Genomic DNA, 72,089 nt, shown 5'->3' with positions numbered 1-72,089 from the left:
AAATATAATGCCAAACCCCCTTCCATCTAATTCACATCCCCCACAAATCATACCTCCTGTCTAAAATAGAAATGCTATGTAAGCTTAACCACAATCACATCAAATCTCGTAGGAAAAGACAAAAAAGAACAAAAATAATACAACAATAATAAGTGAATTTTTCCATTACAGTACACACACAACATATACAATATACATAATCCAACGTTTAACCCACTAAATGCAGTATGTACCATTACGAAATTTGCTATCGCAACAATTTCATCGATCAGAAACGACCGGAAACAACCCCCTTATATAGATCTCCGTGGAATGCCGAAATCAACATCTCCCAGAATAGTGCAAATCTCTGAGTAATCAACAACAAAAGGAAAAAAGTCAGCTTTCGGACTCATCACGGCATTATCAGCAAAATCCACCTGCGAACCCCTCAGGTGCTCAAACTGCACTATAGATTTGTCTAGTCAGACTTGCAACTTCAGAACCATTATTCTTCAAAAATTCTATACCAACACCTTTATTTTCCAAAAGCCCCAAAAATCCTATAACAACGCCATATAAAATCACATTTCAACAAAAATTATCTCCAAGATATCACAGGTATATAAAAACAAATCATCACCTATTCGGAATATAAAAAAACACAGTAAACCACAATTCCACAATTATATGCCGCCAAAATAACCACTGGTGAATAAAAAAAAATGCAACATCTCCATAAAACCACAATGTAGTAATGCCACCTGCCCCCAATTAGCCACAACACCAAAGGAACCACAATACCCCTCTTTGGCTCGTAAAACCCCATATCACCACCAAAATTATAACCACAAAAAAAGTCGCCATCAAAGTTTAGTGCCACATATCACCATATTAATATAATACCATCCAGGCAATAAAAATATTCCCCTCCATTTCACCAATAACCACATATCACCATATTCCCTTCTATTCCACTAATAACCACACATCACCATAGTTTCCTCTATTTCACCAAATTCACCAAAATTGCCACCTTGAACTCTTAATAGAATCCCCATAAATATCTCCCGTAATGATTCCACTTAAATATCTCTCGTAGATATCTCCAGTAATAATTCCCATAAATATCTCCATAAAATATCTCCATAAAATATCTCCAGTATCACCAGGAAGAGCTTAATATTGCCATTCAGCAGTATCATCACCATTACCACTTCCCGGTATCATCACCACAATTGTTATCACCGAACACAACGCCTATATCATCACCATTTTAAAATAGTCTCCATATCCCAAACGCATCCCCTTTATAAAATAATCTCTCCATCCCCCAATTATAATCGTATCCTCTACCATTGCCTAAAGCATTCTCAAAGCACAAGGAAAACTTGCACCACATTCATATTCATTTTCATTTTATCATTACGCAAAAGAAAGAAAATATCATTCCAAAAGAAGCCCTACGGGCATGTCACATCATTGCTCAGTGGCTATCAGCTGATATGGCAATGAGCTATGTCGTCAAGGACTCAAGAGCATGGCAATGAACTTTCTTTTCAAGGCCAACTCACCCACACAACTCCGGCACAAAGAAAAAAAAAAGCTTCACCCTCCTGTTGGCACTACCCGTGAATCACACTAGTCTCCCTTTTGCTGCTATTCAAAAATACGCTGAGTACGTATGCATGAGCGAGCGCTGCCTCCAAGCGCCTCCAAGTACTGAGTTGTATGTATGAAAAACCTTCATATGCATACTTATGTAGTAAAAAAAAAGGACGAATGCATCGCCTCTAAACATGTGCCAAGAAAACCTCTCACGTTCTGCAACCTATGGCAAAATATAGTAATCTGAACTGCCTCTTTAACTCCAAAATGATTCATCACAAAGTTAGAAAGAGAGAGAGAAAAAAAAGGCAAAAATTGATGTAGCACTCACGTTGTCAATGGGAAAACACGAGATCGCCGATTCATGCAAGCAAAAATACACTAAACACACACATACTCGCGTGTGAAGAACGACTCGGCACTCGAACGGTAAATACTTGACAATGCACACTCACAAGGCCCAACTGAGTAACACATTGCTTGCAGCGTGTCCCGCGGCAGACGAGCATCCTGGCTCTAATTGAATTTTTCCCTCTCAGTACCAAGAATGACGGCTAAAAAATTCTAATCCCCTGTCACCTATTAATTGAAAACCTAACACAGTTTCACAACCAGACTCTCTGAAAACAGCCTCTTTAGGCTGCTATTAATCTCACAAAAGGCATAATATGGTTCAAAAACACGCTGCCACCACTATAACCGAGATTCTAGATCTCGGTTCTTTTATTTTAAAAGGTAGCAATGGATCGTGCGTCTAAGGCAACTGGCAACACTCTCTCGCTCTCGATCTCTCTCTCTCTCTCTCTCTCTCTCCTCTCTCTCTCTCTCTCTCTCTACTAAACACCCGCCCTCGCCATTACCTAAGGCAATCAAATCAGACACGTGAACTTACAAAAATAACATTCATTTAAAGCGAAGTGTAAACTAAATAACTCAGGTTCTTAACAGAATGATTAAATGAATGATTGAACTCAGATAACCCCCCCACTCCATATTTCTACTTCAATAATCCAACATTACTTTAGTCATAACACTGAGCATAGTCATAGTACAGTACACCATAGTAATTAGTCAGTTCCCCTTTCTCCAGAACCGTCCATTGAACACAGTATTCACAACACTTCTCTCAAAAATACTTTTGCAGAAGCCATCTTGGATTCTCGCCTCTCTATACAGATCTCCCCATCTTGGCTACCTTACACTCTCATATATAGGGAAAAGCTCGCACACACGCACGAACTCACACACATTGTCCACACCCAGGAACTGCCTGTATCCAGTTTCATAAGTCACCTCTGCATCAAGCGCTCATAGCGATAGGACAGGCACTGATCTGCTAAGACAGCAACTTTGATATCACGCCACCCAAAAAGACATGTCAGCATTCCTACGCTTGTCACCTCGAACACTGTCTCCAAGGGAAGTTAAATGATGATTCCTACATTCTAAGAAAGTCACAGCATCTCACATTACAACGGTATGTAAACATATTGTCTTAACAAATCCCTCTTTTATGTAACACACATATATACTTTTTATATATACATATATATATATATATATATAGTATATATATATATATATATATATATATATATATACATATATATATCCATACATACATACATACATACATACATACATACATACGTATGTATGTTAGTGTATGTATGGATGTATGTAGTATGTATGTATGTATATATATATGATTACTATATATATTATATATATATATATATATATAAGATATATATATATATATATATATATATATATATATATATATACATACATACATACTACATAAATGTATGTGTATATATATATATATATATATATATATATATATATATATATATATATATATATATATATATATATATATATATATATATATATATATATATATATATATATATATATATATATATATATATATATATATATATATATATATATATATATATATATATATATATACTATATATATATATATATATATAATATATATATATATATATATATATATATATATATATATATATATAGATATAAACATCAATAAGGGAAGAGGACACCCACAGATGTACATGCTGTCTTTATTGCAACGTTTCGTAATTATCAAGTTATTACCATCATCAGGCTGTTTAAAATGAAAAATAAATTTCCTAGTAAAATTGTAAAAACAAACAAAACTAAAAATTAAAAATTCAGAAATGCAAAAGTTTAAAAAGTTATTCTTACAAGTGTACAAAAATATACACATTAAAATTAAAGAAGTTAAATTATTTAAAAGGACATACATTAAAATGAAAGATAAATGAAACATAAAATAAGCAAAAATGACAAAAGATTGAGCAGTTACAGAACAAGGAAAGTTAAGGACCGACGTAGAGGAGCGACAGCGTTAAACTAAACGTAAACATAAAAACATAAATAAACATTAAAATATACACATTAAATTAAAGAAGTTAAATATTTAAAAGGACATACATTTAAAATGAAAGATAAATGAACATAAAATAAGCAAAAATTGACAAAAGATTGAAAGCAGTTACAGAACAAGGAAGTTAAGGACCGACGTAGAGGAGCGACAGCGTTAAACTAAACGTAAACATAAAACATAAATAAACAACACAAGTCAAGACAAATACAGAGGGAGGAAGACGTATGGGTATTCAACGACGGAACAAGTTGTTTAATTAAGAGCGATTCTAGAATAACAAGGTCGTGCGGGTTGGTGGTATGGCCTAAAATACTGAGTCTTTATTATCGATATATGTTTTACACATTTTGGAGTGATTTCTAATATTGGAGTGTTCCGGGTTTGCAATTCTGCTGCCAGTACGGAAGCTTATGCCACGATGAGAATCGATACGCACCTTGAGTCTGCTGGTGGATCCCACATAGGTCCCTGTTTGACATTCAGGGCAAGTATATTTATAAATAACACAGAGGACATATAAGGTGATAACGCTCCTTCGAGGTAAGAGGGAACGATGGTGAAAAGGGTTCTTGCGGGATTAATTTTATGTTTATGGCATGAAAATGTTCCTGAATGATTTCTGTGAACTTTTTGTGAAATTTAATGTCATGAGTAAATGGAAAGCATGCATAGAACTTCATTTTTGGGGACAGTTTTTAAAATTAAAATTTTGTTTACAATGAAATGTTTTTTCAGTAGGTGATCTAATTTCCTATAAATTAGCTCAGCAGGGAACAGTTTATTGTTTTTTTTTTTAAAAAGTTAATTAAAAATGTTATTTCGTTATATATATATATATATATATATATATATATATATACGATCGAAAAAGAGGCGAATGACCGTCTACCATTCATGGACGTTTTAGTTTTCAGAGAAAACAACTGTTTTAATACCACGATTTTTAGGAAGAAAGCTTTTACTGGACTTGGTACCAACTTTTATAGCTCTTGTTTTATGAATTTTAAGTCCAACTCTGTTTATACCCTTCTCCACCGAGCACTTGTCCTTACGTCGAACTGGATCCTTTTCCATAACGAAATACATTTTTAAATATATATATATATATATATATATATCTATATATATATATATATATATTATATATATATATATATATATATAGATATATTATATTATATATATATATTATAATATATATGTGTGTGTGTGTGTTATATATGTATATTCACATTTATGTAGTATGTATGTATGTATTTTTTTTATTCATTAGCATAAGAAGATGAGTTCGATTTGCAGTTGATAAAAAGTACAAATCCCACAAACCCTTAAACTCGATATTACCTCATTTGACCTCAAGCAGATATATATCCTTCTTGATCAATGATAGCACTTGCATAAACATAATGGCGTATAAATGTGGTATTTTACGTCAAGGAACCAAGTCTTTGAAGAGATCTGGGAGAGGAACTACTTTAAATTACTTTTCATGTAAGTTGTCCGTGTTATACTTATGTGCTCCATTTTTATAATACGCCTATATTAACTTCACCAATACTGGCTCTCTGTTTTTTTGCCCATTTCCCTCCGCTAGGTGAAATACTGTACAACAATACGTGTGATGAGTACCACTCCTCCATAATATCTTCCTGTTCACCCTAAAATGGTTTCATTACCAACTGGTAATATTTCTGCCCGTATCTGATTGAACTAGTAGAGGGAGAACCCCTTCTTTTCATTGCTCCTGCTGCCACAGTAACTTTTGTTTTAGGAGTCATTTTATGATTTTCTGTCTTATCATTCAACTGTGGACTTGAATTTCTGTTTTCATCTATCCTCAATTTTACCTCCGGGAGACGGTTTTTGTTAATTACACAGATGCATAATTCTACTACTACTGCTACTACTATTATTATTATTATTATTGTTTGTTAAGAAATTCACAATTCCGTGAAAACTAATTGTTTTAAAAAAATATCCACAATTATATATATATTTATGTAAAAATATAAAACAAAGACTTTCGAACACTTGAACGGTGTTCCTCATCAGTGTGACGTTAAAATGTAATGAAGAGGGTAGTTTCCCTCCGAAGAGCATCTAAAATGGTGGGCGGGGCGAGAAAATAATAATAACAGCCCATCGTCGAAGTGCTGGTTCGTGTTTTACGTAATCCCAATCTCAACAGGCAGGATTTCAATCGAAAAAATTAAAAAGATCGCAAATTCTTTGCAGGACCCCGCCCATAAAGAGCTTATCTTGTCAAAATCTCTGGAAAATCCCTAGTTGGCCATATTTTTATGGCTTACCTAAAATACACAAAGTAGGTACTCCCCTCCGTCCAATAGTTGCCACTTTTTGCTTGTAATGCCCCACAGAGTGTTCTTGCTTCATGGTTAGCTAAGTCCCTTAGTTCATTACTCGCACCATTTCTGATGCTCACTTATACACTCCTCCCATTTCATTGACAGTTATAGGTGTTTTAACCGTACCGATGGTAGGATGATTAGCCTCGATGTCACATCCCTATTCACAAATGTTCCTCTTGACTATGTTTTAGAAAATCTAAAGAAGAGACATGAAGAAGGGACTATCAACTTTCCTATTCCTTGCGACCAGTTTCTAGACTTGGTTAGAATCTGTGTTGACACTACCATTTTCACTTTTAATGATGAATACTTTCAACAAAAGGCTGGTGTTTCCATGGGTTCACCATTGTCACCAGTTTTAGCCAACCTGTGCATGGAGTTCATAGAAGTTGAAATATTAGAGAGATGTAACCCCAACTGTAAGCCTCTCTGTGGGTGAGATATGTAGACGACATATTTATTGTTTTTTACGGCGACGACGTAGCTTTAGATTGCTTACTGATACTGCCAACAACGTTGTCGATTCGATAAAATTTACAGTAGAAAAAGAGGTTGATGGTAAGATTTCTTCTTAGATGTTTTAATTCATAGGGATGTAAACAGTAACTCTTTTAAATTTTCAGTTTTTAGAAAAGCTACCAACAAAGAGAATTATATTCATTATTTTTCCACCATCACAACAAGTTAAAAGGAATGTAATTATGAGTTTGTTTAGGGCCCTTCGCATATGTGACCCGCATTTCTAGACGGGGAACTCAAACATGTCGTAGACACTTTTAGGTCCTTAAAGTACCCAGAAACATTTTATTACTGACGCAATTAGCCGAGCTAAAAAGAAGTTTTACATTGGTCAAGAGAATAAGGAAATGAAGTCAAGAAACGTGTATCATTGCCCTTTCACGATGTAATCTGAAAATTAGGTGATTATATAAATAGCAACCACCAAAAAGACATAGAAATAGTTTATACTTCCCAAAAACACTTTGCAAAAGCTCTTACAAAGAATAATAACAGTAACCAAGAGAAATAACGGTGTTTACAAGGTTCCTTGTCAGGATTGCGGTGGTTGTTACTACGGGGAAAGTGGTAGGGGATTGAGGTCAGATTAAGGGAACACAGAAGGCCCTATGATCTTCATGCACAGGGCAGCGCTTTGGTGGCTCACAGTTTTAAGTTTAGACCACAGAATTAATTGGGATGGTGCACAAATTATTTTTAAAAAGCGAAACGATTCTCACGTGAGAAGTACTAGTTGAAGGCGCCGCTATAACATGGGAATATCTTTGAGGATAACAAGTCGTTTACCAATGAAGACCCTTTTATAAACAGTTTTCATAGCCAGGCAATACTTAAAAGAATTTATTTTTAAAACCGACGTTGACCATGTGAGCCCTGATGCTGCTGCCTTCTTCTTCTCTCTCTCCAGATAGCCGACGTCCCAGGGGATGTTTCCGGCTATGGCACCTATGCAGTGGCAAGCAGGAGCAACTTCGCAGGTTCGGAGATCGGGAGGGTTGGGCGCAACTGCCTGTTGAGATTGGGATTACGTAAAACACGAACCAGCACTTCGACGATGGGCTGTTATTATTTTCTCGCCCCGCCCACCTTTTTAGATGCTCTTCGGAGGGAAACTACCCTCTTCATTACATTTTAACGTCACACTGGATGAGGAACACCGTTCAAGTGCGAAAGTCTTTGTTTTATATTTTTACATATATATATATATAATGGGATATTTTTTAAACAAATTAGATTATTATATTATTATTATTATTATTATTATTATTATTATTATTATTATTATTATTATTATTATTATTATTATTTTTTGTGTGTGTATATCACAGTCATCAATTCGACTGCGTGGTATTTACAGTGTGGGGTTTCTGGTTGCATCCTGCCTCCTTAGGATTCCATCACTTTACTATGTGCGCTGTCTCTAGGAGTACACACTTCTCTATGAGTCCTGGAGGTATTTCAGTCTATTATACTATTTTTTATTCTTTATTTTTGGTCTATCACAGTCATCTTATTCGACTGGGTGGTTTTATAGTTTGGGGTTCTGGGTTGCATTCAGCGGAACCATGAAAGGAAAATATTCAAGTGATCATCAGGTGTATTTATATGGGACTGATTAATAGGTATGTGACTTTTTACTATGAGTAGAGTCACATCAACCGTGCATCTGATGCCTAGGCCAGTACCTTACGACGCTCCTGATTGGCTGGATGAGCCAATCACAGGGCTGAAAACTCTCAGTCTGTCGAGAGAGGTAACATAGGTAAGATGTTTGTTCCACCTCTCATGAGGGATACTTTTGAGAGACGAATCCCTCAGGAGAGGTGAACTCTCGAGAGAGACTGAGAGTTTCCAGCCCTGTGACTGGCTTATCAAAAGCCAATCAGGAGCGTCGTAAGGGACTGGCCTAGACATCAGACGCACGATTGATGTGAATCTACTATAGTTTTGACGCAGTTTGCATTATCCATATGTCAACAGATGCAGGATGGCTATTTTTTGCCATATCATCCACACACTACCGTCCTCGTCCGTAGTCAAACTGGTATTTATTTTGGCGAGCAAAGAGTGCTTTTCTGCTTCATGCAGAAAAAATAGTAGTTTTAAGTTGGTTAGCTCTTGTAGAAAGAACCAGTACACTGATTGTTCGTTATTGTGGTAATCAGAGAGATTAATTCGCTTGAAATATTGTATATTTACAGATCATTAATCTCTGTTGCTATTCACTGTATGGAATCGATGACTTTTTAGAACTGTTATATACAAATGTGATAATGTTTCAATTCTTAAAAATTAGACTGAACATCAGTCCTTTCAAGAATCTGGGTTTAACATCGTATCATGATACAGAATAAGAAAGGAATTAGATAACCGAGAAGAATATCTTTCAAAGACGTGAAAATAAACCTCACAACATCGCATTACCCAGATTCTTCAATTCATTCCCAGCAAAACCAACCAAAAAGTCTCATCGTAATCACTTTAGATTTTAGATTTCGAAAACACATCTTTAGGAAACGTTGATTTAGCATCTCTGAAAGAGCTTCGCGTAAATGCCAAGTATTTACAAGACGTGAAGGTATATCGAGACAGAGGCTCATTCCACCTAAAGTCCGCCTGAGGCGATAACGACTCATAATGACAGGAGGCTTAAGAGACATTGACGCTATTGAACGAAGCCCTCCATTGCCCTTATCAAAATTAGATGTATCTTGTGGGGGGCGATTATCTTCCTCGAGATATCCGTAAAATTCTAATTAGCGTTAACTGAATTCGAAAGTAGGTGCCCGTCTCGCGATTTTCCATTCCTTCCCAGCTCAGGAATAGACTGTATTTAGGGAGCTGTGAGTTTTGGCTCTGTTTTCGTGTAGTGATGAGTATTCATGGATTGGCCCAGTTGGCCCATCCATCCCACCAGCCCCATTACCTTAATGGGGGCAAATTGGAAATGTTGGTGTCTTTTTTCTTCAAAATAGTGATTATCGCTCTCACAAATAATATTCTTTAATTCTATTTATACTTAATAAAAGCAATGAAATAATATGCTGTAATATGAAATGGATATATTATAAAGTTAAAATATTTTGCACAATTCTTATTCATAATAATTCTTCAATATTTCCTTTATTCAATCATTATCATCATCGAAAAACCCAAAAGCTCACTTAGGACCCAATCCGAGAACCACCTCCATCGGTCGCTCGCGGCTCCTCCCATTGGGCTTAATAGGAATTGTCTGCTGCCATAGCAGTCACGTTTGTCAGACGCTCCCTGCTGCCACAGTGGCCCGCTCCTGAGGTCGTTCCACAATGCGGTGACTTCGTATTTCGCGCGCTCTTACGAGACAGGTGCTGTCACTGTATTCACCATCCAAGTGGAATCACCATTTCTTACGGTGCTTCGCTCTTTCCCTCTTCTTCCTCTTTCCTCTTGTTTGCTTGGAGAGTCTCCTCCTCGGGATCTCTTCTTCTCAGATTATTGTTTTTCGGCTTTTCTCTCTCCTTTATGCATAAGCTGAAGGCGGAATTGGAGACGCCGAAAAAAGATGAAAAAAACTTTGAAGAACCATTAAAGGGAGATTGTTGTTTACGAGGCCTTTTCGCCATTGTCTTTTTCTTTTTTTCGTTTTTTTATTTTATTTTTTTATTTTTACCTGGTGCGTTTGCATAAGTATGTCGTATTTTCGATATTCACTTTTTAAGATTTTAGTGAAGAAATGCAGAAGGATTTTCGGAGCGCTGTATTATATATTATGTTTTTTAGAACCCTGCAGTTTGTTTATGTTGGTAACCTCCTGACATGATTCTAAATATTGTGATTATTTTCCTAATGCTTTGGGATATATTTGAGTTACTTCTTGTTCAATTTCTAAAGCAATATATATAACTTAACTGTTAAATTGGCTATTTAAGAAAATATGGTCTTATTTACGTTTACAATTTCAATGTCCTCTTTCCTTTGCTTAGGATGCGGAATTATGGCGATGCTAATGTTGCCATTTTCCATAATGATCGGAGCTCTAATAACTCATTCTGAAAGAGATTCACTATAATGGAATCGATTACCGTTTAGAAAAATCTCTTGCCAATAATGTTATAAATGTTTCATTCTTAAAATTGAACTGAAACATTAGTTTTTTCAAGGAGTTGGATTTGCCATCGTATGATTGTATAGAATAAGAACGAAATTAGATAACCGAGAAGAAAATCTTTCAAAGATGTGAGAAAATACCTCGGGCAACATCGCATTACCCTGATTCTTCAGTTCATTCCCAACGAAATTCCCACACTGAATTTCTCTCCTTTTTCGAAAACTCTCATCGCAATCACATTTAGATTTTGGATTTCGAAAAAAAACCTCTTTAGGAACATTGAATTAGCATCTCTGAAAGAGCTTCGCGTAAATGTCAACTATTTACAAGACGTGGAAGGTATCGAGACAGAGGCTCATTTCACCTAAAGTCAGCCTGAGGCGATAAGGCCTCATAATGACGGTGGCCTTAAGAGACGTTTACTGCTATTGAACGAGACCTTCCATTACCCTTATCAAAATTAGATGTATCCCGCGGGGCGATTTTCTGCCTCGAGATATCCTTAATCCTAATTAGAGTTAACTGAATTCGAAGGTAGATGCCCGTATGGTGGAGTTATGGAGTTCCATTTGACACTGTCTGTGTGAGAGAGAGAGAGAGAGAGAGAGAGATGAGAGAGAGAGAGAGAGAGAGAGAGAGAGAGAGGGCTGAATTGCCTGTTGGTGGGTTCTGGGTTGTCTGCTGGTGCTGTTAGAGTTTAGAGTCTTTTTTTAAGTTTTTAATAATTTTTGGTCAGTCTTTTATTCAGAAATGGTGAAGTCAGTAGCGTCGGCAAAGGTTTGTTAAGGCATTGATAGTTAAGTTGTGTGTCATTGTTTTTTTGTTAGTTGTTGTTAAGTTTGATATTGTTTTCTTTTTAGTGGTTGTGCCTGTGTAGTTGGATTTGTTGCGCTTGTGAGTTCCTGTTGGATATATGTGAGTTGTTATAGTTGAGGGTTGTTGTTGGGAAGCTGTTGAGATTTCTGGTGTGGTTGTCAGTTGTTGAGGGTTGTTATTGGTGAGCTGTTGTGATCCTTGGGTGTTGTTAGTGGGTATGTGTTCCCTTTTTGTGTTTTGTTGTTCTTGTGTTGGTAGTTGGTGTGCAATGGTCTTGTGTTATGGTGGTTGATCCTCGTTGTTGTTGTGTTGTTGAGTTCCTTGTTGTTGCTGTGTTGTTCAGTTGTGGTTGTGTACCTTGTTTTTGTGTTGTTGTTCAGTTGTGGGTTGTGATCCTTGGGTTGTGCTGTTCAGTTGTGGGGTTCTGGTCCTTGGGTTGGGTGTGTGTTGGGTTCTCTGTTGTGGTTCTTGGTTGTTTTGTTGTTTGTTGGTGTTTCAGTGACCTCGACCAGCGGACAACACAGCATAACCTGGAGTATCTGGAGTTGGGTGAGTACATGTTTTTTTTTTTTTTTTTTTTTTTTTTTTTTTGTTCTTTGTGCAGGTATAGGTCCAATTGTCCTGCTTGTGTTCCGTAGTGTAAAGAAGAAATGTGACTGAGGTGGATTTGGCAGCTGAAGTGATTAGGTTTTATGTGTGGGGGGATTTGCCTGGCAGTTTTTAAGCTTGTGATCCCGCCACACCCGGTCTCGGAATTTCCATTCCCATCTCAGGAATTGACTGAATTTGGGAGCTGCGAGTTTTGGCATTTTCGTGTAGTGATGAATATTCATGGAATTGACCCTGTTGGCCCCCTCATTCCGCCAATCCCATTACCTTAATGGGGACAAACTGGACAATGCAGGTGTCATTTTATTCGAAGTAGTGATTATCTCTTTCACATATGTAAAGTTTTAAGCTTATTTATAATAAAAAAATACAATGGAATCATTTGCTGTAATATGACTAGGGTACATCATAAAGTTAAAAAAAAATGTTTTTGCACGATTACTATTCAACATAATTCTTTTATTATTTCCTTTATTTAACCATTATCATCATCGAAAGACCCAAATGCCCACTTAGGACCCATTTCGAGAACCTCCTCCATCTTAGCGATCAGGGCCTCCCTTTGGGCTCAATAGGAATCGTCTGCGGCCAATAGCAGTCAAGTTTATGCCAGACACAAACCTCCTGCCCCGACCCTGAGGTCGTTTTCATAGGCGGGGACTTCGTAGTTTCGCGCTCTACAAGACAGCCGCTGTCACCGAATTCACCATCCAAGTGGAGTCAACCTTTTTCTTACGGTGCTTCGCTCTTTTCCTCTCCTCTTCCTCTTGTTTTGCTTGGAGAGGCTCCTCCTCGGAATCTCTCCCTATTCTCCTCGCTTATCTCAGTCTCTGATTATTTTCGGCTTTTCCTCTCTCCTTTATGCACAAGCTGAAGGCCGAATTGAGGAAGCAGAAAAAAATAAGTAAAAAACTTTGAAGAACCCTTAAAGGAAGATTGTTGTTTACCAGACTTTTTCGCCATTGTCTTTTTCTTCGTTTTTCTATTTTTTCTTTCTTTTACCTGGGGGCGTTGCATAAGTTTGGCATTTCAATATTCACTTTTTGAGATTTAGTGAAGAGATTGCCGAAGGATTTTTGGGAAAGCTGCATTATATATTATTTTTGGAACCCTGTAGTTTATTTATGTCAGTAACCACCTGACATGATTCCAAAATTTGTGATTATTTTCTTATTCCTTTATATAAAAAGAAAAACCGCTTTTAATCTCTTTACGACATATCAAAACCAATATATATAACTTAACTGTTGAATTTGCCATTTAAGATAATATGGTCTTATTTACGTTAAAAATTTCAATGTCCTGTTCCTTTCCTGGATTACAATTTTACATAATGGGATCGGAGCTCTAATTAACTCTTTTTGAAAGAAAATTCATTGTATGAAATCATCGCCTCGGTGGCGTAGTCGGTTTAGTCTTGGCCTCCCACCTCGGTGGCAGCGAGTTCAATTCTCGGGCATTCCATTGAGGGGTCAGAGATGTTTATTTCTGGTGACAGAAGTTCCCTCTCGACAAGGTTCGGAAGTCACGTAAAGCCGTTGGTCCCGTTGCTGCATAACCACTGGTTCCATGCAGCGTAAAAACGCCATACAAACAAACTAAACTCTATAAACTCGATTACCATTTAGAAATCCCTTTTGCAAAAATAATCGTAAATTTCATTATTAAAATTGTATTGAGACCTTAGTGTTTCAAGCAGAAGATTTGCCATCGTATGATAATAAAGAATAAGAACGAATTTAGATAACCGAGAAGAAAATCTTTCAAAGATATGAGAATAGACTTCAGGGATCAATCACATAACCTGATTGTTTAGTACATTCCAAGCGAAAATCCCACACTGAATTTCTCTCCTTTTTCGATAGGTCTCATCGCAATCACTTTAGATTTAGATTTCGAAAATACCTCTTTACGAAACGTTGAATTAGCATCTCTGAAAGATATCGAGACAGAGGCTCATTTCACCTAAAGTCAGCCTGAGGCGATAACGCCTCCTAATGATGGAAGGCTTAAGAGACATTGACGCTATTGAACGACACCTCCATTGCCCTCATCAAAATTAGATGTATCCTTCGGGGCGATTTCTGCCTCGAGGTATCCTTAATCCTATTTAGCGTTAACTGAATTCGAAGGTAGGTGCCCGGTCTCCCGGTTCCCATTCCCATTTCAGGAATAGACTGAATTTGGGGAGCTGCGAGTTTTGGCCCTTCTCGTATGGTGATGAATATTCATGGGAGTGGCCCTGTTGGCCCCCTCATTCAGCCAATCCCATTACCTTAATGGGGACAAATTGGACAATGCAGGTGTCTTTTTATTCGAAGTATTGATTATCTCTTTCACAAATATTAATGTTTTAAGCTTATTTATACTTTAAAAAATGCAATGGAATCATTTACTGTAATATGAAAAGGGTACATCATAAAGTTAAAATCTTTTCACGATAATTATTAAAAATAATTCTTTTAATATTTACTTTATTTAACCATTATCATCATCGAAAAACCCAAAAGCCCACTTAGTACCCATTCCGAGAACCACCTCCATCGGGTGCTTATGGCCTCCCCTTGGACTTAATTGGAATCGTCTGCGGCCAATAGCAGTCATGTTTATGTCAGACACTCCCTCCTTCCCACAGTGCCCCGCTCATGAGGTCGTTTCCACCTGCGGCGACTTCGTATTTCGTGCGCTTTAAGAGACAGGTGCTGTCACTGCATTCACCATCCAAGTGGAATCACCATTTCTTACGGTGCTTCGCTCTTTCCCCTTCTTATTCCTCTTCCTCTTGTTTTGCTTGGAGAGTCTCCTCCTCGGGATCTCTTCCTCTTCTCTTCAATTTTTTTAGTCTGATTATTTTCGGCTTTTTCGTTTCTTTCCCTTTTCTCTCATTTTTTTGTTCCTCTCTCCTTTATGCACAAGCTGAAGGTGGAATTGATGAAGCAGAAAAAAATAAGTAAAAAAACTTTGAAGAACCCTAACGGAAGATTGTTGTTTACGGGGCTTTCTCACCATTGTCTTTTGCTTCGTTTTTCTATTCTTTTTTTATTTTTACCTGGGGCGTTTGCATAAGTTTGGCGTATTTTCGATATTCACTCTTCAAGATTTAGTGAAGAAATTGCCGAAGGATTTTCGGGAGCCGTACATCGTATATTATTTTTAGAACCCTGTAATTTTGTTTACGTTGGTAACCATCTGACATGATTCTAAATATTAGTGATTATATCTTATTTCTTTGAGGAAACATTAAGTTTACTTCTTTTCACTTTTCTAAAACAATATATATATAACTTAACTGTTGAATTTGTTATTTAAGAGAATTTAATCTTATTTATGTTTACAATTTCAAGGTTCTGTAAATTTCCCTGGATTGCCAATGACCATAAGAATCGGAGATCGAATTATCTCATTCTGAAAGAAATTCTCTGTATGGATTCATCGCCTCAAAAGCGCTTCAGTGGCGTGGTTGGTTTGGTCTTGGCCTGCCACTTCGGTAGCTGCTAGTTCAATTCTCGGGCATTCCATTCAGGGGGTCAGAGATGTATTTTCTGGTGATAGATGTTCACTCTTGACGTGGTTCGGAAGTCACACAAGCCGTTGGTCCCGTTGTTTGAATAACCGCTGGTTCCATGCAATGTAGAAAACACCATACAAACAAAACTGTATGGAATCAATTACCGCTTAGAAATGCATTTTGCAAATAATATCGTAAATATGATTCATTCCTAAAATTGGACTGAAATCTTAGTTTTTTCAAGGAGATGGATTTGCCATAGTATGATAGTATAGAATAAGAACGAATTTAGGTAATCGAGAAGAAAATCTTTCAAAGATATGAGAATAAACCTCAGGGAACCTGATTATTCAGTTCACTCCCAGCGAAAATCCCACACAGAATCTCTCTACTTTTTCGAAAATGTCTCACCGTAATCACTTTAGATTTTAGATTTCGAAAACCCCTCTTTACGAAACGTTGAATTAGCAGGAATCGTCTGCGAACAATAGCAGTCAATTTATGTCACACGTTCCCCTTCCATCCTTCCTACAGTGCCCGCTCCTGAGGTCGTTTCCACCGAGGGAGACTTCGCATTTCGCGCTCTACGAGACAGCCGTTGTCACTGTATTTACCATCCAAGTGGAATCACCATTTCTTACGGTGCTTCGCTTTCCTCAAGGGGGAACCGCAATATATGGGAAAGACAAAAAACAAGGAAAAATATAGAGAAATATAGTAACTCAGAATGTGAACTAATAGCGGTAGAATTTGAATCTGAAAAATTCAAATGAACATAGTTAATAATATAGGCCTCCTAATACTAAAGAGTTTGACTTAATAATTGAAAAATTGGATGATATATGTAGAAATCACAAGGACTGACTATTCTCCTATCTGGTGACTTCAACTTTCCTTTCGTAGAATGGAAAGAACGAATAGGAGATTGTGGATGTACTTTATACATATAAAAAGAGAGTAATAGTAGTGCAGAAGATAAGAGGCAATTCGAAAAGCTATTAGATATGCTACTAGAATACAACATTCAACAAATAAATCACCTGCCAACAAGAAAGGAAAATACTTTAGACCTAGTATTTGTGAACGAGATGAATTATGTTAAAGAAATAATAGTTTTAATAATGCGAGTATTTCAGACCATAATGTCATAGAATTAACAGTTCATTCCAAAGCAAGTGAAAACGAGATAAGCAAGAAATGAAAAAGCTGGAAGGATATGGAAAATACAACTTCTACAGTAAAAATATAAAACATGGTCAGAAAATAAATGAAGAATTAAACAAAGATTGGATAACATTTTCGTAAGCGATGACATAAGGTAAATACGGAGATATTATATAAAATATTAGAGAAAATAGTAGATAAAAATATATACCGCGAGAAGAAAGTAAACATCATTCATGCATACCAAGAGACAAGAAGGATCTTGTTCCAGAAAATCAGAAAGTGGAAAAAAGGTCTTGCAAAAGAAAAAAAAAATGCATGGAAAGTTATAGAACTAAAAACGTAAGATAGAAAAATGCAGAACAAAAGAAAAATTATACAATCAAAAGAAAATGAAAAACGGGAATTGGAAGAAAAAACCCTATTAAATATCAAGCAAAACCCAAACTATTATACTCATATGCGAAGAAGATGAATAAAAGAAGAATAGAAATAAATAGGCCCTCTGAGAATTGAAGGGAGATTAACGAATGAAAAAAAGGAAATTTGCAACATACTGGCAGAACGATATAAGAGAGAATTCACCCCTAGAATAGATAATGAAGATAATGATATAGAAGTAAGGGACGAAAATAGTGAATATTTAGCTGACATAGAAATTAATGAAGCTGATATTGTGCAGGCAATTAATGAAATTAAAAATGGATGGAGCTGCTGCAGGGCCTGATGGAATCCCTGCTATTTTGTTAAAGAAAGTAGTTCATTCTATCGCAAAGCCACTTGCAATATTATTAAGACAAAGTGTAGATACAGGCAAGATTTATGATGAGCACAAATTAGCATATCACCCCTACTTTCAAAAGTGGATCAAGAATTGAGGCAAGTAATTTAGGCCTGTGAGTATAACATCACATATTATGAAAGTGTATGAAAGGGTAATGAAGAAAAATATTATGAAAACATTTATAAAAAATAATTTGTTTAATATAGGACAACACGGTTTCGTACCCGGAAAAAGTACACAAACCCAACTGTTAGTCCACCGTGAGAACATATTTCAAAAATATGAAAAGCGGGGAAATGAAACAGATGTGGTTATCTAGACTTTGCAAAAGCTTTTGACAAAGTAGACCATAATATATTAGCTAAGAAAATTAGGGAGAAAACACAATATCTAGTAGATAAAATAGGAAGATGGTTAAAAGAATTTTTACACAACAGAAAACAGATAGTTATTGCAACGATGAGGAAATCGGATGAAACCAAGGTAATATCCGGTGTGCCACAAGGTACGGTGTTAGCTGCAATACTGTTTGTTATTATGATTGAAGACATAGACAGTAATGTTAAGGATTCGGTAGAATGAATAGTTTCGCTGATGACACAAGAATAAGTAGAGAAATTACTTGTGATGAAGATAGGAACGCTCTACAAAGAGACCTTAACAAAGTATATGATTGGCAGAGGAAAATAGGATGGTATTTAACTCTGATAATTTGAATCATAAATTATGGAGACAGAGAAGGAAAGCTATATGCATATAGGGGACCTAATAATGAGAACAAGCACAAATAGGAAGCAGTTAAAAGACCTTTTGTTGATGATGATGAATAGGAACATGTTATGCAATGATCAAATAGCAATTCTTTTGGCAAAAATGTAAAGAAAAAGCAAAAAATGGGAATGTGTTACGGCACTTCAAACAAGAAAAGCTGAACACATGATTATGCTTTATAAAACATATGTTCGTAGTCCACTTGAATACTGCAATATGATATGGTACCCACACTATCAAAAGGATATTGCACAAATAGAGAGTGTACAAAGGTCCTTTACAGCTAGAATAGAAGAAGTTAAGGACCTTGACTACTGGCAAAGACTACAATCATTAAAATTATATAGTCTAGAAAGGAGAAGAGCAACGCTACATGATAATTCAGGCATGGAAACAGATAGAAGGAATAACAGAAAATATCATGGAACTAAAAATATCAGAAAGAGCAAGCAGAGGTAGATTAATAGTGCCCAAAACAATACCAGGAAAAATAAGGAAAGCACACAGGACATTAATCCACTACGCACCAGCATCGATAATGCAGCGTCTATTCAATGCGTTGCAGCTCATCTGAGGAATATATCAGGAGTGAGCGTAGATGTGTTTAAGAATAAGCTCGACAAATATCTAAACTGCATCCCAGACCATCCAAGATTGGAAGATGCAAAATATACCGGAAGATGTACTAGCAACTCTCTGGTAGACATTAGGTGCCTCACACTGAGGGACCTGGGGCAACCCGAACGAACTGTAAGGACTGTAAGGAAAGGACTCCTCCTCTTGTTTTGCTTGGAGTGTCTCCTCCTCGGGATCTTTTCCTCTTCTCCTCGCTTTTCTTAGTCTGATTATTTCCGTTTTTTTCTTCTCTCTTCTTTTCCTCTCTCCTTAATGCACAAGCTGAAGATGGAATTGAGGAAGCGGTAAAAATGAAAGGATAAAAACTTGAAGAACCCTTAAAGGAAGAGCATTGTTTACCGAATTTTCGCCACTGTCTTTTTCTTGTTTTTCTATTCTTTTCATCTTTTTTTATTTGGGGCGTTTGCATAAGTTTGGCGTATTTTCGATATTCACATTATAAGATTTAGTGAAGAAATTGCCGAAGGATTCGGAAGAGCTGCATTATGTATTATTTTTAGAACTCTGCAGTTTATTTATGTCGGTAACCACCTGACATGATTCTAAATATTGTGATTATTTTCTCATTTCTTTGAGAAAACATTTGAGTTTACTTCTTGTTCACTTTTCTAAAGCAATATATATAACTTAACTTTTGAATTTTCTATTTAAGAGATCATAGTCTTATTTATGTTTACATTTTCAATGTCGTGTTCCTTTCCTGGATTACCATTTACCTTAATGAACGGAGTTCTACTTAACTCATTCTGAAAGAAATTCACTGTATGGAATCATTGCCTCAGAAGCGCCTCAGTGGTGTAATCCGTATGTCTAGGCTTGCCACCTTGGTGGCCGCGAGTTCATTCTCGGGTATTCCATTAAGGGCTCAGAGATGTGTATTTCTGGTGATAGAAGTTCACTCTCGACGTGTTTCGGAAGTCACGTAAAGCCGTTGGTCCCGTTGCTGAATAACCACTGGTTCCATGCAACGCAAAAACACTCCATAGCATTTTGCAAATAATATCGTAAATATGTTTCATTATTAAAATTGGACTGAGACCTTAGATTTTTCAAGCAGATAGATTTGCCATCTGCTTGAACGAATTTACATAACCGAGAAGAAAATCTTTCAAAGACGTGAGAATAAACCTCGGGCAATATTGCATTACCCTGATTCTTCAGTTCGTTCTCAGCGAAAATCCCACACTGAATTTCTCTCCTTTTTCGAAAACTCATCGAATCATTTTAGATTTCGAAAACTCCTCTTTACGAAAAGTTGAATTAGCATCTCTGAAAGAGCTTCGCGTAAATGCGAAGTATTTACAAGACGTGGAAGGTGTATCGAGACAGAGGCTCATTTCACCCAAAGTCAACTGAGGCGATAACGCCTCCTAATGACGGGAGGCTTAAGAGACATTGACCGCTATTGAACGAGACCTTCAATTACCCTTATCAAAATTAGATGTATCCGGCGGGGCGATTATCTGCCTCGAGATCCTTAATCCTAATTAGTTAACTGAATTCGAAGGTAGGAGCCCGGTCTCTCGAATCCCATTCCCATTTCAAGCGAGTTTTGGCCTTTTCGTATGGTGATGAATATTCATGGGATTGGCCCCGTTGGCCCCTCCATCCCGCCAACCCATTACATTAATGGGGATGAATTGGAGAATGCAGGTGTCTTTTTCCTTCAAGTAGTGATTATCTCTTTAACAATATTAATGTTTTTTGCTTATTATACTTTGAAAAAGCAATGGGATCATTTTGCTGTAACAGGAAAAGAATATATTATAAAGCTAAAATGTTTTGCACGATTATTATTCATAATAATTATCAAATATTTTCTTTATTCAACCTTTATCATCATCGAAAGACCCAAAGCCCACTGAGGACCCATTCCGAGAACTACCCCCATCTGGCACTCATGGCCTCCTCCCTTTGGCTTAATAGGAATCGTCTGCCGCTAATAAACAGTCACGTTTATGTCAGACACTCCCTCCTGCCCACAGTGGCCCGCTCCTGAGGTCGTTTTCCACCGGCGGCGACTTCGTATTTCGGGCTCTACGAGACAGCCGATGTCACCGCATTCACCATCCAAGTGGAATCACCATTTCTTACGGTGCTTCTATCTTTCCTCTTCTTCCTGTTCTTCTTCCTCTTGTTTTTTTGCTTAGAGAGTCTCCTACTCGGGATCTCTTCCTATTCTTTTCGCATTTCTTATTCTTATCATTTCCGGCTTTTTTCTCTCTCCTTTATGCACAAGCTGAAGGCGGAATTGGAGAAGCAGAAAGAATGAAAGAAAAACTTAGAAGAACCCTTAGAGGAAGAGCGATGTTTCCTTAATTTCTCAGGTTGTCTTTTTCTTCCTTTATTTATTTATTTATTTTATTTATTTATTTATTTATCTATTTATTTATTTATTTATTTATTTAAGATTATTTTTTAGTTTTACCTGGGGCGTTTGCATAAGTGTGGCGTATTTTCCATATTCACTTTTTCAGATTTGGTAAAAGAAAACTGCCAAAGGATTTTCAGGAGGGCGGTATCATATTTTATATTTTTAGAAGCCGCTGTTTATTTAGGGTGGTGGCCTTTTGACATAAGTCTATGTAATAGGATTTTTGTTTCGTGGAATCACCTGATAAATGTTTTCTGGAATGATTTCGATTTTGCACCTCTACTAAATCTCAAATGCAGCTTACATTTCATAATATCATTGTTGAGTTTGATATTGAAACTGGAACATGGTCTAATTCTGCAAATATATTCCTGGTCTTGTTCAAGTTTTGCCATTCAGAAATAGAGAGAGGAGAACGAGTAATAATCTTCAAAAATTCATATTATAATCTCATTAGACTATCGAAGGATTATTCCATGTAATTATGCCTACTGTAGTAGAGGACACGTGGCTATGTGCCAAAGATTTTATAATCTATCTAATCTATGGTAGAGGACCCTTTAAACCATTTATAAATTTGAATCTTTTCATTTTGAGAAATATAATCCTTCTTTGTGCATTAGAATTCCTTTTCCTAGGATTAAAATAACCTTGTGCAATGTCTTTATATTATACTAATCATGGTACTTTCTGTTGTCATTACAAAGCCTTATCTTTAAATGCAATTATCCAAAATATTTTTGATGTCCGTAGCGGAATCGAACCCAAGGCCATAGTATCAGAATGAAGTCACTCTCATTATCTTTAGTCTTTTCCTAGCTACCACTTCTTCACGAAATATAGTATTGGAATCTTGAAAGAGCTTCACGTAAAGGCCAAGTATTTTACAAGGCGTAGAAGGTATATCGAGACAAAGGCTCATTTCACCAAAGTCACCGGCGATAACGCCTCCTAATGACGGGAGGCTTAAGAGACATTGACGCTATTAAACGAGGCCCTCCTTTACCCTTATCAAAATTAGATGTATCTTGGGGGCGATTATCTGCCTCGAGATATCCTTAATTTTAATTAGAATTAACTGAATTCGAAGGTAGGTAACCGGTCTCGCGATTTCCATTCCCATCTCAGGAATAGACTGTATTTGGGGAGCTGTGAGTTTTGGCTCTTTTCGTGTGGTGATGAATATTCATGGGAATGGCCCAGTTGGCCCCCATCCCGCCAACCCTGTTACATTAAAAAGGACGAATTGAAGAAGGTAGGTATCTTTTTTCTTCAAGTAGTGATTATCTCTCTCACAAATATTAATGTTTAATTCTATTTATACTTGAATACAGAAAATGGAATCATTTGCTGTAATATGAAAAAGGGTATATCATAAAGCGAAAATATTTTGCACGATTATTATTCATAATAATTCTTCAATATTTTCTTTATTCAACATATATCATCATTATCGAAAGACCCAAATGCCCACCTAGGACCCATTTCGAGAACCTCCTCCATCTGTCGCTCATGGCCTCCCCTTGGGCTTAATAGGAATCGTCTGCGGCCAATAGCAGTCACGTTTATGTCAGACATCCTCCTGCCCGGATTGCCCCGCTCCTGAGGTCGTTTCACAGGCGACGACTTCGTATATTTCGCGCTCTACGAGACAGCTGCTGTCACTGCATTAACCATCCAAGTGGAATCACCATTTCTTACGGTGCTTCGGTCTTTCCTCTTCTCTCCTCCTCTTATTTTGCTTGGAGAGTCTCCTTGTCGGAATCTCTTCCTCTTCTCTTTACTCGTCTAAGTCTCTGATTTTTTTCGGCTTTTTCTCTCTCCTTATGCACAAAGCTGAAGGCGGAATTGAGGAAGCAGAAAAAAATAAGTAAAAAACTTTGAAGAACCCTTAAAGGAAGATTGTTGTTTACAGAGCTTTTTAGCCATTGTCTTTTTCTTCGTTTTTCTATTTTTTCCTTTTTGTGCTTGAAGCGTTTGCATAAGTTTAGCGTTATTTTCGATATTCATTTCTTTTTTAAGATTTAGTGAAGCAATTGCCGAAGGATTTTGGGGAGAGCCGCATTATATATTATTTTATTAATTCCTGCAATTTATTTATGTCGGTAATCACCTAACGTAATTCTATATATTGTGATTATTTACTTATTGTGTTTGGGGAAACATGTGAGTTGACCACTTGTTCACGTTTCTAAATCAATATATATAACTAAACTGCTGAATTTGCCGTTTAGGAGAATATGGACTTATTTACGTTTACAATTCATTGCCTGTTCATTTCCTAGATTCCAGAGTTATAGAGATGCAAATGTTGCCATTTTCCATAATGATCGGAGTTTTATTAACTCATCCTGGAAGAGATCCATTATATGGAATCGATTACCTTTTAGAAATGCCGTTTACAATTAATACCGTATTTATTTCTCATTCTTAACATTGGACTGAAACCTTAGTTTTCTCCAGTAATTGGATTTGCCATTTTATGATAGTATAAAACAAGAACGAAATTAAACAACCAAGAAGATCTTTCAAAAATTTAAAAATAAAACTCAGTCAACATCTCATTATCCCAACTCTTCAGTTCATTCCCCAGCGAAAATCCCACTCTGAATTTCTCTCCTTTTTCCGAAAAGTCTCATCATAATCCACATTAGATTTTAGATTTCGAAAAAAAAAAATACCTCCTTACGAAACGTTGAATTAGCATCTCTGAAAGAGCTTCACGTAAATGCCAAGTATTTACAGACGTGGAAGGTGTATCGAGACAGAGGCTCATTTCACCAAAGTCAGCCTGAGGCGATAACGCCTCCTAATGACTGGAGGCCTAAGAGACATTGACCGCTATTGAACGAAGCCCTCCATTACCCTTATCAAAATTAGATGTATCCTGCGGGGCGATTATCTGCCTCGAGATATCCTTAATCCTAATTAGACTTAACGAATTCGAAGGTGGGAGCCCGATTTCTCGAATCCCATTCCTATTCCAGGCGAGTTTTGTCCCTTTTCGTGTGGTGATGAATATTCATGGGATTGGCCCAGTTGGTCCCCCATCCCGCAACCCCATTACATTAATGGGGACGAATTGGATAATGCAGGTGTCTTTTTCTTAAAAGTAGTGATTATCTCTTTCACAATATTAATGTTTTAAGCTTATTTATACTTTAAAAAAGCAATGGAATCATTTGCTGTAATATGGAAAGGATATATAAAGCTAAAATGTTTTGCACTATTATTATTCATAATTATTTAAGATTTTCTTTATTTTTCAACCTTTATCATCATCGAAAGCCCCAAAAAGCCCACTTAGGACCCATTCTGAGAACCACCCCCATCTGTCACTCATGCCCTCCTCTTTGGCTTAATAGGAATCGTCTGCGGCTAATACAGTCACGTTATGTCAGACACTCCCTCCTGCCCACAGTGCCCCGCTCCTGAGGTCGTTTGAACAGGCGGCGACTTCGTATTTCGAGCTCTACGAGACAGCTGATGTCACTGAATTCATCATTCACAGTGGAATCACCATTTCTTACGGTGCTTCGCTCTTTCCCTTCCTCTTCCTCCTTTTATTGTTTTGCGGTTGGAGAGTCTCCTCGTCGGAATCTCTTCCTCTTCTATTTGCTCTTCTTGGTCTCTGATTATTTTCGGCTTTTTCTCTCTCCTTTATGCACAAGCTGAAGGCGGAATTGAGGAAGCAAAAAAAAAATAATGAACTCATTCTGGAAGAGATCCATTATATGGAATCGATTACCTTTTAGAAATGCCTTTTACAAATAATAGTATTTATTTCTCATTCTTAACATTGGACTGAAACCTAAGTTTTCTCGAGTAATTGATTTGCCATTGTATGATAGTATAAAACAAGAACGAAATTAAACAACCAAGAAGATCTTTCAAAGATGTAAAAATAAAACTCAGTCAACATCTCATTATCCCAACTCTTCAGTTCATTCCCAGCGAAAATCCCACTCTGAATTTCTCTCCTTTTTCGAAAAGTCTCATCGTAATCACATAGATTTTAGATTTCGAAAACACCTTTTACGAAACATTGAATTAGCATCTCTGAAAGAGCTCCACGTAAATGCCAAGTATTTACAAGACGTGGAAGGTGTATCGAGACAGAGGCTCATTTCACCCAAAGTCAGCCTGAGGTGATAACGCCTCCTAATGACGGGAGTCTTAGAGACATTCACCGCTTTGAACGAAGCCCTCCATTATTACCCTTATCAAAATTAGATGTAGCTTGGGGGGCGATTATCTGCCTTGAGATATCCTTAATCCTAATTAGAGTTAACTGAATTCGAAGGTAGGTGCCCGGTCTCCCGATTCCCATTCCCATTTCAGGAATAGACTGAATTTGGGGAGCTGCGAGTTTTGGTCCTTTGGTATGGTAATGAATATTCATGGGATTGGCCTGCTTGGCCCTCCCATCCTGTCAGCCCCCATACCTTAATGGGGACCAATTGAACAATGCAGGTGTCTTTTTATTTAAAGTAGTGATTATCACTTTAACAAAAATAATGTTTAATTATATTTATGATTAAAAAATACAATAGAATCATTTACTGTAATATGAAAAGTATATGTCATAAAGTTTAAATATTTTGCTCCATTATAATTCATAATAATTCTTGAATATTTTTCCATTATCCAACCATTTTCATCGATAGACCGAAAGCCCATTAATGACCCAATTCGAGAATCTCCATCAAACGTCCATGGCCTACCTTTGGGCTTAATAGGAATCTTCTGCGGCCAATAGCAGTCCCGTTTATGTCAGACACTCCTTCCTACCCTCAGTGCCTCGCTCCTGAGGTCGTTTTCACAGGCGGGGACTTCGTATTTCGCGCTCTACGAGACAACCGCTGTCACCGAATTCACCATCCAAGTGGAATCACCATTTCTTACGGTGCTTCGCTCTTTCCTCTTCCTCTTCCTCTTGTTTTACTTGGAGAGTCTCCTCGTCGGGATCTCTTCTTCTTCTCTTCGCTTTTCTTAGTCTCTGATTATTTCCAGGTTTTTTCTTCTCTCTCCTTAATGCACAAGCTGAAAGCGTAATTGGGGAAGCGGAAAAAATGAAAGGAAAAAAAACTTTGAAGAACCCTTAAAGGAAGAGCGTTGTTTACCGGACTTTTCGCCATTGTCTTCTTCGTTTTCTATTTTTTTTTAACTGGGGCATTTACATGAGTCTGGGATATTTTCGATATTTACTTTTTAAGATTAAGTGAAGTAATTGCCGAAAGGATTTTCGGGAGAGCAGCATTATATATTATTTTTAGAACACTGCAGTTTGTTTATGTTGGTAACCACCTAACATGATTCTAAATATTGTGATTATTTTCTTATTTCTTTGGGAACACGTGAGTTTACTACTTCTTCGCATTTCTAAAGCATTATATAACTTTGGAATTTGCTATTTAAGAGAATATGTGTTATTTACAGTTACAATTTTAGTGTCCTGTTCCTTTCCTAGATTCTCATTTACCATAATGATAGGAGCTCTAACTCATTCTGAAATAAATCATTGAATGGAATCATCGCCTTAGTGGCGTTGTCGGTTTGGTCTTGGCCTGCCACCTCGGTGGCAGCGAGTTCAATTCTAGGGCATTTCATTGAGTGGTCAGAAACGTGTATTTCTGGTGACAGAAGTTCCCTCTCGACATGGTTCGGAAGCCACGTAAAGCCGGTGGTCCCGTTGCTGAATAACCACTGGTTCCATGCAGCGTAGAAACACCATACAAACAAACTAAACTGTATGGAATCGATTACCGTTTAGAAATGCCTTTTGCGAATAATATCGTAAACATGTTTCATCCCAAAATGCCCTGAAACCTTAATTTTTTCAAGCAGAAGGATTTGCCATTGTATGATAGTATATAATAAGAACGAATTTAGATAACCGAGAAGAAAAATCTTTCAAAGATATTGGAATAGACCTCAGCAATAATCACATTAACCTGATTATTCAGTTCATTCCAAGCGAAAATCCCACACTGAACTCTCTCCTTTTTTCGAAAAGTCTCATCGTTATCATTTTAGACTTTCGACTTCGAAAACATCTCTTAACAAAACGATGAATTAGTATCTCTGAAAGAGCTCCACGTCAGAAATGCGAAGTATTTACAAGACGTGGCAAGGTGTATCGAGACAGTAGGCTCATCTTTCACCCAAAGTAAGCCTGAGGCCTAACGCCTCATAATTACTGGAGGCTTAAGAGACATTGACCGCTATTGAACGAGACTTCCATTACCCGCCCTTATCAAAATTAGATGGATCTGGCGGGGTGATTATCTGCCTCGAGATATCCTTAATTCTAATTAGAGTTAACTGACTTCGAAGGTAGGTGCCCGGTCTTGCGATTTCCATTCCCATCTCAGGAATAGACTGTATTTGGGAGCTGTGAGTTTTGGCTCTCTTAGTGTGGTGATGAATATTCATGGGATTGGCCCAGTTGGCCACCCATCCCGCCAACCCCATTACCTTAAAAAGGACGAATGAACAATGTAGGTATCTTTTTCTTCAAAGTAGTGATTATCTCTTTCACAAATATTAATGTTTAATGCTATTTATATTGAATAAAGAAATGAATAATTTGCTGTAATATGAAAAGGGTATATCATAAAGCGAAAAATATTTTGCACGATTATTATTCATAATAATTCTTCAATATTTTCTTTATACAACATACATCATCATTATCGAAAGACCCAAATGCCCACCTAGGACCCATTTCGAGAACCTCCTCCATCTGTCTCTCATGGCCTCCCCTTGGGCTTAATAGGAATCGTCTGCGGCCAATAGCAGTCACGTTTATGTCAGACGCTCTTTCCTGCACACAGTGCCCCCCGCTCCTGAGGTCGTTTTCACAGGCGGCGACTTCGTATATTTCGCGCGCTCTACGAGACAGCTGCTGTCACTGCATTCACCATCCAAATGGAATCACCATTTCTTACGGTGCTTCGCTCTCCTCTTCTTCCTCTTCCTTTTCCTCTTGTTTTGCTTGGAGAGTCGCCTCGTCGGAATCTCTCCTCTTCTCTTTGCTCTTCTTGGTCTCCCCTGATTTTTTTTCGGCTTTTTCTCTCTCCTTTATGCACCAAGCTGAAGGCGGAATTGAGGAAGCAGAGAAAAATAAGAACAAACTTTGAAGAACCCTTAAAGGATGATTGTTGTTTACAGAGCTTTTTAGCCATTGTCTATTTCTTCTTTTTCTACTTTTTTTTCCTTTTTTTGCTTGGAGCGTTTCCATAAGTTTGGCGTATTTTTCGATATTCACTTTTTGAGATTTAGTGAAGCAATTGCCGAAGGATTTTGGGGAGAGCCGCATTATATATTATTTTATTAATTCATGCAGTTTATTTATGTCGGTAACCACCTAACGTATTTCTAAATATTGTGATTATTTACTTATTGTGTTTGGGCAAACATGTGAGTTGACCACTTGTTCACTTTTCTAAAGCAATATATATAACTTAAATACTGAATTTGCCGTTTAAGAGAATATGGACTTATTTACGTTTTACAATTTTAGTGTCCTGTTCCTTTCCTAGATTCCAGAGTTATGGAGATGCAAATGTTGCCATTTTCCATAGTGATCGGAGTTTTAATTAACTCATTCTGGAAGAGATCAATTATATGGAATCGATTACCTTTTATTTCTCATTCTTAACATTGGACTGGAACCTTTGTTTTTTCGAGTAATTGGATTTGCCATTTTGTGATAGTATAAAACAAGAACGAAATTGAACAACCAAAAAGATCTTTCAAAGATGTAAAATAAAACTCAGTCAACATCTCATTATCCCAACTCTTCAGTTCATTCCCAGCGAAAATCCCACTCTGAATTTCTCTCCTTTTTCGAAAAGTCTCATCATAATCACATTAGATTTTAGATTTCGAAAACACTTTTTTTACGAAACGCTGAATTAGCATCTCTGAAAGAGCTCCACGTAAATGCCAAGTATTTACAAGACGTGGAAGGTGTATCGAGACAGAGGCTCATTTCAACCAAAGTCAGCCTGAGGCGATAACGCCGACCTAATGACGGGAGGCTTAAGAGGACATTCACCGCTATTGAAAGAGACCTTCCGTTGCCCTTATCAAATTAGATGTATCTTTGGGGGCGATTATCTGCCTCGAGATATCCTTAATCCTAATTAGCGTTAACTGAATTCGAAGGTAGGTGCCCGGTCTCCCGATTCCCATTCCCATTTCAGGAATAGACTGAATTTGGGGAGCTGCGAGTTTTAGTCCTTTGCGTATGGTAATGAATATTCATGGGATTGGCCTCCATCCCGTCAGCCCCAATACCTTAATGGGGACCAATTGAACGATGCAGGTGTCTTTTATTAAAGTAGTGATATCGCTTAACAAAAATTAATGTTTAATTCTATTTATGATTAAAAAATGCAATGGAATCATTTGCTGTAATATGTAAAGGATATATCATAAAGTTAAAATATTTTGCTCGATTATAATTCATAATAATTCTTGAATATTTTCTTTATCCAACCACCTTTTTCATCGATAGACCGAAAGCCCACTAATGACCCAATTCGAGAATCTCCATCAAACGCTCATGGCCTCCCTTTGGGCTTAATAGGAATCTTCTGCGGCCAATAGCAGTCCCGTTTATGTCAGACACTCCTTCCTACCCTCAGTGCCCCGCTCCTGAGGTCGTTTTCACAGGCGGGGATTCGTATTTCGCGCTCTACAAGACAGCCGCTGTCACCGAATTCACCATCCAAGTGGAATCACCATTTCTTACGGCGCTTCGCTCTTTCCTCTTCCTCTTGTTTTGCTTGGAGAGTCTCCTCGTCGGGATCTCTTCTTCTTCTCTTCGCTTTTCTTAGTCTCTGATTAATTTCCAGCTTTTTCTTTCTCTCTCCTTTATGCATAAGCTGAGGGCGTAATTGGGGAAGCGTAAAAAATGAAAGCAAAAAAAACTTTGAAGAACCCTTAAAGGAATAGCGTTGTTTACCGGGACTTTTTCGCCATTGTCTTTTTCTTCGTTTTTTTTATTTGTTTTAACTGGGGCATTTGCATGAGTCTGGCATATTTTCGATATTTACTTTTTAAGATTAAGTAAAGTAATTGCCGAATGATTTTCGGGAGAGCAGCTTTATATATTATTTTTAGAACACTGCAGTTTGTTTATGTTGGTAACCACCTAACATGATTCTAAATATTGTGATTATTTTCTTATTTCTTTGGAACACGTGTGAGTTTACTTCTCCACTTTCTAAAGCATTATATAAACTTTGGTATTTGCTATTTAAGAGAATATGGTGTTATTTACAGTTACACTTTTAGTGTCCTGTTCCTTTCCTGGATTCTCATTTACCATAATGATCGGAGCTCTAACTCATTCTGAAATAAATTCAATGTATGGAATCATCGCCTTAGTGGCGTTGTCGGTTTGGTCTTGGCCTCCCACCTCGGTGGCAGCGAGTTCAATTCTCGGGCATTCCATTGAGGGTTCAGAAATGTGTATTTCTGGTGATAGAAGTTCACTCTCGACGTGGTTTCGGAAGTCACATAAAGCCGGTGGTCCCGTTGCTGAATAACCACTGGTTCCATGCAACGTAAAAACACCATACAAACAAACTAAACTGTATGGAATCGATTACCGTTTAGAAATGCCTTTTGCGAATAATATCGTAAACATGTTTCATCCCAAAAATTGGCCCGAAATCTTAATTTTTTTTCAAGCAGAAGGATTTGCCATTGTATGATAATAAAGAATAAGAACGAATTTAGATAACCGAGAAGAAAATCTTTCAAAGATATTGGAATAGACCTCAGGGATCATCACATTAACCTGATTATTCAGTTCATTCCAAGCAAAAATCCTCACTGAATCTCTCTCCTTTTTTCGAAAGTCTCATCGTAATCATTTTCGACTTTCGACTTCGAAAACATCTCTTTACGAAACGTTGAATTAGCATCTCTGAAAGAGCTTCACGTAAATGCCAAGTGTTTACAAGACGTGGAAGGTGTATCGAGACAGAGGCTCATTTCACCCAAAGTCAGCCTGATGTGATAACGCCTCCTAATGATGGGAGGCTTAAGAGACATTCGACCGCTATTGAACGAGACCTTCCATTACCCTTATCAAAATTAGATGTATCCGGCGAGGCGATTATCTTCCTCGAGATATCCTTAATCCTAATTAGAGTTAACTGAATTCGAATGTAGGAGCCTGGTTTCTCGAATCCCATTCCATTTCAGGCGAGTTTTGGCCCTTTTTCGTATGGTGATGAATATTCATGGGATTGGCCCCGTTGGCCCCTCCATCCTCCCGCCAACCCCATTACATTAATGGGGACGAATTGGACAATGCAGGTGTCTTTTTCTTCAAAGTAGTGATTATCTCTTTTACAATATTAATGTTTTAAGCTTATTTATACTTTAAAAAAGCAATGGAATCATTTACTGTAATATGAAAAGGATATATTATAAAGCTAAAATGTTTTGCACTATTATTATTCATAATTATTTAATATTTTCTTTATTCAATCTTTATCATCATCGAAAGACCCAAAAGCCCACTTAGGACCCATTCAGATAAACCAACCCTCATCTGGCACTCATGGCCTCCCCTTTGGCTGGATAGGATTCGTCTGCGGCTAATAACAGTCACGTTTATTTAAGACACTCCCTCCTGCCCACAGTGGCCCGCTCCTGAGGTCGTTTTCACTGGCGGCGACTTCGTATTTTGCGCTCTACGAGACAGCCGATGTCACCGCATTCACCATCCAAGTGGAATCACCATTTCTTACGGTGCTTGGCTCTTTCCTCTTCTTCCTCTTCTTCTCCTCTTGTTTTGCTTGGAGAGTCTCCTACTCAGGATCTCTTCCTCTTCTTCTCGCATTTCTTAGTCTTATTATTTCCGGCTTTTTCTCTCTCCATTTTCTCTCTCCTTTATGCACAAGCTGAAGGCGGAATTGGTGAAGCAGAAAGAATGAAAGAAAAAACTTAGAAGAACCCATAGAGGAAGAGCGTTGTTTCCTGAATTTTCCCCGGTTGTCTTTTTCTTCGTTTATTTATTTATTTGTCTATTTATTTAGTTTTACCTGGGGCGTTTGCATAAGTTTGGCGTATTTTCAATATTTACTTTTTCAGATTTGGTAAAGAAACTGCCGAAGGATTTTCAGGAGGGCGGTATCATATTTTATATTTTTAGAAGCCGCTGTTTATTTAGGGTGGCGGCCTTTTGACATAAGTCTATGTAATAGGATTTTTTGTTTCGTGGAATCACCTTATAAGGTTTTCTTGAATGATTTCGGTTTTTACACCTCTACTAAATCTCAAATGCAGCTTACATTTCATAATATCAGTGTTGAGTTTGATATTCAACTGGAACATGGTGTAATTCTGCACATATATATTCCTGGTCTTGTTCAAGTTTTGTCATTCAGAAATAGAGAGAGGAGAACGAGAAATAAACTTCAAAAATCATATTATAATCTCATTATACTATCGAAGGATTATTCCATGTAATTATGCCTACTGTAGTAGAGGACACTTGGCTATGTGCCAAAGATTTTATAATCTAATCTAATCTATGGTAGAGGACCCTCTAAACCTTTTGTAAATTTGAATCTTTTCATCTTGAGAAAATATAATCCTTCTTGTGCATTAGAATTCCTTTTCCTAGGATTAAAATAACATTGTGCAATGTCTTTATATTATACTTATCAAGTGCTTACTGTTGTCATTACAAAGAATTATCTTTAAATGAAATTATCCAAAGTATTTTTGATGGCCGTAGCGGGAATCACCCCACAAGGCCATAGCATCAAAACGAAGTAACGCTCATTATGTTTAGGCTTTTATAGCCTCTACCACTACTTCACGAAATATAGTATTGGAATCTTTGAAAGAGCTTCACGTAAAGGCCAAGTATTTACAAGACGTGGAAGGTGTATCGAGACAGAGGCTCATCTCACCCAAAGTCAGCCTGAGGTGATAACGCCTCCTAATGACGTGAGTCTTAAGAGACATTGACGCTATTGAACGAGGCCCTCCTTTACCCTTATCAAAATTAGATGTATTCCGCGGGGATTATCTGCCTCGAGATATCCTTAATTCTAATTAGTGTTAACTGACTTCGAAGGTAGGTGCTCGGTCTCGCGATTTCCATTCCCATCTCAGGAATAGACTATATTTGGGGAGCTGTGAGTTTTGGCTCTTTTCGTGTGGTGATGAATATTCATGGGATTGGCCCAGTTGGCCACCCGTCCCGCCAACCCTTGAAAAGGACGAATTGAACAATGTAGGTATCTTTTTCTTCAAAGTAGTGATTATCTCTCTCACAAAATATTAATGTTTAATTCTATTTATACTTGAATAAAGAAATGGAATCATTTGCTGTAATATGAAAAGGGTATATCATAAAGCGAAAATATTTTGCATGATTATTATTCATAGTAATTCTTCAATATTTTCTTTATTCAACATATATCATCATTATCGAAAGACCCAAATGCCCCACTAGGACCCATTCAGATAACCTCCTCCATCTGTCGCTCATGGCCTCCCCTTGGGGCTTAATAGGAATCGTCTGCGGCCAATAGCGGTCACGTTTATGTCAGACGCTCCCTCCTGCCCACAGTGGGCCCGCTCCTGAGGTCGTTTTCACAGACGACGACTTCGTATATTTCGCGCGCTCTACTAGACAGGTGCTGTCACTGCATTCACCACCCAAGTGGAATCACCATTTCTTACGGTGCTTCGCTCTCTCCTCTTCTTCCTCTTCCTTTTCCTCTTGATTTTGCTTGGAGAGTCGCCTCGTCGGAATCTCTTCCTCTTCTCTTTGCTCCTCTTGGTCTGATTTTTTTCGGCTTTTTCTCTCTCCTTTATGCACAAGATGAAGGCGAATTGAGGAAGCAGAGAAAATAAGAAAAAAACTTTGAAGAACCCTTAAGAATGATTGTTGTTTACAGAGCTTTTTAGCCATTGTCTATTTCTTCGTTTTTCTATTTTTTTTTTTTTTTTTCCCTTTTTTTGCTTGGAGCGTTTCCATAAGTTTGGCGTATTTTCGATATTCACTTTTTGAGATTTAGTGAAGCAATTGCCGAAGGATTTTGTGGAGAGCCGCATTATATATTATTTTATTAATTCATGCAGTTTATTTATGTCGGTAACCACCTAACGTAATTTAATAAATATTTTGTGATTATTTACTTATTTGTTTGTTTGGAATCATGTGAGTTGGCCACTTGTTCACTTTTCTAAAGCAATTTTATATAACTTAAATACTGAATTTGCCGTTTAAGAGAATATGGACTTATTTACGTTTACAATTTCAGTGTCCTGTTCCTTTCCTAGATTCCAGAGTTATGGAGATGCAAATGTTGCCATTTTCCATAATGATCGGAGTTTTAATTAACTCATTCTGGAAGAGATCCATTATATGGAATCGATTATCTTTTATTTCTCATTCTTAACATTGGACTGGAACCTTAGTTTTTCGAGTAATTGGATTTGCCATTTTGTGATAGTATAAAACAAGAACGAAATTAAACAACCAAGAAGATCTTTCAAAGATGTAAAAATAAAACTCAGTCAACATCTCATTAGCCCAACTCTTCAGTTCATTCCCAGCGAAAATCCCACTCTGAATTTCTCTCCTTTTTTTTCGAAAAGTCTCATCGTACTCACATTAGATTTTAGATTTCGAAAACAGCTTTTCACGAAACATTGAATTAGCATCTCTGAAAGAGCTCCACGTAAATGCCAAGGTATTTACAAGACGTGGAAGGTGTATCGAGACAGAGGCTCATTTCAACCAAAGTCAGCCTGAGGCGATAACGCCGCCTAATGACGGGAGGCTTAAGAGACATTCACCCCGTTATTGAAAGAGACCTTCCGTTGCCCATTATCAAAAATTAGATGTATCTTTTGGGGGCGATTATCTGCCTCGAGATATCCTTAATCCTAATTAGCGTTAACTGAATTCGAAGGTAGGTGCCCGGTCTCCGATTCCCATTCCATTTCAGGAATAGACTGAATTTGGGGAGCTGCGAGTTTTAGTCCTTTGCGTATGGTAATGAATATTCATGGGATTGGCCCTCCCATCCCGTCAGCCCCAATACCTTAATGGGGACCAATTGAACGATGCAGGTGTCTTTTTATTTAAAGTAGTGATTATCGCTTTAACAAAAATTAATGTTTAATTCTATTTATGATTAAAAAATGCAATGGAATCATTTGCTGTAATATGTAAAGGATATATCATAAAGTTAAAAGATTTTGCTCGATATTTCATAATAATTCTTGAATATTTTCTTTATCCAACCATTTTAATCGATTGACCGAAAGCCAACTAATGACCCAATTCGAGAATCTCATCAAACGCTCATGGCCTCCCTTTGGGCTTAATAGGAATCTTCTGCGGCCAATAGCAGTCGCGTTTTATGTCAGACACTCCTTCCTACCCTCAGTGCCTCGTTCCTGAGGTCGTTTTTCACAGGCGGCGATTTCGTTTATTTCGTGCGCTCTACGAGACAGCTGCTGTCACTGCATTCACCATCCAAGTGGAATCACCATTTCTTAAAATGCTTCGCTCTTTCCTCTTCTGCCTCTTCCTCTTGGAGAGTCTCCTCGTCGGAATCTCTTCCTCTTCTCTTTGCTCTTCTAAGTCACTGATTTTTTTTCTGCTTTTTCTCTCTCCTTTATGCACAAGCTGAAGGCGGAATTGAGGAAGCAGAAAAAAATAAGTAAAAAACTTTGAAGAACCCTTAAAGGAAGATTGTTGTTTACAGAGCTTTTTAGCCATTGTCTTTTTCTTCGTTTTTCTATTTTTTTCCTTGTGCTTGGAGCGTTTGCATAAGTTTGGCATATTTCGATATTCACTTTTTAAGATTTAGTGAAGCAATTGCCGAAGGATCTTGGGGAGAGCTGCATTATATATTATTTTATTGATTCTGCAGTTCATTTATGTTGGTAACCACCTAACGTAATTCTAAATATTGTAATTATTTACTTATTTTGTTTGGGAAACATGCGAGTTGACCACTTGTTCACTTTTCTAAACCATTATATATTACTTAACTGCTGAATTTGCCGTTAAAGAGAATATGACCTTATCTACGTTTACAATTTCAGTGTCCTGTTCCTTTCCTAGATTCCCAGAGTTATGGAGATGCAAATGTTGCCATTTTCCATAAAGATCGGAGTTTTTAATTAACTCATTCTGGAAGAGATCCACTATATGGAATCAATTACCTTTTAGAAATGCCATTTACAATTAATATCGTATTTACTTTCCTTTATCATTCTTAATTTAACATTGGACTGAAACCTTAGTTTTCTCGAGTGATTGGATTGCCATTATATGATAAGTATAAAACAAGAACGAAATTAAACGACCAAGAAGATCTTTCAAAGATGTAAAAATAAAACTCAGGCAACATCTCATTAGCCAAACTCTTCAGTTTCATTCCCAGCGAAAATCCCACTATGATCCTCTTTCCTTTTTCGAAAAGTCTCATCGTATTCACATTAGAATTAGAATCTCTGAAAGAGCTCCACGTAAATGCCAAGTATTTACAAGACGTGGAAGGTATATCGAGACAGAGGCTCATTTCACCCAAAGCCAGCCTGAGGCGATAAAGCCTCCTAATGACGGGAGGCTTAAGCGACATTGACGCTATTGAACGAGACCTTCCATTACCCTTATCAAAATAAGATGTATCCTGCGGGGCGATTATCTGCCTCAAGATATCCTTAATTCTGTTTAGCGTTAACTGACTTCGAAGGAGGTGCCCTGGTCTCGCGATTTCCATTCCCATCTCAGGAATAGACTGTATTTGGGGAGCTGCGAGTTTTGGCTCTTTTCGTGTGGTGATGAATATTCATGGGATTGGCCCGGTTGGCCACCCATCCCGCCAACCCCACTACCTTAAAAAGGACGAATTGAACAATGTAGGTATCTTTTTCTTCAAAGTAGTGATTATCTCTTTCACAAATATTAATGTTTAATTCTATTTATACTTGAATAAAGAAATGGAATCATTTGCTGTAATATGAAATAGGTATATCATAAAGCGAAAATATTTTTGCACGATTATTATTCATAATAATTCTTCAATATTTTCTTTATTCAACATATATCATCATTATCGAAAGACCCAAATGCACCCACTAGGAACCATTTCGAGAACCTCCTCCATCTGTCGCTCATGGCCTCCCCTTGGGCTTAATAGGAATCGTCTGCGGCCAATAGCAATCACGTTTATGTCAGACACTCCCTCCTGCCCACAGTGGCCCGTCCTTAGGTCGTTTTCACAGGCGGGAACTCCGTATTTCGCGCTCTACGAGACAGCTGCTGTCAGTGCATTCACCATCCAAGTGGAGTCACCAATTCTTACGGTGCTTCGCTCTTTCCCTCTTTTTCCTCTTCCTCTTCCTCTTTTTTTGCTTGGAGAGTCTCCTCGTCGGAATCTCTTCCTCTTCTCTTCGCTCTTCTTGGTCTCTGATTTTTTCAGCTTTTTCTCTCTCATTTATGCACAAGCTGAAGGCGGAATTGAGGAAGCAGAAAAAAATAAGTAAAAAAACTTTGAAGAACCCTTAAAGGAAGATTGTTGTTTACAGAGCTTTTTAGCCATTGTCTTTTTCTTCGTTTTTCTATTTTTTTCCTTTTTTTTTTGCTTGGAGCGTTTTGGCGTATTTCGATATTCACTTTTTGAGATTTAGTTAAGCAATGCCGAAGGATTTTGGGGAGAGCCGCATTATATATTATTTTATTGATTCCTGCAGTTTATTTATGTCGGTAACCACCTAACGTAATTCTAAATATTGTGATTATTTACTTGTTTTGTTTGGGGAAACATGTGAGTTGACCACTTGTTCACTTTTCTAAAGCAATATATGTAACTTAACTGCTGAATGTGCCGTTTAAGACAATATGGACTTATTTACGTTTACAATTTCAGTGTCCTGTTCCTTTCCTAGATTCCAGAGTTATGGAGATGCAAATTTGCCATTTTCCATAATGATGGGAGTTTTAATAACTCATTCTGGAAAAGATCCACTATATGGAATCGATACGTTTTAGAAATGCTTTTACAATTAATATCGTATTTATTTCTCATTCTTAACATTGGACTGAAACCCTAGTTTTCTCGAGTGATTGGATTTGCCATTGTATGATAGTATAAAACAAGAACGAAATTAAACAACCAAAAAGATCTTTCAAAAATGTAAAAATAAAACTCGGTCAACATCTCATTAGCCAAACTCTTCAGTTTATTTCCAGCGAAAATCCCACTCTGAAACCTCTTTCTTTTCGAAAAAGTCTCATCGTGATCATATTAGATTTTAGATTTCGAAAACACCTCTTTTCGAAACGTTGAATTAGCATCTCTGAAAGAGCTCCACGTAAATGCCAAGTATTTACAAGACGTGGAAGGTATATCGAGACAGAGGCTCATTTCACCCAAAGTCAGCCTGAGGCGATAACGCCTCCTAATGACGGGAGGCTTAAGAGACATTGACCGCTATTGAACGAGACCTTCCATTGCCCTTATCAAAATTAGATGTATCCCGCGGGGCGATTATCTGCCTCGAGATATCCTTAATCCTATTTAGCGTTAACTGAATTTGAAGGTAGGAGCCCGGTCTCCCGATTCCTATCCCCATATCAGGAATAGACTGAATTTACGGAGCTGCGAGTTTTTGGCCCTCCTCGTATGGTGATGAATATTCATGGGATTGGCCAAGATGGCCGCTCCATCCCGCAAAACTCATTACCTTAATGGGGACGAATTGGATAATGCAGGTGTCTTTTTCTTCAAAGTAGTGATTATCTCTCTAATAATTTTAATGTTTTAAGCTTATTTATACTTTAAAAAAGCAATGTCACATTTGCTGTAATATGAAAAGGATATATTATAAAGCTAAAATGTTTTGCACGATTATTATTTTAATAATTATCAAATATATTCTTTGTTCAACCTTTATCATCATCGAAAGACCCAAAGCCCACTTAGGACCCATTCAGATAACCACCCTCATCTGGCACTCATGGAGGCCTCCCCTTGGGCTTAATAGGATAGTCTCGTTTATGTCAGACACTCACTCCTGCCCACAGTGGCCCGCTTCCTGAGGTCGTTTTTCACTGGCGGCGACTTCGTATTTCACGCTCTACGAGACAGCCGATGTCACCGAATTCACCATCCAAGTGGAATCACCATTTCTTTCAGTGCTTCGCTCTTTCCTCCTCTTCCTCTTCTTCTTCCTCTTGTTTTGCTTAGAGAGTCTCCATACTCGGATCTCTTCCTCTTATCCTCGCCATTTCTTATTCTTATTATTTCCGGCTTTTTCTCTCGCCATTTTCTCTCTCCTTTATGCACAAGCTGAAGGCGGAATTGGAGAAGCAGAAAGAATGAAAGAAAAAATTTAGAAGAACCCTTAGAGGAAGAGCGATTGTTTTCCTTAATTTTCCCCGGTTGTCTTTTTCTTCGTTTATTTATTTATTTATTTATTTATTTATTTATTTATTTATTTATTTATCTATTTATTTATTTATTTATTTACTTATTTATTTATTTAATTATTTACCTGGGACGTTTGCATAAGTTTGGCGTATTTTCAATATTCACTTTTTCAGATTTGGTTAAGAAACTGCAGAAGGATTTTCAGGAGGGCGGTATCATAATTTGTATTTTTAGAGGCCGCTGTTTATTTATGGTTGTGTCCTTTTGACATAAGTCTATGTAATATTATTCTTTTTTCGTGGAATCACCTGATAAATGTTTTCCGGAATGATTTCGGTTTTGCACCTCTACTAAATCTCAAATGCAGCTTACATTTCATAACATCAGTGTTGAGTTTGATATTCAAACTGGAACATGGTGTAATTCTGCTTATATATTCCTTGTCTTGTTCAAGTTTTGCCATTCAGAAATAGAGATAGAGGAGAACGAGTAATAAACTTCAAAAAAATTTATTCATATTATAACCCATTAGACTATCGAAGGATTATTCCATGTAATTATGCCTACTGATAGTAGAGGACACTTGGCCATCTGCCAAAAAATTTATAATTTAATCTAATCTTTGGTAGAGTACCCTCTAAACCTTTTATTAAATTTGAATCTTTTCATTGTGTGAAAATATAATCCTTCTTGTGCATTAGAATTCCTTTTCCTATGATTAAAATAACCTTGTGCAATGTCTTTATATTATACTTATCATGGTGCTTACTGTGTCATTACAAAGCCTTATCTTTAAATGCAATTATTCAAAGTATTTTTGATGTCCGTAGCGGGAATCGACCCAAGGCCATAGTATCAGAACGAAGTCACTCTCATTATCTTAAGGTTTTATAACCTCTACCTCTTCTTCACGAAATATAGTATTGGAATCTTTGAAAGAGCTTCACGTGAAGGCCAAGTATTTACAAGACGTGGAAGGTATATCGAGACAGAGGCTCATTTCACCCAAAGTCCGCCTGAGGCGATAACGCCTCCTGTTGACGGGAGGCTTGAAAGACATTGACGCTATTGAACGAGACCTTCCATTGCCCTTATCAAATTAGATGTATCCGGCGGGGCGATTATCTGCCTCGAGATATCCTAATTTTCTAATTAACGTTAACTGACTTCGAAGGTAGCTGCCGCGGTCTCGCGATTTCTTTCCCATCTCAGGAATAGACTGTATTTGGGGAGCTGTGAGTTTTGGCTCTTTTTTGGTGTGGTGATGAATATTCATGGATTGGCCCAGTTGGCCACCCATCCCGCCAACCCCACTACCTTAAAAAGGACGAATTGAATAATGTAGGTATCTTTTACTTCAAAGTAGTGATTATCTCTCTCACAAATATTAATGTTTAATTCTATTTATACTTGAATAAAGAAATGGATCATTTGTTGTAATATGAAAAGGGTATATCGTAAAGCGAAAATATTTTTCATGATTATTATTCATATATTTCTTCAAATATTTTCTTTATTCAACATATATCATCATTATCGAAAGACCCAAGTGCCCACCTAGGACCCATTTCGAGAACCTCCTCCCTCCATCTGTCGCTCATGGCCTCCCCTTGGGCTTAGGAATCGTCTGCGGCCAATAGTGGTCACGTGTATGTCAAACGCTCCTCCTGTCCATAGTGCCCCGCTCCTGAGGTCGTTTTCAAAGGCGGCGACTTCGTATTTCGCGCTCTACGAGACAGCTGCTGTCAGTGCATTCCCCATCCAAGTGCTCTTGATTTGAGACTGAGTTACGCATTTCCAACCTATGGTTGAAACTGCGTAGCGGGCAAGAGGGCTTTCGAACTGGGAGAATTATCTCCTAGTTTGAATCTAAATGTCTCAATTTTTCTCTTACTTGAACATCTTCCAATCTCTTACTTTCTTTCGCTCAGTTGCTCCCCCTAGCTGTCCTCCTTCTCTTCACTAAAACCCTCGTGCAGGTTAGGTAGGAGCTGGGTCTCTGAACTTAGGCTTTACCTTGATCCAAATGGCAGGGACTATAGCGGTTTGGTCCGCCGCTCGATTATGTTTGGACCCTGAGGATATTGATGTGACTCTACATCAATATTTATTGGGGCGGGACTACATGTTGGGGGACTTGCCTATGGAATCCGGGGAAGTATAGTCTCCACGGTAGGACTCTCGGCAATTTATCCGGATTGCCCTCTAAAATAACATGCGTGGGGATGATTGCATACTAGCTATGCCCTCGGTCCTATCAAGCGGGTTTTGCTTACACTTGAGCCAATCATGTTATGTTAGAGCCATTCCTTCGGGGTAGGGTAGGGAGTGGACATATGGGAGTTGGTCTCTGCTGTGTGTCTTTGGTGAGGGGGAAGTCTTTGAGAGGAGACCCAGTTTTTACCATGGCTTGCAGTTGGTTTCTCTGTAATTTCAAAAAAAAAAAGGAAAAATGGAAATTGACTATGGAACTCAGTCCCCCGGAACATGTTACCCCATGACACTAGATAACCATCTGACCCTGGAAACGAACAAGGACACCCTTTGGACACTTCAATCCAAAATATAGCAACCATGGAGCCTTTTACTAGGCCAAAAAGATTTATCAAAAGAAAATTCCAGCCTAGCCCTTCGCTAGCTTTATTTGAATCACTTGGAAAAGACAGTTGGACAAGATTTTTGACAATAGAAAGTGAAAACAAGATTTCAAATTTAAAATTGGAAAATTATTTACTGACCAGATACCCACAGAAAACATGAAATTTCGTCAAACGCAAACAAATACATGGATAGTGGAAACCACTACTAAAGCCCAATCAGAAAACTACTTACAAATTACGAACATAGATAACACAAAAATAAAAGTCACCAAGCATAATAAACTTAATAGTATTTGTGGTACAATAATCCTGCAAATAATGATGACGAACTAATAGATAAAAATATGTTAATGGACTCGCTCAAGAAAAGATATAAAAACATTGAAGATTGTGACATCTATGATATCCCAAGTAGGAAAAATTCAAAAATCAATATACAAATAGCTAAATTGAAATTTGAAGGAAATGAACTCCCTTTAACTATTAAAGTATTAGGGCAGACGAGAGAGATAAGACCATATATCCCTAAACCACTACAGTACAAATCATGTAATAAATTTGGCCATTCAAATAAAAATTGTAGAGAAGCTCCAAGATGTGCATGTTGTGGATCATACAACCACACAACAAAATGGGACTGTGAAAACCTAATTTGCATAAATTGTGGTCAGAATCACCACTCAAGATCGAAGGAATGCGCATATTACCTATACAATACTGAACTAAAACATCTTACAAGAAAGGAGTGGAATGTCAATAGAGCGAAGATAGAACTAAAAGGTTTACAAGACCCAGCAAGGAAAAACACATATAAAGAGGTAGTAAATAAAGAAGTGCAAAACCAAATTCCTACAATATTGCACAGTATAAATCAAACTGAAAATACTCATAATATAAAGGCCCAAAATTCAAGCTCGGAAGCTACAGAACATATAGCAACACAAATTTATATAATATATTACCAACACCAGAAATGCAAGAAGACATGATGAATGTGGAGGACAAGCAAAATACAAGAGCTAAGTCAAAAGACAAAAAAGACTACTTGAAACAACCCCACCCAAATCCAAGAAACAAATTAAACAATCGGTAAGACCCAAAATCTATATGGAAAAAAATGAATACCGAGAAGACAAAGTCAACGAAAATTGCTTGCAAACTAAAAATGAAAAAAGAGAAACCCAAATCAAAGAAAAAGTTTTAAAAACATCAGATAAAATTGAAGAAAGTATTGAAATAAAACCCAAGATCAAAAGCCATTTAAATGCACCCGTAATAAAAAGAACACCTGAGAATCTTCAGCCAATAAAGAAAACAATAGCAGAAATACATCACCCACCAAAAGAAGAACAAAGTACAGCAAAATTATACAACTTCAATAAAATTCAAAGTTCAGGAAAACAAATAAAGATATTAAAACAAAACCCAAAACCTTTTTAAAATGTCTATTTTACAATGGAATATTAGAGGATACGTATCAAATAATGAAAATTTAAAATCATTAATTAGAGAATGTAATGCAAATATCATTTGCTTACAGGAAACTAAAATAGGTAAAAATGTTCTCAATGCTGGCATAAATTATAATGTGTGGAAATCAACACCAATTTTAAATGACAACAGCCAAGGAGGAACTGCAATCATAACGCATTCTTCAATCAAATGCCAACCTGTTAGGATTAACTCAGTAATACAGGCATGTGCAGTTCAAGTATTCCTGGAAAAAAAATAACAATATGCTCAATATACATGGAACCATCTTTAGAAAGTCGCTTAATAGATCATCTTGGAAATAATAGACCATTACAAGTGGAAGATTTAGAAAATCTAATAGAACAATTACCAAGACCTTCACCTATTAGTAGGTGACTTCAACGCCAAACATCCCATGTGGGGAAGTACATCATCTGACAGGAGAGGAAACACTGTCTAGATTTTATAGATAACAAAAATTTGATTATTTTAAATGATGGTTCTCCAACAAGATTTGATGTTTATCATAATACCTCATCTGCAATAGACATCACTTTATGTTCCCCAGAAAACTTGCCACAGATTTCAGTTGGAAAGTAAATAATAATTTATTTGGGAGTGACCACTGGCCAATACAAATTGAGCTAAAAAATAATAATATAACATATATACCGAAGAGGAAAATGGAGGAAGCAAATTGGAATTTATATAAAGAGAAAACGGTGATTAACAAAAAAATATCTGACTTTACAACACATAGATGCTTATGAACATCTAATAAAAACAATAGATGATAAAGCAAATGAAACTATTCCAGTTACCTCAGGCAATCCGACTAGACCACTGGTACCCTGGTGGAATGAGGAATGTAAAGCAGCAAGGAAGATAACGAGGACATGCTTTAGAAGATATCTGAGACATAAATGTGATGCCAATAGAATTGCATATTTGAGAGCTAAAGCAAAGCAGAAAAGAATATCAAGATAGCCAAAAGAAATTCATGGAAAAAATATATTAATAATATAAATTCTAAAACTCAAGACAAAGAAATCTGGAAGAAAATAAATAAACTGCAGGGTAGATATCGGCCAGAACCATTACCTACATTAAAAGTAGAAAACAACTATATTTCAAACCCCAAACTATTAGCATAAATGAATTGGGGTAAATGCTTCGCCAAAACATCTAGTATCTCGAACTATACAAAAAAAAATTCCAATAAAAAATAAAAAAATTATGTCCCAATACCAATAAAATCTAATAATCAGGAAATCTATAATCTTCCTTTCACCATGGAAGAACTGGAAAATGTCCTGAAACTTGCAAGTCCAACAGCTCCAGGGAAGACAACATTAGATATGAAATGATAAAAAATCTACCAGATGAAAGCAAAACCTTCTTATTAGAAATTTTAAATGAATTATGGCACTCTCACAGCATACCTAAAACCTGGAAAGAATCTTTAATCATACCAGGATTAAAACCAGGAAAAGACCCAGAGTCACCAAGCAGCTATAGGCCAATAGCCCTTACTAGTTGTCTAAGTAAGATATTTGAAAAAATGGTGAATAACAGATTAATATGGGCATTAGAAAATAAACAGCTATTATCAAACAAGACAGTTTGATTCAGGAAAAATAAAAGTACCATAGATCCCCTCTTAATGATTACAAGGGAGATACAAAATGCAATGGTTGGTAAAAAACAAACAATAGGAGTATTTTTTGATTTAGAGAAGGCATATGATACCACCTGGAGGGGAGGGATTTTAAAAAAATTGATAGAATGGGGAATAGGAGGCAATTTATATGAATATATTAGGGAATTCCTATCTGAAAGATATATAAAAGTCAAAGTGGGGGCAGAAATCTCTGAATCATTTATCCAGGAGGAAGGAATTCCCCAAGGCAGTGTACTAAGCGTGGCATTGTTTGCTATAGCAATAAATGAGATAATGAAATGATCCCACCAGGAGTCCAAGGATCCCTTTTTGTAGATGACTTCGTCATATATAGTATGGTGAAAATGCGCTGGACATAACCAACAGATTGCAAGCAGCGCCATAAATAGGATAAAAAAATGGGCCGATAACAAGGGTTTTAAATTTTTCACCGCAAAAAACTAAAGCGGTCAGATTTACAAGATCAAGAAAACAGGAATTAATTCCTACTTTATTCATAAAAATGATATAATTGAATATGATGATGAGATAAAATTCCTTGGTGTATACTTGATAAAAAACTTACATATAAAGAACATATAGAACCACTGGCGATAAAAGTAAGAAAATCCTTAAATATAAAATAAAATAACTCCGCATAATGACTGGGGTGCTGATAGAACCTCTCTGATAAAAGTATATAAGGCTATTTGTCTAAGTAAACTTGATTATGCGTGCAAGTATATGGTAGTGCTTCTAAAACCCTATTAACAAAACTGGATGTCATACATAACATGGGTATTAGACTATGCACTGGAGCCTACAGAACTTCCCCCGTGGAAAGTCTGTATGTAGAAGCAGGAATAGATCCCCTGAAAGTACGAAGAGAACGAAATTGGATTATAAAATATAGCTAAAATAAATAACCTTAATGATAATCCAAACACCAAATATATGAAGAACATAACAAATATTATGACAATAAACCAAGAGCCTCTAAAACCATTGGAAAATAGATTAAAACCTGATATAGAACATCTAAAATTAGGAACAAGTAGCATATCAAAAATAACCACTCCGAAAATACCTCCGTGGAGACATGCTAAAATAGAAATCTGTGAAAAAACATTGGAAAATAGATTAAAACCTGATATAGAACATCTAAAATTAGGAACAAGTAGCATATCAAAAATAACCACTCCGAAAATACCTCCGTGGAGACATGCTAAAATAGAAATCTGTGAAAAAACATTTAATAAAAAGGTAACCGATGCACAATTAAAGAGTGAATTTCTGTCACACCAGGAAAAACATAAACGGGACATTAGTATTTATACAGATGGTTCCAAGTCGAAGGAGGGTGTAGGCTATGCTGTAGTAACAAAAAATATAAAAATAAGGAAAAAATTCCCAAAAATATGCTCGATATTCACTGCAGAGATAAATGCTATATTAGAGGCTATAAAACACACCTTTATGGTGGGGAAGGCAAAAGATACCTTTGTAATATACACAGATTCTTACAGTGCTTTAGAAGCGCTAAGACAATACACAGTTTCTCATCCCGTAATTGAAGAAATAAGGGAGTGGATAGATATAATAGTAAAACGGAAATCTATAAATATAAAACTATTTTGGGTCCCTTCCCATCTGGGCATAAAGGGTAATGAAGAGGTGGATAAAGAAGCCAAAAAGGCAGTAAAAAAGGAGTCTATCAAAAAAATACAAATACCTTACAATGACATTAAAACAACATAAATGAATACTGTCAATCAAAATGGGAAAAAAGAATGGCTAGAATTGAATCATAAATTAAAGCATATTAAACCATCTGTAAAACCTTGGAATAGACAACAATGTCAAAGAAGGGAAGATGTCATATTACAAGATTAAGAATAGGACACACATACTTAACACACAAATACTTGATGTTGCAAGGCGAGGAAAGACAGGCCCCTTACTGTGACCATTGTCGTACTCTGGTCACATCCGTCATCTGCTAATCGAATGTAATAAATTCGAAAGAAAACGAAGATCCAACAACATATATAACATACCACTTGAAGAACTATTGGGAGAAAATGCCCCCGCTTCAAAAACATAGTAAATTACCTCAAAGAAATAAACCTGCTTATATGATATAACACGTCTTATAGTCTCATAGTTATACAGTAAGCGCTGAATGGCCTTTGCTGCCCCAGTGCTTGGTGTTACACCTAAAATTTATAAAACCAACCAACAACCCCATCCAAGTGGAATCACCATTTCTTACAATGCTTCGCTCTTTCCTATTCTTCCTCTTGTTTTGCTTGGAGAGTCTCCTCGTCGGAATCTCTTCCTCTTCTCTTTGCTCTTCTAAGACACTGATTTTTTTTCGGCTTTTTCTCTCTCCTTTATGCACAAGCTGAAGGCGGAATTGAGGAAGCAGAAAAAAATAAGTAAAAAACTTTGAAGAACCCTCAAAGGAAGATTGTTGTTTACAGAGCTTTTTAGCCATTGTCTTTTTCTTCGTTTTTTCTTATTTTTTTTCCTCTTTTGCTTGGAGCGTTTGCATAAGTTTGGCGTATTTCGATATTCGCTTTTTTGAGATTTAGTGAAGCAATTGCCGAAGGATTTTGGGGAGAGCCGCATTATATATTATTTTATAGATTCCTGCAGTTTATTTATGTCGGTAAACACCTAACGTAATTGTAAATATTGTGATTATTTACTTATTTTGTTTGGGGAAATATGTGAGTTGACCACTTGTTCACTTTTCTAAAGCAATATATATAACTTAACTTCTGAATTTGCCGTTAAAGAGAATATGGCCTTATTTACGTTTAACACAATTTTAGTGTCCTGTTCCTTTCCTAGATTCCAGAGTTATGGAGATGCAAATGTTGCCATTTTCCATAATGATCGGAGTTTTAATGAACTCATTCTGGAAGAGATCCATTATATGGAATCGATTACCTTTTAGAAATGCCTTTTACAATTAATATCGTATTTATTTCTCATTCTTAACATTGGACTGAAACCTTAGTTTTCTCGAGTGATTGGATTTGCCATTGTATGATAGTATAAAACAAGAACGAAATTAAACAACCAAGAAGATCTTTCAAAGATGTAAAAATAAAACTCAAGCAACATCTCATTAGCCCAACTCTTCAGTTCATTCCCAGCGAAATCCCACTCTGAACATCTTTCCTTTTTCGAAAAGTCTCATCGTAATCACATTAGATCTTAGATTTCGAAAACACCTCCTTACGAAACGTTGAATTAGCATCTCTGAAAGAGCTTCACGTAAATGCCAAGTATTTACAAGACGTGGAAGGTATATCGAGACAGAGGCTCATTTCACCCAAGTCAGCCTGAGGTGATAACGCCTCCTAATGACGGGAGGCTTAAGAGACATTCACCGCTTTTGAACGAAGCCCTCCTTTACCCTTATCAAAAATAGGTGTATCTTACGGGGCGATTTTCTGCCTCGAGATATCCTTAATCCTAATTAGCGTTAACTGAATTCGAAGGTAGGTGCCCGGTCTCCCGATTCCCATTCCCATTTCAGGAATAGACTGAATTTGGGGAGCTGCGAGTTTTGGTCCTTTGCGTATGGTAATGAATATTCATGGGATTGGCCTGCTTGGCCCTCCCATCCTGTCAGCCCCCATACCTTAATGGGGACCAATTGAACAATGCAGTTGTCTATTTATTTAAAGTAGTGATTATTGCTTTACCAAAAATCAATGTTTAATTCTATTTATGATTAAAAAATGCAATGGAATCATTTGCTGTAATATGAAAAGGATATATCATAAGTTTAAAATATTTTTTGCTCGATTGTAATTCATAATAATTCTTGAATATTTTCTTTATCCAACCATTTTCATCTATAGACCGAAAGCCCAATAATGACCCATTTTGAGAATCTCCTCCATCGGGTGCTCATGGCATCCCTTTGGGCTTAATAGGAATCTTCTGCGGCCAATAGCAGTCCCGTTTATGTCAGACACTCCTTCCTACCCTCAGTGCCTCGCTTCCTGGGGGTTGAGGTCGTTTTCACAGGCGGGGACTTCGTATTTCGCGCTCTACAAGACAGCCGCTGTCACCGAATTCACCATCCAAGTGGAATCACTATTTCTTACGGTGATTCGCTCTTTCCTCTTCCTCTTGTTTTGCTTGGAGAGTCTCCTCGTCGGGATCTCTTCTTCTTCTCTTCGCTTTTCTTAGTCTCTGATTATTTCCAGCTTTTTCTTCTCTCTCCTTTATGCACAAGCTGAAGGCGTAATTGGGGAAGCGGAAAAAATGAAATAAAATAAACTTAGAAGAACCCTTAAAGGAAGAGCGTTGTTTACCGGACTTTTTCGCCATTGTCTTTTTCTTCGATTTTCTATTTTTTTTAGCTGGGGCATTTGCATGAGTCTGGCATATTTTCTATATTTACTTTTTAAGATTAAGTGAAGTAATTGCCGTAGGATTTTCGGGAGAGCAGCATTATACATTATTTTTAGAACAATGCAGTTTGTTTATGTTGGTAACCACCTAACATGATTCTAAATATTGTGATTATTTTCTTATTTCTTTCGGAACACGTGTGAGTTTACTACTTCTCCACATTTCTAAAGCAATATATAAACTTTGGAATTTGCTATTTAAGAGAATATGGTGTTATTTACAGTTACAATTTTAGTGTCCTGTTCCTTTCCCAGGTGACAGAAGTTCCCTCTCGACATGGTTCGGAAGTCACGTAAAGCCGGTGGTCCCGTTGCTGAATAACCACTGGTTCCATGCAACGTAAAAACCCCATACAAACAAACTAAACTGTATGGATTTGATTACCGTTTAGAAATGCCTTTTGCGAATAATATCGTAAACATGTTTCATCTCAAAAATTGGCCCGAAACCTTAATTTTTTCAAGCAGAAGGATTTGCCATTGTATGATAGTATATAATAAGAACGAATTTAGATAACCGAGAAGAAAATCTTTCAAAGATATTGGAATAGACCTCAGGGATAATCACATTAACCTGATTATTCAGTTCATTCCAAGCGAAAATCCCACACTGAATCTCTCTCCTTTTTTCGAAAAAGTCTCATCGTTATCATTTTAGACTTTCGACTTCGAAAACATCTCTTTACGAAACGTTGAATTAGCATCTCTGAAAGAGCTCCACGTAAATGCCAAGTATTTACAAGACGTGGAAGGTGTATCGAGACAGAGGCTCATTTCACCCAAAGTCCGCCTGAGGCCTAACGCCTCCTAATGACTGGAGGCTAAAGAGACATTGACCGCTATTGAACGAGACCTTCCATTACCCTTATCAAAATTAGATGGATCTGGCGGGGTGATTATCTGCCTCGAGATATCCTTAATTCTAATTAGAGTTAACTGACTTCGAAGGTAGGTGCCCGGTCTTGCGATTTCCATTCCCATCTCAGGAATAGACTGTATTTGGGGAGCTGTGAGTTTTGGCTCTTTTCGTGTGGTGATGAATATTCATGGGATTGGCCCACTTGGCCCCTCCATCCCGCCAACCCCACTACCTTAAAAAGGACGAATTGAATAATGTAGGTATCTTTTTCTTAAAAGTAGTGATTATCTCTCTCACAAATATTAATGTTTAATTCTATTTATACTTGAATAAAGAAATGGAATCATTTGCAGTAATATGAAAAGGGTATATCATAAAGCGAAAATATTTTGCACGATTATTATTCATAATAATTCTTCAATATTTTCTTTATACAACATATATCATCATTATCGAAAGACCCAAATGCCCACCTAGGACCCATTTCGAGAACCTCCTCCATCTGTTTCTAATGGCCTCCCCTTGGGCTTAATAATCGTCTGCGGCCAATAGCAGTCACACAGTACCCCGCTCCTGAGGTCGTTTTCACAGTCGGCGACTTCGTATTTCGCGCTGTACGAGACAGCTGCTGTCACTGCATTCACCACCCAAGTCCAATCACCATTTCTTACGGTGCTTCGCTCTTTCCTCTTCCTCTTCCTCTTGTTTTGCTTGGAGAGTCTCCTCATCGGAATCTCTTCCTCTTCTCTTTGCTCTTCTTGGTCACTTATTTTTTTCAGCTTTTTCTCTCTCCTTTATGCACAAGCTGAAGGCTGAATTGAGGAAGCAGAGAAAAATAAGAAAAACTTTGAAGAACCCTTAAAGGATGATTGTTGTTTTACAGAGCTTTTTAGCCATTGTCTATTTCTTCGTTTTCATTTCTTTTTTTTTTCCTTTTTTTGCTTGGAGCGTTTTCCATAAGTTTGGCGTATTTTCGATATTCACTTTTTGAGATTTAGTGAAGCAATTGCCGAAGGATTTTGTGGAGAGCCGCATTATATATTATTTTATTAATTCATGCAGTTTATTTATGTCGGTAACCACCTAACGTAATTCTAAATATTGTGATTATTTACTTATTTTGTTTGGGAATCATGTGAGTTGGCCACTTGTTCACTTTTCTAAAGCAATTTATATAACTTAACTGCTGAATTTGCCGTTAAAGAGAATATGGCCTTATAAACGTTTACAATTTCAGTGTCCTGTTCCTTTCCTTCCTAGATTCCAGAGTTATGGAGATGCAAATGTTGCTATTTTCCATAAAGATCGGAGTTTTAATTAACTCATTCTGGAAGAGATTCACTATATGGAATCAATTACCTTTTAGAAATGCCTTTTTCAATTAATATCGTATTTATTTCTCATTCTTAACACTGGACTGAAACCTTAGTTTTCTCGAGTGATTGGATTTGCCATTGAATGATAGTATAAAACAAGAACGAAATTAAACAACCAAGAAGATCTTTCAAAGATGTAAAAATAAAACTCAATCAACATCTCATTAGCCAAACTCTTCAGTTCATTCCCAACGAAAATCCCACTCTGAACCTCTTTCCTTTTTCGAAAAGTCTCATCGTAATCACATTAGATTTTAGATTTTGAAAATACCTCTTATTTCAACCAAAGTCAGTCTGAGGTGATAACGCCTACTAATGATGGGAGGCTTAAGAGACATTCACTGCCATTGAACGAGGCCCTTCATTACCCTTATCAAAATTAGATGTATCTGGCGGGCGATTATCTGCCTCGAGATATCCTTAATCCTAATTAGCGTTAACTGAATTCGAAGGTAGGAGCCCGGGCTCTCGAATCCCATTCCCATTTCAGGCGAGTTTTGGCCCTTTTCTTATGGTGATGAATATTCATGGGATTGGCCCAGTTGGCCCCTCCATCCCGCCAACCCCATTACATTAATGGGGATGAATTGGACAAAACAGGTGTCTTTTTCTTCAAAGTAGTGATTGTCTCTTTCACAATATTAATGTTTTAAGCTTATTTATACTTTAAAAAAGCAATGGACTCATTTGCTGTAATATGAAAAGGATATATTATAAAGGTAAAATGTTTTGCACGATTATTATTCATAATAATTATTAAATATTTTCTTTATTCAACCTTTATCATCATCGAAAGACCCAAAAGCCCACTTAGGACCCATTCAGATAACCTCTTCCATCTGGCACTCTTGGCCTCCCCTTTGACTTAATAGGAATCGTCTGCGGCTAATAACAGTCACGTTTATGTCAGACACTCCCTCCTGCCCACAGTGGCCCGCTCCTGAGGTCGTTTTAACAGGCGGCGACTTCGTATTTCGCGCTCTACGAGACAGCCGATGTCACCGCATTCACCATCCAAGTGGAATCACCAATTCTTACGGTGCTTCGCTCTTTCCTCTTCTCTTCCTCTTGTTTTGCTTGGAGAGTCTCCTCGTCGGAGTCTCTTCCTCTTCTCTTTATTCTTCTAAGTCTCTGATATTTTTCGGCTTTTTCTTTTTCTCTCCTTTATGCACAAGCTGAAGGAGGAATTGAGGAAGCAGATAAAAATAATTAAAAAAACTTTGAAGAACCCTTAAAGGAAGATTGTTGTTTACAGAGCTTTTTAGCCATTGTCTTTCTCTTCATTTTCTATTTTTTTCCTTTTTTTGCTTGTAGCTTTTGCATAATGTTTGGCGTATTTCGATATTCACTTTTTGAGATTTAGTGAAGCAATTGCCGAAGGATTTTGGGGAGAGCCGCAATATATATATTTTATTGATTCCTGCAGTTTATTTATGTCGGTAACCCACCTAACCTAATTCTAAATATTGTGATTATTTACTTATTTTGTTTAGGGAAACATGGGAGATGACCACTTGTTCACTTTTCTAAAGCAATATATATAACTTAACTGCTGATTTTGCCGTTAAAGAGAATATGGCCTTATGTACGTTTACAATTTCAGTGTCCTGTTCCTATCCTAGATTCCAGAGTTATGCAGATGCAAATGTTGCCATTTTCCATAATGACCGGAGTTTTAATTAACTCATTCTGGAAGAGATCCACTATATGGAATCGATTACCTTTTAGAAATGCCTTTTACAATTAATATCGTATTTATTTCTCATTCTTAACATTGGACTGAAACTTAGTTTTCTCGAGTGATTGGATTTGCCATTGTATGATAGTATAAAACAAGAACGAAATTGAACAACCAAGAAGATCTTTGAAAGATGTAAAAATAGAACTCAGTCAACATCTCATTAGCCCAACTCTTTAGTTCATTCCCAGCGAAAATCCCACTCTGAACCTCTTCCTTTTTCGAAAAGTCTCATCGTAATCACATTAGATTTTAGATTTCGAAAACACCTCTTTAAGAAACGTTGAATTAGATCTCTGAAAGAGCTCCACGTAAATATCAAGTATTTACAAGACGTGGAAGGTATCGAGACAGAGGCTCATTTTCACCTAAAGTCAGCCTGAGGTGATAACGCCTCCTAATGACGGGAGTCTTAAGAGACATTGACGCTATTAAACGAGGTCTTCCTTTACCCTTATCAAAATTAGATGTATCCCGCGGGGCGATTATCTGCCTCGAGATATCCTTAATTCTAATTAGCGTTAACTGACTTCGAAGGTAGCTGCCCGGTCTTGCGATTTCCATTCCCATCTCAGGAATAGGCTATATTTGGGGAGCTGTGAGTTTTGGCTCTTTTCGTGTGGTGATGAACATTCATGGGATTGGCCCAGTTGGCCACCCATCCCGCCAACCCCACTACCTCAAAAAGGACGAAATAAATAATGTAGGTATCTTTTTCTTCAAAGTAGTGATTATCTCGTTCACAAATAATAATGTTTAATTCTATTTATACTTGAATAAAGCAATGGAATAATTTGCTGTAATATGAAAAGGATATATTATAAAGCTAAAATGTTTTGCACGATTATTATTCATAATAATTATTAAATATTTTCTTTATTCAACCTTTATCATCATCGAAAGACCCAAAAGCCCACTTAGGACCCATTCCGAGAACCACCTCCATCTGGCACTCATGGCCTCCCCTTTGGCTTAATAGGAATCGTCTGCGGCTAATAACAGTCACGTTTATGTCAGACACTCCCTCCTGCCCACAGTGGCCCGCTCCTGAGGGTCGTTTTTACTGGCGGCGACTTCGTATTTCGCGTTCTACGGACAGCCGATGTCACCGCATTCACCATCCAAGTGGAATCACCATTTCTTACGGTGCTTCGCTCTTTCCTCTTCTTCCTCTTGTTTTCCTTAGAGAGTCTCCTACTCGGGATCTCTTCCTCTTCTCCTCGCGTTTTTTATTCTTATTATTTCCGGCTTTTTCTCTCTCCATTTTCTCTCTCCTTTATGCACAAGCTGAAGGCGGAATTGGAGAAGCAGAAAGAATGAAAGAAAAACTTAGAAGAACCCTTAGAGGAAGAGCGATGTTTCCTGAATTTTCCCCGGTTGTCTTTTTCTTCGTTTATTTATGTATTTATTTATTTATTTATTTATTTATTTATTTATTTATTTTTACCTGGGGCGTTTGCATAAGTTTGGCGTATTTTCAATATTCACTTTTTCAGGTTTGGTAAAGAAACTGCAGAAGGATTTTCAGGAGGGCGGTATCATATTTTATATTTTTAGAAGCCGCTGTTTATTTAGGGTGGTGGCCTTTTGACATAAGTCTATGTAATATGATTTTTTGTTTCGTGGAATCACCTTATAAAGGTTTTCTGGAATGATTTCGGTTTTGCACCTCTACTAAATCTCAAATGCAGCTTACATTTCATAATATCAGTGTTGAGTTTGATATTCAAACTGGAACATGGTGTAATTCTGCATAAATATTCCTGGTCTTGTTCAAGTATTGCCATTAAGAAATAGAGAGAGGAGAACAGAAATAAACTTAAAAAATTCATATTACAGTCTCATTATACTATCGAAGGATTATTCCATGTAATTATGCCTACTGTAGTAGAGGACACTTGGCTATGTGCCAAAGATTTTATAATCTAATCTAATCTATGGTAGAGGACCCTCTAAACCTTTTGTAAATTTGAATCTTTTCATCTTGAGAAAATATAATCCTTCTTGTGCATTAGAATTCCTTTTCCTAGGATTAAAATAACCTTGTGCAATGTCTTTATATTATACTTATCATGGTGCTTACTGTTGTCATTATAAAGCCTTATCTTTGAATGCAATTATCCAAAGTATTTTTGATGTCCGTAGCGGGAATCGAACCCAATGCCATAGCATCAGAACGAAGTCACTCTCATTATTTTTAGGCTTTTATAACCTCTACCTCTTCTTCACGAAATATAGTATTGGAATCTTTGAAAGAGCTTTCACGTAAATGCGAAGTATTTACAAGGAGTGGAAGGTGTATCGAGACAGAGGCTCATTTCACCCAAAGTAAGCCTGAGGTGATAACGTCTCCTAATGACGGAGGCTTAACGAGACATTGAACGCTATTAAACGAGGGCCCTCCTTTACCCTTATCAAATTTAGATGTATCCCGCGGGCGATTATCTGCCTCGAGATATCCTTAAATCTAATTAGTGTTAACTGACTTCGAAGGTAGGTAACCGGTCTCGCGATTTCCATTCCCATCTCAGGAATAGACTATATTTGGGGAGCTGTGAGTTTTGGCTCTTTTCGTGTGGTGATGAATATTCATGGGATTGGCCCAGTTGGCCACCCGTCCCGCAACCCTTGAAAAGGACGAATTGAACAATGTAGGTATCTTTTTCTTCAAAGTAGGGATTATCTCTCTCACCAATATTAATGTTTAATTCTATTTATACTTGAATAAAGAAATGGAATCATTTGTTGTAATATGAAAAGGGTATATCATAAAGCTAAAATATTTTGCACGATTATTATTCATAATAATTCTTCAATATTTTCTTTATTCAACATATATCATCATTATCGAAAGACCCAAATGCCCACCTAGGACCCATTTCGAGAACCTCCTCCATCTGTCGCTCTTGGCCTCCCCTTGGGCTTAGTAGGAATCGTCTGCGGTCAATAGCGGTCACGTTTATGTCAGACGCTCCCTCCTGCCACAGTGGCCCGCTCCTGAGGTCGTTTTCACAGACGGCGACTTCGTATATTTCGCGCTCTACGAGACAGAGGCTGTTACTGCATTCACCACCCAAGTGGAATCACACCATTTTTTTACGGTGCTTCGTCTTTCCTCCTTCCTCCTCCTCTTGTTTTTCTTGGAGAGTGTCCTTGTCGAAATCTCTTCCTCTTCACTTCGCTCTTCTTAGTCTCTGATTATTTTCGGCTTTATCTCTCTCCTTTATGCACAAGCTGAAGGCGGAGTTGAGGAAGCAGATAAAAAAAAGTAAAAAACTTTGAAGAACCCTTAAAGGAAGATTGTTGTTTACAGAGCTTTTTAGCCATTGTCTTTTCTTCTTCGTTTTTCTATTTTTTTCCTGTTTTTGCTTGGAGCGTTTGCATAAGTTTGGCGTATTTCGATATTCACTTTTTGAGATTTAGCGAAGCAATTGCGGAAGGATGTTGGGGAGAGCCGCATTATATATAATTTTATTGATTCCTGCAGTTTATTTATGTCGGTAACCACCTAACGTAATTCTAAATATTGTGATTATTACTTATTTTGTTTGAGGAAACATGTGAGTTGACCATTTGTTCACTTTTCTAAGCAATATATATAACTTAACTGTTGAATTTCCTATTTAAGATAATATGGTCTTATTTACGTTTACAATTTCAATGTCCTCTTCCTTTCTTGAATTGCGGAATTATGGCGATGCTAATGTTTGCCATTTTCCATAATGATCGGAGTTTTAATTAACTCATTCTGGAAGAGATCCATTATATGGAATCGATTACCTTTTAGAAATGCCTTTTACAATTAATATCGTAATTATTTCTCATTCTTAACATTGGACTGAAAACCTTAGTTTTCTCGATTGAGTGGATTTTGCCATTGTATGATAGTATAAAACAAGAACGAAATTGAACAACCAAGAAGATCTTTCAAAGATGTAAAAATAAAACTCAGTCAACATCTCATTAGCCCAACTCTTCAGTTCATTCCCAGCGAAAATCCCACTCTGAATTTCTCTCCTTTTTCGAAAAGTCTCATCATAATCACATTAGATTTTAGATTTCGAAAACACTTTTTTACGAAACATTGAATTAGCATCTCTGAAAGAGCTCCACGTAAATGCCAAGTATTTACAAGACGTGGAAGGTGTATCGAGACAGAGGCTCATTTCACCCAAAGTCAGCCTGAGGCGATAACGCCTCCTAATGACGGGAGGCTTAAGAGACATTGAAGCTATTGAACGAAGCCCTCCATTGCCCTTATCAAAATTAGATGTATCTTGGGGGGCGATTATCTGTCTCGAGATATCCTTAATCCTAATTAGCGTTAACTGAATTCGAAGGTAGGTGCCCGGTCTCCCGATTCCCATTCCCATTTCGGGAATAGACTGAATTTGGGGAGCTGCGAGTTTTGGTCCTTTGGTATGGTAATGAATATTCATGGGATTGGCCTGCTTGGCCCTCCCATCCCGTCAGCCCCAATACCTTAATGGGGACCAATTGAACAATGCAGGTGTCTTTTTATTTAAAGTAGTGATTATCGCTTTAACAAAAATTAATGTTTAATTCTATTTATGATTAAAAAATGAAATGGAATCATTTGCTGTAATATGAAAAGGATATATCATAAAGTTAAAATATTTTGCTCGATTATAATTCATAAAAATTCTTGAATATTTTCTTTATCCAACCATTTTCATCGATAGACCGAAAGTCCACTAATGACCCAATGCGAGAATCTCCATCAATGCTCATGGCCTACCTTTGGGCTTAATAGGAATCTTTGCGGCCAATAGCAGTCCCGTTTACGTCAGACACTCCTTCCTACCCTCAGTGCCTCGCTCCTGAGGTCGTTTTCACAGGCAGGGACTTCGTATTTCGCGCTCTACAAGACAGCCGCTGTCACCGAATTCACCATCCAAGTGGAATCACCATTTCCTACGGTGCTTTGCTCGTTATCCTTCATTCTTCCTCTCCTTCTTGTTTTGCTTGGAGAGTCTCCTCGTCGGGATCTCTTCTTCTTCTCTTCGCTTTTCTTAGTCTCTGATTATTTCCAGCTTTTTCTTCTCTCTCCTTTATGCACAAGCTGAAGGCGTAATTGGGGACAAAGCGGGAAAAATGAAGGGAAAAAAACTTTGAAGAACCCTTAAAGGAAGAGCGTTGTTTACCGGACTTTTTCGCCATTGTCTTTTTGCTTCGTTTTTCTATTTTTTGTAACTGGGGCATTTGCATGAGTCTGGCATATTTTCGATATTTAATTTTTAAGATTAAGTGAAGTAATTGCCGAAGGATTTTCGGGAGAGAGCAGCATTATATATTATTTTTAGAACGATGCAGTTTGTTTATGTTGGTAACCACCTAACATGATTCTAATATTGTGATTATTTTCTTATTTCTTTGGGAACACGTGTGAGTTTACTACTTCTTCACATTTCTAAAGCATTATATAAACTTTGGAATTTGCTTTTTAAGAGAATATGGTGTTATTTTACAGTTACAATTTTAGGATCCTGTTCCTTTCCTAGATTCTCATTTACCATAATGATCGGAGCTCTAACTCATTCTGAAATAAATTCAATGTATGGAATCATCGCCTTAGTGGCGTTGTCGGTTTGGTCTTGGCCTCCTACCTCGGTGGCAGCGAGTTCAATTCTCGGGCATTTCATTGAGTGGTCAGAAATGTGTATTCCTGGTGACAGAAGTTCCCTCTCGACATGGTTTGGAAGCCACGTAAAGCAGGTGGTCCCGATGCTGAATAACCAATGGTTCCATGCATCGTAAAAACACCATAATCGCTTGGCCCTCCCATCCCGTCAGCCCCAATTCCTTAATGGGGACCAATTGAACAATGCAGGTGTCTTTTTATTTAAGTAGTGATTATCGCTTAAACAAAATTAATGTTTAATTCTATTTATGATTAAAAGATGCAATGGAATCATTTGCTGTAATATGAAAAGTATATATCATAAAGTTAAAATATTTTGCTCCATTATAATTCATAAAAATTCTTGAATATTTTCTTTATCCAACCATTTTCATCGATAGACCGAAAGCCCACTAATGACCCAATTCGAGAATCTCCATCAAACGCTCATGGCCTACCTTTGGGCTTAATAGGAATCTTCTGCGGCCAACAGCAGTCCCGTTTATGTCAGACACTCTTTCCTACCCTCATTGCCCCGCTCCTGAGGTCGTTTTCACAGGCGGGGACTTCGTATTTCGCGCTCTACAAGACAGCCGCTGTCACCGAATTCACCATCCAAGTGGAATCACCATTTCTTACGGTGCTTCGCTCTTTCCTCTTCCTCTTCCTCTTGTTTTGCTTGGAGAGTCTCCTCGTCGGGATATCATCTTCTTCTCTTCGCTTTTCTTAGTCTCTGATTATTTCCAGTTTTTTCTTCTCTCTCCTTTATGCACAAGCTGAAGGCGTAATTGGAGAAGCAGAAAAAATGAAAGAAAAAAACTTTAAAGAACCCTTAAAGGAAGAATGTTGTTTACCGGACTTTTCCGCCATTGTCTTTTTCTTCGTTTTTCTATTTTTTTCTAACTGGGGCATTTGCATGAATCTGGCATGTTTTCGATATTTACTTTTTAAGATTAAGTATAGTAATTGCCGAAGGATTTTCGGGAGAGCAGCATTATATATTATTTTTAGAACACTGCAGTTTGTTTATGTTGGTAACCACCTAACAAGATTCTAAATATTATGATTATTTTCTTATTTCTCTGGGAACACGTATGAGTTTACTTCTTCACATTTCTAAAGCATTATATAAACTTTGGAATTTGCTATTTAAGAGAATATGGTGTTATTTACAGTTACAATTTTAGTGTCCTTTTTTCCTTTCCTAGATTCTCATTTACCATTATGATCGGAGCTCTAACTCTTTCTGAAATAAATTCAATGTATGGAATCATCGCCTTAGTAGCGTTGTCGGTTTGGTCTTGGCCTCCTACCTAGGTGGCAGCGAGTTCAATTTTCGGGCATTCCATTGAGTGGTCAGAAATGTGTGGTTTTCTGGTGCACAGAAATTCCCTCTCGACATGGTTCGGAAGCCACGTAAAGCCGGTGGTCCCGTTGCTGAATAACCACTGGTTCCATGCACGTAAAAACACCATACAAACAAACTAAACTGTATGGAATCGATTACCGTTTAGAAATGCCCTTTGCGAATAATATCGTAAACATGTTTCATCCCAAAAATTGGCCCGAAACCTTAATTTTTTCATCAGAAGGATTTGCCATTGTATGATAGTATATAATAAGAAAGAATTTAGATAACGAGAAGAAAATCTTTCAAAGATATTGGAATAGACCTCAGGGATCATCACATTAACCTGATTATTCAGTTCATTCCAGGCGAAAATCCCACACTGAATCTCTCTTCTTTTTTCGAAAAAGTCTCATCGTAATAATTTTAGACTTTCGACTTCGGAAACATCTCTTTACGAAACGTTGAATTAGCATCTCTGAAAGAGCTTCACGTAAATGCCAAGTATTTACAAGACGTGGAAGGTGTATCGAGACAGAGGTCATTTCATTTCCCACCCAAAGACAGCCTGAGGCAATAACGGCCTCCTAATGACGGGAGGCTTAAGAGACATTGACGCTATTGAACGAGACCTTCCATTACCCTTATCAAAATTAGATGTATCCTGCGGGGCGATTATCTGCCTCGAGATATCCTTAATCCTAATTAGCGTTAACTGAATTCGAAGGTAGGTGCCCGGTCTCGCGATTTCCATTCCCCATTATAATAATTTTCATATTTCCTTTATTCAACCTTTATCATCATCGAAAAGAAAACCCAAATGCCCACCTAGGACCCATTTCGAGGACCACCTCTATCTGGCACTCACGGCCGTCCCCTTGGGCTTGATAGGAATCGTCTCCTGAGGTCGTTTCCAACGGCGGCGACTTCGTATTTCGCGCTGTACGAGTCAAGCTGGTGTCACCGCATTCACCATCCAAGTAGAATCACCATTTCTTACGGTGCTTCGCTCTCCTCTTCTTCCTCTTCTTCTTGTTTTGTTTTGGAGTCTCCTCGTCGGGATCTCATCCTCTTCTCCTTGCTTTTCTTAGTCGTACTGATTATTTTCGGTTTCGCTTTTTCTCTCTCCTTTTTCTCTCTTCTTTATGCACAAGCTGAAGGCAGAACTGGAGAAGCGGAAAAAAATAGAGAAAAACTTTGAAGAACCATTAAAGAAAGATTGTTGTTTACGGGTTTTTTTCGCCATTGTCTTTTGCTTCGTTTTCTATTTTTCATTTTTAACTGGGGCATTTGCATAGGGTTGGCGTATTTTCGATATTCACTTTTTAAGATTTAGTGAAGATATTGCCTTAGGATTTTCGGGAGAGCAGCATTATGTATCATTTTTAGAACCCTGCAGTTTGTTTGTTTGTAACCTCCTCACATGATTCTAAATATAACTTAACTGTTGAATTTGCCATTTAAGAGAATATGGTCTTATTTAATATTACCATTTCAGTGTCCTGTTCTTTTCCTGGATTCCGAAGTTAAGGAAATGCAAATTTTGCCATTTACCACAATGATAGGAGCTATAATTAACTCATTCTGAAAGAGATTCACTATATGGAATCGATACCGTTTAGGAATGTCTATTGCCAATAATATCATTAATGTTTCATTCTTAAAATTGAACTGAAACCTTAGTTTTTTGGAGTAGTTATATTTGCCATCGTATAATAGTATAAAATAAGAACGAAATTGGATAACCGAGAAGAATATCTTTCAAAGATGTGAGAATATACCTCGGGCAACATCGCATTAGCCCGATTCCTCAGTCATTCCCAGCGAAATTACCACTCTGAATTTCTCTTCTTTTTCGAAAACTCTCATCGCAATCACTTTAGCTTTTAAAATTTCGAAAACACCTCTTTACAAAACGTTGAATTATCATCTCCGAAAGAGCTTCGCGTAAATGCCAACTATTTATAAGACGTGAAAGGTATCGAGACAGAAGCTCTTTCCACCCAAAGTCAGCCTAAAGAGGTAACGCCGCCTAATGACGTAGGCTTAAGAGAACGTTACCGCTACTTTTAAACGAGGCCCTCCATTACCCTTATCGAAATTAGATGCATACCAACGGAGTGATTTTCTGCCAAGAGATATCCTTAATCCTTTTTAGAGTTAACTGAATTCGAAGGTAGGTTCCCGTATGGAGGAGTTATGGAGTTCCATTTGACAATGTCTGTGTGTGTATGAGAGAGAGAGAGAGAGAGAGAGAGAGAGAGAGAGAGAGTGTAATTGCTGTATGGATAGTTAACAACTGAATTGGCTGTTGGTGGGTTCTGGTTGTCTGCTGTTGGAATTTAGAGTTGTGTTTGAGTTAATTTTTGGTCAGTCTTTAGTCAGAAATGGTGAAATCAGTAGTGTTGGCAGCGGTCTGTGAAGGCACTGATAGTTAAGTTGTGTGTTATTGGTTTTTTGTTAGTTGTTGTTAAGTTTGATATTGTTTGCTTTGAAATGGTTGTGCCTGTGTAATTGGATTTGTTGTGCTTGTGAGTTCCTGTTGTATTATATGTGAGTTGTTATAGTTTAGGGTTGCTGTTGTTGGGGAGCTGTTGTGCTTTCTTGGTGTGGCTGTCAGTTGTTGAGGGTTGTTATTGGTGAGCTGTTGTGATCCCTTTTGTGTTGGTGGTTGGTTTTGCAGTGGTCTTTTGTTGTGGTTGTATTCCTTGTTTGTTGTGAGTTGTCGGGTTGTGGTCCTTGGGTGTTGTGGTGTTTGTGGTTCTTGGTTGTCTTTGTTGTTGTTGGTGTCTCAGTGACCTCAACCAGTGGACAGCACAGCATAGCTCGGAGTATCTGGAGTTGGGTGAGTACATGTGTTTGTTTGTTTTTTGTTCTGTTTGTAGGTATAAGTGAATTGTCCTGCCTGTATTCTGTAGGGTAAAGAGGAAAGTGTGACTGAGGGTGGGTTTGGCAGCTGGAGTGATTAGGTTGATGTGGGGGGATTTGCCCGGCAGTTTTAAGCCTTTGATCCCGCCACATTATTTTTTGGTGCCCGGACAGGGACTGTTGGTGCGGTAGCTGTAGGACGATTGGGGTATTGAGGGGTGTGATCGGTGGAGAAAGTAAGGTTGGAAGGGTTGAAGGCGTTAAAGAAGCTGAAGGAGGAGTTACGGTTGGCAAAGGAAGCTAAGGAAAGATTGGAAGTGGAGAATGAGAGATTGAGATAGCATGAGGAACTGAAGACCGAGTTAGAAGAAATGAGAGGAATGCTAAGGAGTGCGAAAGTGGAAATGAAAGAAGAGGAGAAAGGAGTGGAAAAGAATGGTTGAGAAAATGGACGAAAAATTCGGGGTAATAAATGAATGCAGTGCAAGAGATGATGCAGGAAATGATGAAGGGATTCATGTGAGAGGGAGCTGTAGGAGGTAGGGCCTACTGGGTCTTGTGATGGGCCAGGAGTGGTAAAGAAAGTGAAAGAGTGAATGGAATGAGAGTACGAGTGACGAAGGTGATTTTGTTGTGATAGGTAAGGGAAAGAAGTGGAAGATGCAGGGTAAGGATAAAGCTGAGGACAAGAATAAGAAGGGGGCTGAGGAAAAGAAGACTAAGGTAAAGAAGGTTAGTAAGGGTGATGGAGTGGATGAGACTAGGACTGAATACATTGGGGAAAGTGCTGAGGGTGATTTAGATAGTGGTGAGTGGAAACAGGTTGGTAGTAAGAAGTGTAAGAAGAGCGTAATCAGGAGTATGGACGTGAGTATTGGAGTATTGAAGTTGACTCGCTGTATTCGGAAGAGGGAAAGTGCGGTCAGAAAGGAAGTAGCGAAAGTGAGAGTGAAAGTGAGCAGGTAGTACGAAAGGCTGTGTATATGAGAGAGGTTACCGGATGTGCACAATACAAGGTACATGTTAGTAGGACATAGGGGACTTTTTTTGAGGAATATTAGAAGTATTGTGAGACTAAATATGGGGATAACAAGAGAGTCTGGGCAAGAGAGTTAGATAGCTTTTTGATGGGATTTTTGTTGAATATGTATGGGGTAATGATGAGTGTAGGGAATGTGCTGTATGAGTATGAAAGCTAGGATTGAAGATCATGCAAAGAGGATAAAGAGTAGCGTTAGATATAGGAGAATGCAAGATTTTGAAGAGGTAAAAATGAATGTTGGTGAGTCGTTGTCAATGTATGACTGTAGGTTAGAAACATTAGCCAGGAAAAAGTTTGGGGACAAAGGAATAAATGGGTGTAAGGAGTTAGTGCAAAAACTGTTTGTAACTGTACCAGAGAGTTTATATGAGTTTATAAATCTGAAACATTAGGAGAAAATGCGATGGACAAATGAAAGGCTGATGTGGAAAGACATTTTAGAGATAGTAGAAGATTAAGAGTTAGATAGGTGTATGAAAGAGAGTAGAGTGTTAGTGTTAGGATTGAAGTAGCTAAAGTTAAAAAAGCTATAATGAGGTAGTTTTGGAAGGGCCGAGGCGAATGGCAGAGCGAGTGGTAGATAGGAGCGTTAGGGCAAGTAACATGAGTGTAGTTAGCCCTAAAAGAGATAGGAGTGTGTGTTGGAAGAGTAGGGTCAGTTAGTTGTGAGTGAGAGCAGCAGTGTTATAGATGTGGTAAGTCAGGACACAGGAATAATGAATGTCGGTGGGCGTTAGGAGCGCTCATTTAGTGAGCAAGTGTAAGAAAGATAGGGATATTAAGTGTTATAGGTGTGGATGAGGTTAGGGCACACCATAACCAGCTCTGTAAGTGGAGGTAAGTACCGCAGTATGTTCGGGAGAATGCGAAGAGTGAATGGTTGAGGGTGAATAAATGTGAGCCGAGTGTTAGTGAGCAAATGGGTCTGGAAGATCGGCACTTGGTTTTGGTTAAGTATGGAAGAAAGCGGAAGTAGGAAAGGAAAGGGAATGAAAGGGCGAAACGTGAGCTGTATGATAGAGGTGTTAGTGTTAGGGTAAAATTGGTGGATAAGTCCTGTAATATGAATGACTTTGAGGGGAGGAATAATATATATATAGCGTGTGTGGGTTTGAATTGTCAGGGTTTAGTGAAGTTTCGCTAGGAAGGGAATCAGGATGTAAGGATGTAGTTGGCAGTATGAACAAGTTTTCTTCGGGAGTTTGGCAGGAGTGTAAATGAGGTAAGTGATTTGGTGGCAGAGTTGCAAGACATTTTGAGACAATAGTTGGAAGGGGTAGATGTGATAGTAAATGGGATTTGGGAGGATGGTAGTGAGGGAGATTGTAATGGTAGTCTGACTGGAAGTGGTCTGGGAAAAGTTTATAGCGGTGTAACTGAGAGTGTATGAGGGCCCTCAAACAAGATCCAGGGGTTCTGTGTCCAAGCATTTATGGGTGTTGCGGAAGGCTATTTAGTGTGGGTGTTGTGAGTGTAAGGAGACGTTTTTGTCAAATGTAATGGGAGAGGAAATATCGAGGAGTTAAGGAGTTCCATTTTGGCAACGTCTGTGTGAGAGAGAGAGAGAGAGAGAGAGAGAGAGATGAGAGAGAGAGAGAGAGAGAGAGGGTGTATTTGCTGAATTGATAGTTAATGACTGAATTGGCTGTGGTGGGGTTCTGGATTGTCTGCTGGTGCTGTTGGAGTTTAGAAATTCTGTGTTTTGAGTTAATTTTTGGTCAGTCTTTAGTCAGAACTGGTGAAATCAGTAGTGTCAGCAGCAGTCTGTGAAGGCATTGATAGTTAAGTTGTGTGTTATTGGTTTTTTGTTAGTTGTTGTTAAGTTTGATATAGTTTGCTTTGGAGTGGTTGTGCCTGTGTAATTGGATTTTTTGCTTGCTTGTGAGTTCCTGTGGATTATATGTGAGTTGTTATAGTTGAGGGTGGTTGTTGTTGGGGAGCTGTTGTGGTTTCTTGGTGTGGCTGTCAGTTGTTGAGGGTTGTTATTGGTGAGCTGTTGTGATCCTTGGTGGTGTTAGTGGTTGTGTGTTGCCTTTTTGTTTGTTGGTGGTTGGTTGAGCAGTGGTCTTTTGTTGTGGTTGTGTTCCTTGTTTTTTGTTGTGTTGTTGAGTTACTTGTTGTTTGGTGTGTTAATTTGTGGTTGTGTATCTTGTTTTTTGTGTTGTTGTTCAGTTGTGGGGTTGTGGTCTTTATGTGTTGTGTTGTTGGGTTTGTGTTGTGGTTCTTGGTTGGCTTTGTTGTTGTTGGTGTCTCAGTGACCTCGACCAGCTGACAGCACAGCATAGCCTGGAGTATCTGGAGTTGGGTGAGTAAATGTGTGTGTGTGTGTGTGTGTGTGTGTGGGTGTAGGTATAGGTCAATTGTCCTTCTTGTATTCTGTAGTGTAAAGAGAAAAGTGTGACTGAAGGTGGGTTTGGCAGCTGAAGTGATTAGGTTTATGTGGTGGTATTTGCCTGGCAGTTTTTAAGCTTGTTATACCGCCACACCCGGTCTCGCGATTTCCATTCCCATCTCAGGAATAGACTGAATTTGGGGAGCTGCGAGTTTTGGCTCTTCTCGTATGGTGATGAATATTCATGGGGTGGCCCTGTTGGCCCCCTCATTCCGCCAATTCCATTACCTTAATGGGGACAAACTGGACAATGCAGGTGTCGTTTTATTCGAAGTAGTGATTATCTCTTTCACAAATATTAATGTTTTAAACTTACTAATACTTAAAAATGCAATGGAATCATTTGCTGTAATATGAAAAGGGTACATCATAAAGTTAAAATGTTTTGCACGATTATTATTCAACATGATTCTTTAAATATTTCCTTTATTCAACCATTATCATCATCGAAAGACCCAAATGACCACTTAGGACCCATTTTGAGAACCTCTCCATCATAGCATCATGGCCTCCCCTTGGGCTTGATAAGAATCGTCTGCGACCAATAGCAGTCAAGTTTATGCCAGACATTCCCTCCTGCCCACAGTGGCCCGCTCTTGAGGTCGTTTTCACAGGCGGTGACTTCGTATTTCGCGCGGTCTACGAGACAGGTGCTGTCACTGCATTTACCATCCAAGTGGAATCACCATTTCTTCCTCTTCCTCTTGTTTTGCTTGGAGAGTCCACTCCTCGGGATCTCTTCCTCTTCTCCTCGCTTTTCTTGGTCTCTGATTATTTCCGGCTTTTTCTTCTCTCCCCCTTTTCTCTCCTTTATGCACAAGCTGAAGGCAGAATTGGGGAAGCAGAAAAAATGAAAGAAAAAACTTAGAAGAACCCTTAGAGGAAGAGCGATGTTTCCTGAATTTTCCCCCGATGCCGCCTCCTTCGTTTGTTTATTTATTTTCTTTATTTTTACCTGGGGCGTTTGCATAAGTTTGGCTTATTTTCGATATTCACTTTTTCAGATTTGGTAAAGAAACTGCCGAAGGAATTTCGGGAAGGCGGTATAATATTTTATATTTTTAGAAGCATAGTTTATTTAGGGTGGTGGCCTTTTGACCTAAGTCTATGTAATATGATTCTTTTTTCGTGGAATCACCTTATAAAGGTTTTCTTGAATGATTTCGGTTTTGCACCTCTACTAAATCTCAAATGCAGCTTACATTTCATAATATCAGTGTTGAGTTTGATATTCAAACTGGAACATGGTGTAATTCTGCATATATATTCCTGGTCTTGTTCAAGTTTTGCCATTCAGAAATAGAGAGAGGAGAACGAGTAATAAACTTCAAAAATTCATATTATAATCTCATTAGACTATCGAAGGATTATTCCATGTACTATGTGGCCAAAGATGTTTTATAATCTAATCTAATCTATGGTAGCGGACCCTTTATACCTTTTATAAATTTGAATCTTTTCACTTTATATTATATTTATCATGGTGCTTACTATTGTCATTACAAAGCCTTATCTTTAAATGCAATTATCCAAAGTATTTTTGATTACCTTAGCGGGAATCGAACCCAAGGCCATAGCATCAGAACGAAGTCACTCTCATTATTTTTAGGCTTTTATAGCCTCTACCACTTCTTTAGGAAATATAGTATTGGAATCTTTGAAAGAGCTTCACGTAAATGCCAAGTATTTACAAGACGTGGAAGGTGTATCGAGACAGAGGCTCATTTCACCCAAAGTCAGCCTGAGGCGATGACGCCTAATGACGGGAGTCTTAAGAGACATTGACGCTATTAAACGAGGCCCTTCCATTACCCCTATCAAAATTAGATGTATCCGGCGGGGCGATTATCTGCCTTGAGATATCCTTAATCCTATTAGCATTAACTGAATTCGAAGGTAGGTGCCCGGTCTCCCGATTCCCATTCCCATTTTGGGAATAGACTGCATTTGAGGAGCTGTGAGTTTTGGATCTTTTCGTGTGGTGATGAATATTCATGGGATTGGCCCACTTTGCCACCCATCCCGCCAACCCCACTACCTTAAAAAGGACGAATTGAATAATGTAGGTATCTTTTTCTTCAAAGTAGTGATTATCTCTTTCACAGATATTAATGTTTAATTCTATTTAGGCTATACTTGAATAAATAACTGGAATCATTTGCTGTAATATGAAAAGGGTATATCATACAGCGAAAATATTTTGCACGATTATTATTCATAATAATTCTTCAATATTTATTTATTCAACATATATCATCATTATCGAAAGACCCAAATGCCCACCTAGGACCCATTTCGAGAACCTCCTCCATCTGTCGCTTATGGCCTCCAATTGGGCTTAATAGGAATCGTCTGCGGCCAATAGCAGTCACGTTTATGTCAGACGCTCCCTCCTGCCCACAGTGCCCCGTTCATGAGGTCGTTTTCACAGGCAGCGACTTCGTATTTCGCGCTCTGCGAGACGGCTGCTGTCACTGCATTCACCATCCAAGTGGAATCACTATTTCTTACGGTGCTTCGCACTTTCCTCTTCTTCCTCTTCCTCTTGTTTTGATTGGAGAGTCTCCTCGTCGGAATCTCTTCCTTCTTCTCTTTCCTCTTCTAAGTCTTTGATTTTTTCGGCTTTTTCTCTCTCCTTTATGCACAAGCTGAAGGCGGAATTGAGGAAGCAGAAAAAAATAAGTAAAAAACTTTGAAGAACCCTTAAAGGAAGATTGTTGTTTACAGAGCTTTTTAGCCATTGTCTTTTTCTTCGTTTTTCTAATTTTTTGCTTTTTTTGCTTGGAGCGTTTGCATAAGTTTGGCGTATTTCGATATTCAATTTTTGAGATTCAGTGAAGCAATTGCCGAAGGATTTTGGAGGGTGCCGCATTATATATTATTTATTGATTCCTGCAATTTATTTCTGTCGGTAATCACCTAACGTAATTCTAAATATTGTGATTATTTACTTATTTTGTTTGGGGAAACATGTGAGTTGACCACTTGTTCACTATTCTAAAGCAATATATATAACTTAACTGCTGAATTTGCCGTTTAAGAGAATATGGCCTTATTTACGTTTACAATTTCAATGTCCTGTTCCTTTCCTAGATTCCAGAGTTATGGAGATGCAAATGTTGCCATTTTCCATAATGATCGGAGTTTTAATTAACTCATTCTGGAAGAGATCCACTATATGAAATCGATTACCTTTTAGAAATGCCTTTTACAATTAATATCGTATTTATTTCTCATTCTTAACATTGGACTGAAACCTTAGTTTTCTCGAGTGATTGGATTTGCCATTGTATGATTTATAAAACAAGAACGAAATTAAACAACCAAGAAGATCCTTCAAAGATGTAAAAATAAAACTCAGTCAACATCTCATTAGCCCAACTCTTCAGTTCATTCCCAGCGAAAATCCCACTCTGAACCTCTTACCTTTTTCGAAAAGTCTCATCTTAATCACATTAGATTTTAGATTTCGAAAACACCTCTTTACGAAACGTTGAATTAGCATCTCTGAAAGAGCTCCACGTAAATTCCAAGTATTTACAAGACGTGGAAGGTGTATCGAGACAGAGGCTCATTTCACCCAAAGTCATCCTGAGGCGATGACGCCTCCAAATGACGGGAGGCTTAAGACACATTCACCGCTATTGAACAAAGCCCTCCATTGCGCTTATCAAAATTAGATGTATCCCGCGGAGCGATTATCTGCCTCGAGATATCCTTAATCCTATTTAGCGTTAACTGAACTCGAAGGTAGGTGCCCTGTCTCCCGATTCCCATTCCCATTTCAGGAATAGACTGAATTTGGGGAGCTGCGAATTTTGGTCCTTTGCGTATGGTAATGAATATTCATGGGATTGGCCTGCTTGGCCCTCCCATCCCGTCAGCCCCAATACCTTAATGGGGACTAATTGAACAATGCAGGTGTCTTTTTATTTGAAGTAGTGATTATCGCTTTAATAAAAATTAATGTTTAATTATATTTATGATTAAAAGATGCAATGGAATCATTTGCTGTAATATGAAAAGTATATATCATAAAGTTAAAATATTTTGCTCCATTATAATTCATAATAATTCTTGAATATTTTCTTTATCCAACCATTTTCATCGATAGACCGAAAGCCCACTATTGACCCAATTCGAGAATCTCCATCAAACGATCATGGCCTACTTTTGGGCTTAATAAGAATCTTCTGCGGCCAATAGCAGTCCCGTTTATGTCAGACACTCCTTCCTACCCTCAGTGCCTCGCTCCTGAGGTCGTTTTCACCGACGGGGACTTCGTATTTCGCGCTCTACAAAACAGCCGCTGTCACCGAATTCACCACCCAAGTGGGAATCACCATTTCTTACGGTGCTTGCGCCTTCTCCTCCTTCCTCTTCCTCTTGTTTTGCTTGGAGAGTCTCCTCGTCGGGATCTCTTCTTCTTCTCTTCGCTTTTTCTTAGTCTCTGATTATTTCCAGCTTTTTCTTCTCTCTCCTTTATGCACAAACTGAAGGCGTAATTGGGGAAGCGGAAAAAATGAAAGGAAAAAAACTTTGAAGA

At 37.7% G+C, this 72,089-nt stretch overlaps 1 protein-coding gene across 1 annotated transcript; it reads right to left on the bottom strand.

Annotated features, from left to right (window-relative positions):
* Window positions 1-11,985: 11,985 nt before the first annotated feature.
* On the bottom strand, window positions 11,986-41,170 carry LOC135216302 (trichohyalin-like). Its single transcript, XM_064251475.1, has 10 exons — window positions 41,058-41,170; window positions 38,044-38,186; window positions 37,425-37,573; window positions 36,201-36,356; window positions 30,435-30,567; window positions 28,624-28,768; window positions 28,359-28,458; window positions 28,003-28,150; window positions 26,579-26,716; window positions 11,986-12,233 (listed from the first exon to the last, which is right to left on the bottom strand). The coding sequence occupies exons 1-10, from the start codon at window positions 41,168-41,170 to the stop codon at window positions 11,986-11,988; spliced, it is 1,473 nt and encodes a 490-aa protein (XP_064107545.1).
* Window positions 41,171-72,089: the final 30,919 nt, after the last annotated feature.

Source organism: Macrobrachium nipponense, chromosome 6, assembly GCF_015104395.2.
Source record: "Macrobrachium nipponense isolate FS-2020 chromosome 6, ASM1510439v2, whole genome shotgun sequence".
NCBI classification, from domain to species: domain Eukaryota; kingdom Metazoa; phylum Arthropoda; class Malacostraca; order Decapoda; family Palaemonidae; genus Macrobrachium; species Macrobrachium nipponense.
This window is presented reverse-complemented; position numbering and strand designations above follow the sequence as displayed.

What these genes read in the sequence shown, in the direction of transcription:
- LOC135216302 (XM_064251475.1), bottom strand. Translation starts at nt 41,170, where the DNA reads ATGTCTTTCAAGCCTCCCGTCAACAGGAGGCGTTATCGCCTCAGGCGG. An exon ending in GGTCTTTCGATAATGATGAT is followed by an intron (nt 28,151 to 28,358) that starts GTATGTTGTATA and finishes GTCCTTTTTAAG; the next exon opens with GTAATGGGGTTGGCGGGATG. An exon ending in AGAGGAAAGAGCGAAGCACC is followed by an intron (nt 12,234 to 26,578) that starts GTAAGAAATGGT and finishes ACAACTGAACAG; the next exon opens with CACAACCCAAGGATCACAAC.